The sequence below is a fragment of the Desmodus rotundus genome, chromosome 3 (genome assembly GCF_022682495.2).
Source record: "Desmodus rotundus isolate HL8 chromosome 3, HLdesRot8A.1, whole genome shotgun sequence".
Lineage (NCBI taxonomy): Eukaryota > Metazoa > Chordata > Mammalia > Chiroptera > Phyllostomidae > Desmodus > Desmodus rotundus.
Window position 1 is genome coordinate 63,352,493 of NC_071389.1, and position 72,089 is coordinate 63,424,581.

General features: G+C 42.6%; 1 pseudogene; it reads right to left on the reverse strand.

Annotated features, from left to right (window-relative positions):
- Window positions 1–17,945: 17,945 nt before the first annotated feature.
- Window positions 17,946–18,598, reverse strand: LOC112309145 (PRELI domain-containing protein 1, mitochondrial-like; annotated as a pseudogene).
- Window positions 18,599–72,089: the final 53,491 nt, after the last annotated feature.

Consider the following 72,089-nt stretch of genomic DNA (forward strand, 5'->3'; position numbering starts at 1 on the left):
GTGCCTGGGCCTGTCTTCTCCGGGAGCCAGCTTGTGATGTCTGAAGCCATCTGGGTGTGTGGTCCCAGGCTATGGACCCAAGGAGAGGTGCCAGTCTTCAGTACTGAAGAACTGTCACTCTGCTGCTCAGTTTTCAATCATGTAAGGATGACCTTGGTAGATCATTTGGCCTAAGACTCACTTGAGCAGTGAAAGTTTCAAATAGCATCCTTAAAGGGTAAGGGTAATTTTGTCCAAAGTCCTTATCTAGTGCTCTAGAGTTTTCAAAGTAGTTTCCCACACATTCTATCACTGGATCCCACAGACTCAGCGGGGAGAGCAGGGCCTCTTACAGGTAAGGAAAGGAGGTTGAGGGAGTTTAAAGGCAATGGACTAAGGACTCAGGACTAGGCCTGGTGCTCTGCCTCCTGGTAGCTTCTCTTTCAGGGATGGTACCCTGTGTTTACAGAGACTTTCCTCCCTCTGATCAGCAGGGCCCGAGTGATGGAGAGGGACAAGTGGGGAGGTGACACTTGATCGGGGCTGAAATTCCGGAGGAGACGGGTGACCAACTTCCTCCAGGTGGCACTGGAGAAGGAGAATGAAAAGGGGAAGGAAAGAATGCAGGACAGGTAAGGGCTTCGTTTTTAAATCGGGACACACCATGTTCAAAGTTCTAGAAAGAAAACCCTCAGGACAGAACCCCTGAAGCAGAGATCTTACTTAGCCACCTCCAAGGGAAGCAACCTAAATGGGAAAGGAAACTAACATCCATGTTTGCTCAGCAAAGCTTTAACAAGTGCTTGTTCTGCCCCTGGCCCTGGGGACACCGAGACAATTTAAAGTCTGAGTTCTGGTAGAACTCACGAGTGAATAAGAGCAGGGTGGGTAGAGAGACCATGAAACCGGGATAACACAGGGTGTACTAGAGGTATGCTATGAACCTGCTACCTGAGGACAGAGGAGGGCCAGCAAATACTCACGTGGGCCAACTCTGCACCACGGCTCTCCAGATGACTTCCTGTGTGATGCCTGTGTGATGTGAGAGGAGTCTCACATCGTGTGATGAGGGCAACGCCATCTAACTATCAGAAGAGAAATGAGGCCCAACGAGGTTGAGAACCTTACTCAAGATGACGTGGTTGTAGGGGGTTGAGGAAAGATTCAAACACATATTTGATGGACTCTGAAGCCTTTGCTGTGTGAAGTGGCCACATTCCCACATTCCGAGTGACCAAAGTGCTGTGTCATTTTTACCTGTCCCACCTATGAACGTTCATCCTGCTTTCTCCCTTGTCTAGGAGAGCAGAAAGGGGGGTAGGAGTGGGCTTTGGGTACGTGGTTCAGAGGTATTGCAGAATGTAAGTCACCTTGCATTCTGACAATAGCAAATAAACTTTGCTGATTCTGGAGCCTACATCTCTGAGGGGCAAGCAAAGAGTCCCAGAAAAGAAAGCTCACCACCTGGTGTGTGCTAAGTTGTGGGATTGTACAGTTAGGTTTAGGAAGAAGCACAGAATTTAAGGCATGAATTACAAAGCCCATTAGGTCTGTCCTTCTGCCCCTGTTCAATCCCTTAAATATCCCTTTAAGGGTGTCTGTCGGCCTGAGTGTACTAAGAGGAAAAATGCTCATTGGTTCAGTGACCTTCATGGACAAGTCATGACCAGCTGTGCTCAGAGGTTTTCTGGAAGGAGGCCCGTGTTAAACGGGCTGGGCATTTTTTTGACTTTCATCTGCTACTAGCATCTTGTGGCCCATGGCTGGGGTGGGGTGTGCAGAGGAACTGCTGACGGACACCTGGCCACCTGAGCAGGGGCACTCTGGGAGTTAAGTCCAAAATAGTTTCCCACCCTTGGATAATTATTTTGTCAGAAATGAAACCTCTGGTGTTCCCTGGCCTCATTTTGATACCTGCCATCCTTCCTTTCCCTCTTTGGAGTCCTATAGTAATGTAATTAAAGTCCCTGGAAAATGTCAGCCGAAACCAAGGTTTCTGCCGGTTATAACCTATGAAAAATGTATTGGATTTAATATGTTTGGTTTGGGAAATCAGTTTTCGTCCACTATAACCAATTGTCCATAATAACCATGTCTGTTGTAAGTGGTGTGCACTGTAATAACCCTCATATAAAGGGTAAAATGAAAGACAAACCATTTCAGATGGTAGCTGGAGCCGTATCAATATAGATCACTGCCTACGTGTATCAAATGATTGATGGCCATTTTTAAGGCTTTTTCAATTCAATGCCAGTGCCGTCTAATGGCAGTAAAGCACACAGTATTTGCTGATACCCTTCCTGATAAACCGTCTGGTTGCCAGTGAGAACAGCTTAAGGAATGAAAAGGCACCGGGAGCCATTTCTTTCAAATGATCCATTCCCAGTGACCTGGCGGGAGGACAGTCCTTGTTGTAGGGCATGGAACAAGCTGAAAGCAGGTGGCGGGTTTGTGGGAGGACATGCCCCCTGGCCAGGGAAAGGGGGCCGTGTCAGCAAAGCTGCACGCACAGCTGCAGGCCCACAAGTCTGGCACTGCTGGTAAGGAGAGGCATGAGATGCGACTTTGAGGGAGACTGGTTCTGGCTCTCCTTTCATAACGACAGCCAACACTGATACACACAGCTGGAAGCTCTTTATACTTGTTAATTCATTTACTCCTCAGATAAAACCCATGAGGTCTGTGTTCCTATTAGTCCCATTGTTACACTTGGGAAAATGGAGGCACACAGAGGCAAGGTGACTTGCACAAGATCGTAGTTAGTGAGTGGTCAAGTTAAGTATAGCACCAGGTACCCTGGCTCTGGAGTCTGAGCATTTAGCCACTAAGCTAATTTACCTCTGAGATTACAGAACTGCATATGATCTCACATGTGAAATCTGAAATGGGCAGAGAATGGAATGGTGGTTACCAGGGACTGGGGGAGGAGAAAACAAAGAGGTGATGGTCAAAGGGTACAAAGTTTCAGTTATGCAACACGAATTTTGGAGACCTACTATGCAACATAGTGCCCATAGCCTAACACTGTATTGTCTCCTTGAAATTTGCTAAGGGTAGATCTTACTATCTTAAGTATTCTTGTAATATAAGCATTACCACACATAATAATAATAATAATAGTAATTAAAAAAGGGAATGAGAGGAAACTTTGGGCCCTGGTGGATGTCTATGGCCTTGATAGTAATAATGGTTTCACAGATATAATTTTGTCTCTAAATGCATCAAGTTCAATGTATACATTGAGTATGTTCAGCTTTTTTACGTGCCAATCATACCTTAATAGTGCTATCTTTTTTAAGGTATTTTATTAATTATGCTATTACAGTTGTCCCATTTTTCTCCTTCATACCTCTCTGCCTGGTACCCCCCATTCCCTCCAGCATTCCCCCCCTTTAGTTCATGTCCATGGGTCGTACATAAAAGTACTTTGGCTTCTCCATTTCCTATACTATTCTTAACCTCCCCCTGTCTATTTTGCACCTACCACTTAGGCTTCTTATTCCCCATACTTTTCCCCCATTTTTCTCCCTACTCCCCCCCCCCCTGCTGATAACCCTCCATGCGATCTCCATTTCTGTGATTCTGTTCCTGCTCTAGTTGCTTGTTTAGGTTGTTTTTGGTTTTGGTTTTTTTAGGCTCAGTTGTTGATAGTTATAAGTTTGTTGTCATTTTACTGTTCATAGTTTTGATCTTTTTTTAGATAAGTCTCTTTAACATTTCATATAATAAGGGCTTGGTGATGATGAACTCCTTTAACTTGACCTTATCTGGGAAGCACTTTATCTGCCCTTCCATTCTAAATGATAGCTTTGTTGGATACAGTAATCTTGGTTGTAGGCCCTTGCTTTTCATGACTTTGAATACTTCTTTCCAGCCCCTTCTTGCCTGTAAGGTTTCTTTTGAGAAGTAAGCTGACAGTCTTGTGGGAACTCCTTTGTAGGTAACTGTCTCCTTTTCTCTTGCTGCTTTTAGGATTCTCTCCTTATGTTTAATCTTTGGCAATTTAATTATGATGTGTCTTGGTGTGTTCCTCTCTGGGTCCAGCTTGTTCCGGAATCACTGAGCTTCCTGGACTTGAATGTCTAGTTCCTTTGCCAGATTAGGGAAGTTTTCTTTCATTATTTTTTCAAATAAGTTCTCAATTTCTTGCTCTTCCTCCTCTCCTTCTGGCACCACTATGTTTTGGATGTTGGAACATTTAAATTTGTCCCAGAGGTTTCTAAGCCTCTCCTCATTTTTTGAATTCTTATTTCTTCATTCTGTTCTGGTTGAATGCTTAGTTCTTCCTTGTGCTCCAAATTGTTGATTTGAGTCCTGGTTTCCTTCCCTTCATTGTTGGTTCCCTGTATGTTTTTCTTTATTTCACTTTCTATAGCCCTCACTTCTTTATTTTACAGCTGTACTCAATATTTCTCCGAGCATCCTGGCTACCAATGTTTTGAACTCTGCATCTGATAGGTTGGCTCTCTCCTCATCACTTAGTTTTTTTTTTCTGGAGTTTTGATCTGTTCTTTCATTTGGGCCATATTTTTTTTGTCTTGGCGCACCTGTTACATTGTAAGGGGTGGAGCCTTAGGTATTCCCCAGGGTGGGACAACTCACTTTGCAATGTTTGTTCTTTAACTCCTTGGTTGGTGGACTTCCATACAGTTTGATTTTCTGGCAGTTCTGGGGTTTTTTTTTTTTTTTGCTTCTAAATTGGTTGTAATCCTTCTTTTGGTTGTGTGAAGAAGCTGAGTGTATCTACCTACACCTCCATCTTGGCTGGAAGTTGGGTTTTCTTTTTTAATGCATGGATATTTAAATGTCCAATCAATTCCATTGATTTCTTGGAATAAATGTTGAAAGTTTCATTAAGCTGTATGTTGCTGACATCCTCACCCACCAGAACCTGCTAATAGCCTTGTCTTAGGCAAGATGCCTTCACTTTTCTCCCAACCCCTGCTGCACCACCATGGTGCCAGCACCAATCTTACTCTTCCTGCAGAAACGTGCACCACATGTGACCGTTCAGACCAGGCTGGTTCTGTCCACACACACTCCCATAGGAACCTGCACCTCTCCTGCACAATGCATTCATGTTTTACTTTAAACAATTATTTGCATAGTTATTTTATATTAGTCTCAGAATTGACTGAAACTAACTCCTGAAGGCAGAGATCATTTGTCCTATTCATTGCTTTCTTCCCGTGACAGCCCAGTGATGAGCCTCGTACACAGTAGGGTCCAAGAAAATAAGTGAAATGAATAAAATGCTTCAAAACTGAAAAAGAAAGGAGGTATTTTATCTGTCCTTCCTGCCCTTTATCCAGTATGAGAAATGTGATAAATCCTCTTCAAAGGGCTTACTTTCCTTAAAATATCCATGTCTCTGTTAAAGAAATGAAATTTCACAAGAACTAGGACCCTCCAATATGAAACCAGGGCAACTTTCAAAAGTCTCAATTCCAGACACACACGCACGTGCACACACACGCACCCCCAGTGGGTGCCCCATTAAACCAACCATGCCCACACCGCTGCTCTTGTGTCTTCCGAGAGGCTTCCTTCTTCCCGGGGAGCGTGCATCAAAGGGGTTATCCCAGTGTCTCGGAGGAGTCCTCCTGATGTTCACTTGCTTTGGGAACACATGCAGACACTCACAGTTTAGCACAGGGGCCCTGTCTTTTCAGCTGTCTTTTAATCTTTGGTAAATGAACAGCGTGGAGAACGTGCAGGTGACAACCAGCTTGGCCGAGGCTGCAGGGATGAAAACTGTGTCAGTGGAGTCCCTAAAAGTCCTCCAATGTGCTTGAAGCATATAAAGAGAACCCTTGATCCCGGCTCTCAAAGGGTGCAGGCAGATCAAGAAGAATTAAAACTGATGGTGTGCCAGAAACCACCTGCAACAGAAGGTCATTACTTCCCTCGTTAAAACCGCCTCAGTTCTGGGGCCTGATCTGAAGCTTAATTGAAATGTTTCAAATAGTAGATTATAACGAAGATGAGACGTCCCCTGTCCATTTCATGACCTTTGCTCAGAAAGTCAGATTGGTAATAAGGTACCAAAAAAAAAAAAATCTGAGTGATTGCCTGAAGACAGCCAAGCCTCTTAATGATATGAACTGAGACACTTTTCCTGGCAAGGGGGGTGGGCGGCTGTCCAGGATGCTGAAGGGATAGGAAGGATCAATGGGAAAGCAAAGGGATCTGGGGCTCAGGATCCCAGCCATTCCCCTGGAGTCTGCTTCTCCGTTACCATCTCTGTGACCTCGCCTTTTCTGAATAGGAACGGAGGGACACCAGATACAACCCTACCTCTGGGATCATACTTGTCCGTTGTCCCAAACGTTATTCTTGTGGTACAAAGGGTCCGTCACCCTGTCATGCTTCTTTTGCAATCTTTCTATCTAACTTGTGTAATCACACATGACCCCCCTTGATAGTGAAGATGAGTAAAGCCCTCCAGGTCTGCAAAGGATGGTGGTGCAGCAGAAGAGGACCCTGTCAGGAGATAGCTCAACGGTGATCTTATCAATTGTTCTATATCCTGAAAAAAATCACAATGCTGCTGCCTCTTATGCATTTCACATGATAATAAATTGCAAGTCATATTTGCCCAGAGATTTGAATGCCTTCTGGCTCTCTTCCTCTTTTTGGTATGATTATCTGTCCTGGCAATAAAGTCCATGTTTGAAGTCCTGTGATTATCTCGACCTCCAGCTGGCACATTGTGAAAGCCACTTGTTTGGGGATGTTGTTGTAGTAGGCGATATGAAAGCTTTCCAAAAGTTTCTATATCTTATGGTCGTTTCTGCTTTGGACCCTCCTGTCGACCTAATGCATGTTTTAAGTTTCTTACGTGATTGCTCAGATGCTGGTCTTTGGGGACCCTCTAAGATCTCTGTATGCACAGTCTGGTCCACAGCATCAAGATCGTGGGGGCCCTTGTTAGAAATGCAGAGTCGCAGGCCCCACCCCAGGCCTAATGACCAGATCTGTATTTTAGCAAGATCCTCATTTGGTTCACAGGCACATTAAAGTTGGAGAAGGCCTTTAGGAGGGAGAATCTCTTAGCTGGGTCAGGTGGAGGAATCGTATTGACATTCTTTTGTGCAGAACACCTTTCTAAAGTTGGATTTAGTTGACCCAGTGCTTGAGTAGGCCCAGGGAGATGCTTTGCTTCTCTTGCCCAGTTCTAAAGAGAAAGGGCTAATAAGTATTCCAACAGCTGGAGTCATTTTGCAATCAAGACCCAACCTAAAAAGACAGCAGGCCAGGCAATGGGGCTGGCCTGCCAGAGCCGTTGGATTAGAGCTGCTCTGACAGCCTCGGAGAAAGCACCAGTCGTTCCTTCTGACTTGATTAAACTTTTGTGTGGTGGCAAAGTTTGTTTGAACTTCACTAAGTCCTCCAAATAAAAAACTAGCTTGGACCATCTGGCTCTCTAGGGTGAAATAATTTGATTCAGGTCAGGCAATTATCAATAACTGTTTTGGGACAGTTAAGAATGGAAACTCTTAGTCCCACCTGCTCTGTCTTCCCTCTGAAAACAATTACCCCCCCCACCCCCAATTAACCTTTTGAGTGGAAAGTTAAACTGAGAAAGTTAGTTTTATTTTTACATCTTGCTTTGGGTATCTGATTCTATCTCATTTAATCCTACGATAACTTTTCCTTCAGAATTTACTATTTGCTCCCCTAAACAAATATACACACACCTACCTTGTTTTTTTTTCCTTTGCTTTCATTATTGTCTACATTTTTCCTGTCTTTGAATTTCTCCTTTGCTCCTTTCTACTGAGTTTCAGATCCAAGATGTTTTGGGGTTCTTTTCATCATATTTAATTTTTCTACCAATGTATTTATCTATTTTCCTTTTCCATTAGTCCTCAGACATAACTGAAAAAGCATTTATTGAAATGTTGAAACAGACTCTCCTGTTGAGATATAACCTGATGTAATTTAAAATATTTCTGTACCTATTTTCAAGAACCCCAATGTTCTCCCCCAGACTCCAGAGTTTTGGGGTTCCTTGTGCAGGTGTATCCTCTATGGAAGCTTTCTGGGACTGTGAGTGAGAGCAGACAGAGGCCGCTGCACTTTTGAACTCCAAGCCCGAAGCCCCCAGATAATCTCAGGGGCAAGTCCTGCAGTTCTGCCAGGTGCCTCATTTTTCTCACCTGAAAAGTGAGGCAAGTGTGATCTCCTTGTCCTCAGGAACGTGAGAGAGCTAGGAGCGTGCAACAAGGCCTTAGAGCTCTTATTCTTCAGAGACAAGAGCCCTGAGCCTAACATTGGTCACGATGCCTCCACTCCTCATCTCCTGGTCCCTCATTCAACCAGGGGTTTCACACATGGAGCCCCGTTATAGTTCCCTACACACGCCAGGCGGTTTCATCCCTCCCATGTTTGTGTGTGCTCTTTCTTCTGTGGGATAAGCCTTTTCCCCTTGTCCACACTATCCATGTTTCAAGATTCTTTGTCAGCATTACCTTCTTTGAGCATCCTTCCCTGATTTCCCCAGGTCAAGTTCACTACCTCTTTCTTTGTAACCTCACTGTTCATAACATGCTTCTTCATCATTGAATCTACTACCTACACTGTATTTACTTACGTTGTTTATATTTTCCAAATTTGCTTCTCTGTCTTCTCAACTAAACATGAGCTTTTGGGAGTCAAATAGTGTGACTAATTCATGTCTATGTTTTCAGGGCCTGGTTTGGCAAATGATTGTGGAATAAATGAATGCATGGGCTTCTAGACCAGGCTGCATTTGATTGTTTTAAAGAGTGTTTTGGATAGAGCTCTTTAGTTGCAAGCAACAGAAACAAACTTGAACTTGATTAGGCAAAGAGGGGAGAATTTATTGTAAGAGTTCCAGGGTGTCTCATGGAACTCAGAGGTAGGAATGCAGCCAGACTCTAGGATCAAAATGGAACTGGAAACTTAAAAGAAATAGGGATCTCTTCATTTCTCAATTCTGCTCTTATTTATTCACCTGCTGTCTCTCCTCCTCCTCCTCCTTCTCCCCCTACTCTATCCCCTTCCCTCCCTTCATCCATCCCCAATGGGCTTCTCTGTTTCTTAGATCACATGAAGAAATTCTGTTACGTGTCCAGATACTTAGTTTGATAAACATTCCCTTGGTTCCAACTCCAAAAACCCACTAGAGAATCTGATTGGCTCAGCTGGGGTCAAATGTTCACCTCTGGACCACTCCTCTCCAGCCAGGGAGAACAGCAGGTCACAAGGAAGCAAAATTTCAAAGGAAACTTCTATTTTATGAAGCACTTTTGTGGACATTCTCTCATTCATTCTTTGCTACCCTTTGGGGGTAGGATGGGTTATTCTGCAGTGGCACATGGAATGGTCCACAGACTGGAAAGAGTGGTTGTAGAAAGAACAGTTGGGAGCCTGTCAAAATAATCCCATGTCTAATCCACCACTAGACCCTGTTGGCTCAGCCTATCATACACCTCTAAGATGCACCGATTCTCTCCATCTCTACTAACTACTCTAGCTTGGCTGGTCTTCTGTCACCTGAACACTGTGATAGCTTCCTAACCAGTCCATTTCTGTCTACTTGTCCCCGCCCATTCACCTTTCAGACACTGCAGCTGGAATGATCATTTTGAAATTAAAACCTGATTATGTCACCCTTCTGCTTCTCATCACTCTTAAGACAAAGGCAAACAGGCTGTTGTGACCTTATGTGGCCTGGGTTTGGTCTACATCCCTGCAAATGTCTTCTCTGAGTCTTTTGAATGTGTGATGCTTCCTCCCACCTCAGGGCCTTTGCATATGTCTTTAATTCTGTCTGGCAGACTTCTTCCCATCCTCCATCCTTTGGGACTCACTAATAGTCATTTTCTGAGGGAAGCATTCCCTTATTTCTTTAATTTAAGCCAAATCCTGTTATTAGTATCTTCAGAGTCCTACATGCATCTCATTACCATGGTTTTAACCAAATATTTTTTCTATGATTATCTAATTAATATCTGCCCCATTACTGGAATGTAAAGTCCATGAGAAAAGGAATATATCTTTTTTCTCACCATTGTATTTTCAGTATATATCTCAGTGCCTGGCACTCAATAAGTATTTGTTAAACAAGTAAATAAGTGAATGATGAAGTGATTGAGAATCGGAACAGTGATAGTGGCACCAGGAACGGGAAATGTGGGAAGGATGCACGTAAGACTTGAGTCCTGAATTTTCTCCCAGTTGGTATGAATTATTTTGGACCGTTTCCTTAGCTGTTTTTAGTCTCTATTTCCTAACTTTTAAATGGGAAATGATACCACTTATCCCCAAAGAATAGCAAAGAATGAATGAGAGAATGTACATAAAAACACTTTATTAAATTAAAAAAAAAAACACAACTGCCTACCAAGCAGAACTTATTTCTATTTTATAATTCAGGAAACTTGTCAAAGAGTCAGGGAAGCATTGAGTTGGGGTGAAATCTTAGCAGTCCTGGCTTCTGTGGGGCAGCGGATCGTGCAATTCTCTCATTGCAGGGAGGAGAGGTGAGAGTCAGACACACCAACTTTCCAAGCTGGAATGGGCCACTCTCAGGGTTAGATGAGGAACTCGAGGTGGGAGGAATGAGTGTTACTTTTGTGAGGCTCAAACTGTGATATTTTAATAGATCCAATTTTTGATGAAATTACTGAAGTTTCCTGAGCAAAAGTACAAAACCCTTGGGAGTTACTTAACTGGCATTTCTAGTTCTTGAGAGGATTTTACGTCCACTTATGGAAGAGAATAGAAGTATTTATTATTGTGAAGTTCTTATAACAAGACTTTTTAAAATGTGAAATTTATAATCTTATTGCTATATTCAGCATTAAATGCAAATAGGTCTTGATTGTGAGTTACACAAAGGATTGTATGTTATTTTAATCCCCATCTTTTATTAGTGTACTGCAATAATTGTTGTTAGCATCCCCAAGCACAGGAGGGCGTATTCCGTCCCTCTCCCTTCTTTCCCCTGCTCCCTCCCTCCCTCCCTCCCTTCCTTCCTTTCTTCTATCTCTTTTCTTCAATTTCTTTTTTTTTTTGTATTTTATCCAGTAAGATCTTATTTACCCAAAAAGGCCGGTGCTAGAAGTAGCCACGAGCATTTCATTCACATGTTATCTCATGGGGATATGGTGACAGTTTTGCTTTAGGAGGTTATTAGCCAGGGAATTTACTGGCCCAACAAATATTTATTGAGGTCACTTACTTTGAACAATGATTAAAGAGGAAGGTGAAGGGCAAGGAAAATGAGGGAGGTGAGAGTAGACAATGGCATCCACCGGGAGAGGGATGAAGACCCCCAAACCCACCACCATACAGAGTAGACCTAGAAGCATAATCTCAATAATAATAGCTAAAACTTTCCCCCATGGGCCAGGCATTGCTCTCAGTGCTTTTTAATTCTCAAAATAACTTCCATCATGGGTGCTATTATGGCTCCTATGTGTTAAATGATCATGTGAGAAAACTGAGGCACAGAAGAATTAAGCAATGTCCCTAAGGTGGCTCAGCTAATAAAAGGTGGGGCAGGGGAAAGCAGGAGGCTGGGAGGCCAAACCCTGTCTGAAGAAAACTGCTAACCTAGTTTTTGAAGTGAATGTCATTCTAAGCAGCTTTCCCAGCTCAGGCTTTGAGATAGTCTGTCACGAGTCACCTGTACTTCCGACCTGGAAATGGGCACGTTCATTATCCGCTCAGCCTTTGATTTGGGAGAGTAATGTGCAGAGAGAACTATTGGGTGGCTTCCACCTGCCAGATTCCCTGGCTATATTTATAGTCATGTTTGTGCATTAATATTTTATACTTAGCTAAATTGTGCACATTGCATTTAAGACCAGGTTTGCCTTGTTTAAAAACATCCAAATTGGGATTAAGTATTCAAGCTGTAATCCCTTTAGTGGGCGTCTGTCCATTGGATTTGTATGACATAAAGAGGGTTATTGAAATACTGTAACTTCAATATTTTTTATCCTCTATACAGAAATGACTCTTAAGTGAATTTAGAAACTAGGGAAGAGATTGGACAGATACCAACGAACAGAGCAGCTCTCATTATTTTTGAGGCCAGTTATAGCAGAGCCTGCATCTGTGTAAGCTTTTCCATCTAGATTCTTCCTTTAAGCAGTAATATGCTATGCTCCTTGCTACAGGATAGTGAATTCCCCTGGGGTCTCTAATTTCTCCCTGTTTGTAATGGTGTTGTTCTAAGTTGATACAGTTTCCCTCACTCTTTACCCTTGAGCTGTTAGAGAATTTGGTTCATTCAAATCTAGAATATTTCCAGGAATTTGGCAGGGGTGCAGTGGGCTGGGGCTAGGATGGGTGACATGCAACATTTGTATTTAATTGAAGAGTGTGCAGCTCTAGTTAGTATTCTGCAAATATAGAATATGAATAATCACATAAGACACTTACTAGTATAAAAAACAATAAATTTTATTTTTGTGGTACATTAAAATCAAATTCAGATAAAAATTTAAAATCATAGCATATCTAGAGGAACCATTTGATAGCTATGTATAAATCTGGTTTAGAGTTGTGCGAGCACAAATTACGGAACGCCAGAGCCGGTTGATTTAGGCTGCTTTCTCGCTGACATAAATAATGCAGACTGCCACAAATATTCAAGTACACTTAAGTGAACATAATTAAAATATTGGAATATATTTTAAAAATAAATAATTAAGTAGTTAGAAGTATCTGCAATACAAATTCAAAGCGATAGTCATATGGTGATTATATTATGCAGTTTACCCAGTACTGTTGCTTTTAAGGGCCCTAATAAAATTTGCATTTAATAAAAATTGTAATTCTGTAATGTTTGGGGATATGGACAGATTCTATTTCAAGCACAAAACACAACCCTTGTCTCTCGGATCCATCAACAGATGGACTGAGAACAGACATTGTCAGCTCAGCTGAGCAGCTTGCTTGCTGAGACACCGCTCACACCCTTCCCCATGTTTCAAATGCCATGTTGGGAGTTTAGTCTGCCTGTCTCCCCTTCTAGATTGTCAGCTTCCTGAGGGTAGTGACCTCTGTATCTCTGTGTGCCCAGTGCTGCGTATAATGCTGGCAAGTAGCAGGTATTTAGTAAATATTGTGAGTCAATGAATCAAATCAAAGAATGACTATTTCTACCCTTGCTCCCTGTTCTCAGCATAGTAGTAGGCCAGGCACACTACTGCTCAGGAATTTGCCTACCCCCCTGTCCCCTATCTGGGGGCTCTTCTCCCAGAAATAGAGCTCACTCTCACACCTTCTTTACGTCCTTTTGCAATGTCATCTTCTCTGTGTGGCCTCCTCCGACAACTCCATTTGAAATAAAATTGCCCCCACCTCAGTACGCAGTTTCTAGTTCCATTTGCATCGCTATGTGAGATACTACCTACTTTACCTGATTATTTTGTGTACTATCCTATTGTCCTCACTCATAAAGGCAGGCTCAGAAAGGTCAGAATTTTCTGTTTTGTTCACTGCCATATCCCCGGCTCGCAGCACAGTGTTGACCCATAGTAGATGCTCTACGATAACTTGCCTCATGAGTGAATTAATGAATGAGTTGACGATGGAGATTGCCCCGAAGTATAAGGTTAATGAGGGTGAGTGTGGGATGTATTTGGTGTTTTGGGGCACACAGAGTCGGATCAGACACGTGTGCAGTTTTCTGCCCCACCTGCCCCCGATGGCTCCTTATGTGAAGATGGAAACCCGACATTTTAACTAACGCAGAATGCTTGCTGAATGTTCCACTGATTTCTTGGGAGACCTGAATCTGCTCTGAAGCCTTGGCCCGGACAAGTAACACTGGGCCAAGCAAACAAATTTACTAATCTGTCCTGGGCAGAATAGATTCTTAGCCTTCCTGGGGACTTTGCTCAGCAGCTTTCTCCCCAAGGTGTTCCTTGTCGTTGTCCTCGTCTTGTGTCCTTCTCCACCCCTGAACTTCTTGGCAGCCTTGAGACCTCATCACAGCGTTATCCCCACCCCACACCCGCAGGTCCGCTAGCACCAGGGCTGCTCAAAATTCTGGGTCTGCTGCCCCTGTGTGATCGTGAGCAATACTGAAGATGAACAATGGTGGTAAATTCCTTGCCGTCCTCTTTTGTTGAGAGGTGATGCTGCATCTCGGCTGGTTTTGTGCCTGACTTTGACCAACAGAATTACAGTGGCCATGACGGCGTCAGTTCTGGGCCTCACCTTTAAGAGAACTGGCAACTTCTGCTTCCTCATCTTCGAAGCCCCAAGCTATCATGTAAGAAGTCTGGCTTTGCCCTGACCTGGTGTGGCTCAGTTGGTTGGGTGTCATCCTACAAAACGAAAGGTCACCGGTTTGATTCTTGGTCAGGGTACATGCCTGGGTTGCTCGTTTGGTCACGGTGTGTACGAGAGGCAACTGATCGATGTTTCTCTCCCTTTCTCCCTCCCTCCCATCCCCTCTCTCTAAAACTAAATAAAATCTTAAAAAAAAAAAAAAAGCCTGGCTTTCCTGCTGGAGAAATCATGAGGAGAGAGACAGGCACTATAATGACCCCACCCGCCCCAGCCTTGTCGCCGTTCCCAGCAAGGCACCAGTCCTGTAAGTGAGGCACCTTGGATGTTCTAGCCTTATCTGCTGTCTAAAAGACCCAAGGGAGACCACCAAAACTGTCCCGTTGAGCCCCAGTCAACCCACAAAACTGTGAGAAGTAATAAATTATTGCTTTAAGCCACTACATTTTAGACTTGTTTGTTACACAGTAATAGATAATTTAAATAGTCAAGTTACAGAACTTTTTTGAGCTCTTATTTTCTTATCTGGAAAATGGAGACGTACCTCTCTCTCTTCATGGGGCTGCTGTGAGCTGTATGTGAAGTACCTAAGACAGTACCTGGCGACCCGATCATTCAGTAAACGCCAGCCTTCTTCCCTTCCCTGGGCAGCGCCCTGAGCTCCAGGCAGGTCCCTCCAGTTTCATCACTCATCAAAACTTCCCTCTCTTTGTCCAGCCATTTCCTCGTACAATTTATTTTGAAGGAGACAACTTAATAAGCTCATCCCAGAGGATATGGACAAAAGCTTCATTTGTTAGTGCTTCAGGGCTATTTACATTAAGAAGAAGGCTCGCTGAAGCACAAATCTCTTTCCCAAGGATTAAAATTTTAGCTGCAGATTTCAGGCTCAGTGAGGACGAGGAGTGCCGGGATGTGAGAATGTGAGAGGAGAGTTCTGGGGAGAAAAACATGCCTTCTGGGAGCCCCTTTGGCTTTCTGGTTTGTAAGCCCTTAACCTTAGGAGAAAACAGCCCAACTCAAGATTCAGCCACACTTAACCCAAGGGAAGCTTCTGCTTTCTTCCACCCAGTAACCATAACAGCTTTACTATCAGGCATCTTGATTACACTTATCCCTCCCTTAGCTTTAAGCCCTCGGCAGACTGTTTGGATTTGCAGAGTGCTGCATAACTGGAAAGGACGGCAGACTCCACTTTGCAGCTCCCCTCTAGTATTCAGTTGTGACACCCCCAGTCTTCCCCTGGGTGTAAAGGAGGTAGGAATGGAGGAGGCTTGGGTCGGAAAATGACCTGCCAAGTCCCAGCTGATCAGTTTATTTTTCTAGACAGACCTTTTATTTTTTGTTCAGGGATACCAGTTCTGTTTTAGAGAATACACGTAATATCCTTTCATTCCTACCCCTATTTTTATTATAAAAGCAATGTAACAATGTTAAAGAAAACCTTTTCACACCCAAATAGGAAAAAAGTTGCCTTGATAAAGATCAAGGTCTATCTTCAAGTTAAGTTGATGCTATTCAAATCTGATACAATTGTGAATAGAATAGAATAGAATAGAATAGAACAGAATAGAAACAGAATATTTCTAACATTAACTTTTTTTGTTGTTGTTGGTGTGGAGGATGCATAACAGAGGACAATGAAATACCCAAAAAATAGCACAAAGTTAGTGAACTTTATTCAGTTACATTTTTTTAAATGAAACAAATATTAATCATGATTGAGGAAACTGGGAATAGTTTGAGAGGGCAGAAAACAAAAGAAAATTAATAACATTAAATAAAAGAACAAATTGCAAAATGTATGGATAATGCACCAACTACATAAGTGGTCAACAAATAACTATAAACTGGCTATGTCTAAAAGCATGTTTTTATATCTATGCATAATAGAGAAAAGGGCGTAAAGAGATACATTGTCTAAGGTCATTTCAACCTCATTCTTCTTACAGAAGGATGTTTTGGTTTTTGAAATCAAACTATTAAGCTAAGAAAGAACATTTTAATAATGGTTTGCAGATCTGTACGCGGTGGAGAACAGTGGCTCTCTCATCAGCCTCATTGTCATCCAGTGAGGAAATGCTGTAGACTTTTCATTCCTTGCCTTGGACAGTGTAAAAATCCTTTCCTCCCAGGTAGAGGTGATGACGGAGTGTGATGAAGTTAGGGTACCTGGGTTTAAGGCCTGGACAAGTTACTTAATTTCTTACACCCCCATTTAATCTCTACAATGTGGGGATTATAGTCTTGTCCATATTTACCCCAGTGGGTAATTCCCGCATGAGAAAGCAATGCCCTTGAAAGGGGGGAGTCTCACCCCGAGAACGATCTTGTGGGTGCTGGCTGACCCTGTCACTATGTTAATATGGAAGGTGGATGGCAGTGGTAGCTGGCCATGTGAGGTGTTCCAGGCTCTCTAAGAGCTTTCATCCTGCCACACAGCCCAGTGAAAGCTGGCTGCTCAGTCAGAGATGGGTTTTCCTTGGAGCTGAAGTGAATAATTCCAATTTGGTAGATGGACCAATTTGTCAAGATATTTCAAAAGAGATAGTTTCTTTTGTCTCTGGGGATTGTGAAGGGCATATAACCCAAGGCTTTTATACTAATTATTTTAAATAAGAAAAGTAAAAACTAGTAAAAAAGGGAATAATGTAAGGCAACAAGTTACCCATAGGTAATCACCATTAAAAGTTTCTCTCTTTAGCTCGTATCATAGTCAGCACTATAATTTTAGACAGTGTACTTCAACCTATTGGTCTATGAACTTCGGGCCACATCTACGGACTCCTAGCTATGGAACATGGGGTACCGAGCACAATTGCAGTGTTACTCACTCCCCATCCTCCACTCCATCCTTGGGTTTTGTTAGTTACATTGGTTTATTACAAAAAAACACTTTTGTAATTTTCATTAATATACTCACATACGGAAACTTCTAGTTTTTGATTTATTGAAATTAAATTTCTAGTATTTTCTGCTATGAAAAATGAGATTTATTTACTTACCTGCTCTTGTAGCTCTTCTCTTTTCTCTCATTTTGGATTATGTCATTTTCACCTTGTTAAAGTTCATATTTGCACTCTGGTGAATTATCATGTTTTCTTTACTTAGTTTGTAGTGTGATTAATAAAATTAAAAACAAACGAAAACAGTCCTATGATTATGCAAATATTTACTGTAAACCAAGGAATCTGTTGTTAGACCTAAATAGAAATAAATTAATCCCAGTCACCAGCCTATTTTCCTCAAAAAAGAATATTCTTAGTCTGTTAAGGTAAAATGGATTACTTTTTAATTTTTTGGAACTCAACAAATATTTATTGAATGCCTACTATGAGCTAGGTATTGTTCCAGGTACTTGGGACACAGCAGAGAACAAAAGAAAGGTCCCTGCCCTCCGGAAGCTGACAGTCCAGCATTTACAGCCCCTTTGCCTGCATGCCGTCTGCGTCCCTGGGCAAGTCATGGCACCTCCCTCCTCAGCTCTCCCTGTGGGAATAAGCAGGCCCCACCCAGATATACGTAAAGTGTCTGGTGCTCTGTAGATACCAAACACACACTACCCCCAACCCACCACTCAGACAGCAGGCCAGGCTGGAAGTTGACTTTTAATAATAAAGTACAAGCGGGGAGGACAGAGGGAGAGCAGCCAGTGGTTTGGTGCGCCGCTGCTCCAGGGCCTGGGCTGGCTACACGAACTGCTGCCACTGCGGCTGCTTCTTGGTGGCTGCCCTGCTGGCAAGGTCTTGGCCTTCTCTGTGGCTGCCAGTGCCATCTCCTTTGCCTTCTCCTTGGCTTCCTTGGCTGTCTCAGGAATGGTTTTGGAAGGGGCCTCACCTTGCAGCTCGGCCAAGCTGTATTTAAATCCCTCCATTGTCTTGGTCACATTGCTTTTGAACTGGGTGAGATCAAATTCCTGGACAGCTCTGGAGATGCCAAATGAGCTCGAGGAGACTCAGGCTTCCCCGTGGATTTCCACCCATCCTCACACAGTGAACACATGTCCCCCCACCACCATCAGCTGGATGTGGTCGATGTTCCAGGCGAAAGTGGCCATGGTCTGGCTCTGTGGGTCCACAGTAGACTCCTCCAGGATGTACACCGAGTGGGCAACACTGGCAGGAAAGAGTCACTTGGCCCCTCGGCCCAGCAGGGCAACCTGTAGGTCTTGGTCAGGAGGAATCTCTGGGACAGGAGATTCTGGTCAGGGGTCACCTCCTGGTGCATTATCTCCTGTCAAGACAAGTTGGCTATAGGGATTAAGGTGCTGCTTCCAGAAGGCAGCAAACACTTGGTTCTAGGAACTGTGGAGCACGCACTGGCCCAGTAAATACTTTACCATCGTCTTGGCTGGGGAGAGATCGGCACCCACTCAGCATCAGGGATGCCGAGTCAGGGCAGGGCTGGGGGAGGGACATGCAGAGATGGATTTTTCGTTTCTTCATTTCTTTTTCAATCATACTGCTCATTAATTTAATGGGTCTTTTAAATATAAAGACTAATGCATTGCCTTCAGGTCAGAGAACTTTTCTTGTATTATGTCTTTGGTTATCTCCTCCCTTCTGTTAGTCTGTCTTATACTTTGAGAATTCCCATTACTCAGTTACCCTGCAAATCTCTCCTTTTTCCTCATATTTGCTATCTTATCTTTTTGTGCATATTTTGAGAGACTTACTGGAGTTTGCTACATTTCCATTTGTTATCTATCACACATTCAATTATGCAGATTGTCCATTGAATTTCTTATTTAGACATTATGCTTTTCTAGTTCAAGGATCCTTTTTTCTCCTTTGAGAATTTAAGAAAAATAGCACCTTGTGTTTGGTTGTTGGATTCATTGTTCTCTTGAACCTTTTCTAAAAGTAATTAAAATTTTAAACAAAGTTATCTTCCCTTTTCAGAATACGTAATCTCTGTTTCTTGGCAGGCAAATTGCTCCCCCTCTTTTTTTCATAATTTCTTTAAATATTTAGTAATCCTTTGGCCGTGTCCCCATATATAGTCCCCATAGATGACTCTTATGAGTCATCTAAGAGTTTTTAAAAGTTGGTTTTCACTTTAATGATAATTTTTAAAAATATCAGTTGCAGTTTCTGAAACACCCCCCGTGGCAAACAATGTCAGAACCTTCATTTGCATTTGTGTTTTTCCTATGGCACCCGTGTGGCCTGTTACCCAAATAACACGAGAACCCTCTGCATGCGTACAACTGGCACAGGCAGACCAGTGTGGGGCAACAGGATGGGCACAGGGCGGTATCAGATCTTCACATGGTGCCTGGGCTCCCGTTTGAGAAACGTGGCTTCAGCATGTCTCACTCATGGGAAGGTGACTATATAATTTTTTACTCAAACTGGGACATTTTTGTGCATGAAAGGAAAAGTATTAATAATTTGGTGGGGATTATAATATAAGGAACTGTCTGGGCAATCCAGGATGATTGGCTATTCTATTCAAACTGAGAAGCTTTCTTCTTCCAGTTGTCTCTTTGGCAGCTGTGACCGAAGTCTGGAGTTATCTCTGGCTGGTATCTGCTCCTACTGTGCACAGTGCCCAGTCCAAGTACAGGACCACTCTCCAGGCAGATTGCTCTTGTTCTCTAGGGAATTTTCTCTAGGCCTCGCCCAGAAGGCAAAAGCCACTAATTGTTAGTTGATCTGCAGGAATGGGGGCGGGGGAGGGGGAATTGCCTCATTGGTTCAGCTGTTCCAAATGTAGTTATTTTAATTAATTACTCTCATGATTTCTCACTCCCCACCCTGCCATCTCCTCAACCCCTTCGGCTTTGCATTTGTTGACTCTGAGCTTGGAACTTGTCCAGGACTTCCTTACAGTTTCCTCGGTTCTCACTTCACCATCATTCTAGTTTCATGTGCTTTCTGTCTTCCAGAAATGCCTTCATTTCTAGTCCACTGATGCTGCATTCTACTTTTCCTGAACAGTATTGGTTTCATTACTTTAAAGCACCTCTTTTCTATCATTTCTTTAGGGTCTTGGGAGGAAGGAGAGGCAGAGGTCTGTGCTCAGGCCGCCATCATGAACCAGATCTTCCTGTTCTACGATTTTGAATTTGAAACTGAGTACAGATGTATCTGCTCGCCTGGCTACATACAACACTTCAAAGTAAACAATAAAGTAGCACTGGAAGTCCCAATTAAGAGCTACCCCTTTTTTATTCTGTCTTCTCCTTCCCTAAATAAACTTCTAACCCAATATGTTATGAAGGTTCCAATTCTCAGGAGAAAATTTTCTTAACTGCAACTCATTCACTCTCTAGTTCACTGTCTTTAAAGATCATACCTACCCTGAATTAAAGAAGGAATAGTTAAGTGGTTTAAAATAGCAAGCTGTTTCTTGCAATGTCCTTCAGACATGTAAGAAAAGAGTCAGAAATTGAAAAAAAGTAAATACATGTTGAGAAACTACCACAGTTTGGGGCTCAGTTGTGTAGGGAGTACGAACAAGTATAACATAAGATTTTTGCCCTCCACATACTCATTACCCAGCAGCGTTGAAAATATATGCAGGGGAAGTTTGGAGACAGAGTAAACTAGGTCACACCATTCAGAACCTCTATGTCAGGTCCAGAGGCCAGCCCTCCAGGGTCATGATTTCACCTGTTAAGAGCTCTCTGTAGGCCTGGAGGCTCATGGAAGGCAGCTCAAGGCTGTGAGACAGACTCTGACCTTTGAAGAGAGAGGAGGAGCTGGACTGGTGGAGGAGAAAGGCTGAACAATCTATGCGAAGAGGATGCTGTGGCCAAGAGCCTGGAGGCTTCTGTGTGCCCTGTTTGGTTTGTGGCTTGCTCAGGTGAGCACAGATTGTCCATGTTGTATCAGGGAGGGTAAAGGTTAACAAGCAAGAGGGCTGGGACCTTGTGAAAGTTCTGGAATGTGGGCTAAGGTATTTGAATTTTAGCCTAGCCAGAAGATTTTGAAGAGGAGTCCATGATTAGGGTTGTGTCTCAGAAGGCTACAATGTGTTTAAGAAATGTTTATGAATCCAGGTTGTGAAGAATGGGAGGAGAAGGATGGTGTACCGACCAGATAGAATGATAGCTACTAGTTAATTATATTAATGGTATTAATAGAAAAAAGTTACCAACCTAGGTTATAATGTTAACAGGAAGCTTTGGGAAGTAAAATAGATGACAATATCAGCAATTTCTTAGCTGCAAGATTCTCTTACTGATAAGTCAAAAACTTTATTGAATTTAAGAATTAAAATAAACTTTCAAGTTTATTGTGACTGCCGGAGCACTTTAAGACTAAGGAATATGGATTTGTCCTATCATATCCGAGAGGGACTCTAAAGGAACTTATTCCCGAAAGAAAAGTGTGTGTATGTGTGTATATTTGGTCTAATGATTTAATAATTATTTAGTTGGGTATGACCACCATATTTGTCATGTTATGGTGCCTTGTTTGTTAGCAGAATATAGGCTTTTGGCAGATGACAGAAAAATGGGTAAGGCCCACATTTTAAAATGGATTTTAAAAGTCTTGTTGTTTACCTTAATTACAGAAGCTGTAAAGAGATAGAGGAACTCAATCATTATAAATTAAGTTCTTCTGGAATCAAGACGAGAGTTCCGTTTCTGAGAGCCGAGATCTCACCAGCTGTGGATTTGTAAAATTAGGTTGGTGAAAATTCCAGATGGGTTGAGGTCCTTTGCTCCGAGGGGATTTCACGGAGATAAAGATAGGTTTCTCCTCCTTGAAGAGCTTACTATCTAGCTGGGGTATAGAAGCCAATTTTATTATACTCTCTGAATGGAGTTATTCTTATGCTGCAAGCATATCCTACCAACAGGGTGGTCAAATAAAGCAACTCACTTGCCAGCTCTCTTCTCTCCCATCTGATAAGAATGCAGAAGTCTTCTTGTTGATTTTCCTGAAGCATCTCCTCTACTGTCCTCTTCCTTGGTAACATGCTGTTCTAGTTTTATTTTTATTTTTTATGACACAATATTGGTTGGACTCAGACCAAAGGAGGTAGGTGGCTGACCTTAGGTTCATATCCTGCTGGATCTCATGTAAGGTTTGGGTCCTTCTTCGGGTAGTTTATGAATTTGTTGAGCAGCCAGGCAAAGTAGGTCCTCTATTTGCACTGGCTGGGAAAGCAAAGCAACAGCAGCTGAAGGCCACTACGTGCAGACCTACGCCTTTGAACATGACTACGCCGTGTTTCCTCATCCAGAACTCTGGGTGTTTCCTTGGCACTCAGAACATTCATTCATTCATCCATTTACCAAATATCAGTTCAGCACCTCTGTGTGCCAGGTACTAAGGACATATAGTGACCAAGGTGTAATCACATCCTAAGGTGGCTTTCAGTAAATGAGGGAGGTAGGTGAATGCTGTGTAGTGAACATACAGGGTCTGGCACAAATAATGCCCCTGTTTTATTACAAAATCATAAGCATGTAATTCTGTAACATAACAATGTCACACTCAGGCATTCCATATTTTAGGTGAAATGTTCAAATTAAAGCTTTAAATTGTTACACCCATATTATTATTACCCTACTAACCACAATCAAGCAGGCATTACTTCTGCTGGACCCTGTATGTTGGTTTTGTCTATCCAGCATTCCTTCTGCCCTCTTTTTTTGGTAACAGCCTCCTCCTTGCTATGGGAAGTTCTCCTTTCCAATTCCAAGTGGTCTGGATGGGGGGGGGGGGTGGAGAACCAATTATAGTAGTTCTCTTCCACCCCCATGACACCATAAAAAGTTGGGGGTAGATAAATCAGACTTGACCACGAGACCTGTGGCCATAGTGATTATCCCAGGAATAAACCTGTAAACTCAAGCCAGGCCAATCACATTAATTCCCCAGAGGTTAATATGTGGTTGCCTGGAGAAAGCAGCACTGTTTTCTCTGAAGTCATTGGGATGATGTAAACCCAGTACCCTCCACAGACAGGCTCTCCCCCAACCCTGCCTGCCCCCCTGCTTTCTACTGCACAGGGGGTGAGACCCACACAGAGTGCAGTAGAGCCTGTAGATAGAGAAACAGAGAAAGAGAATGAGGAGAGAATGTAAATTGACCACATACTTTGAGGCCAGCTCTACCCTGGCCGTTGCAGTTGCCTGAGATGATAAATTCCCCTTTCCCCCCTAATTTGAGTTGCTTTTCCATTACATATAGCCTGAAGAGCCCTAACTAACACATAGCAGGACACTTGCTGATTGTAGTTAACGTGGCTTCTGCAGGAACCAGGCCTGATCTGGTCCTGCAGGATGAAGGAGGTCTTTCTGGAAGCAGTGACATTCAAGCTGAGGCCAACCAGTGCTCCAGGAAATCTGGAGCTGGAGGAAGGGGGAGTGGGACAGGTATAAGAGTTTCAAGCAGGAAGGATGTCTCATTCGAACACCTGGAAATAAGCAGTAATGGTCCATTTGGGGAATTACAAGGACTCTGGTCTGCCCGGAGTGAAGAGTGCACAGATAGCCCGAGGCCAAATACAAGTCTTGCCCAACAGTGTTGGAACAATCACTGAAACAAGGACTGCTCTACATCCTCATGGAGCAAAGGGAGAAGAGAAAGATGGTTTTTGCCTTCAAGGAGCCTATAATTTTACCAGGGACATTGGACACAAATATACACAAAGTTAAGTCACAACATACAGCCACAATAAAATGATGTACCAATCTGTAACTGTAAGATGGACAGGAAATGCAAGAAAGGTCTAAGAGAAAGGTCATTGGGGATTCCAGACAGCAGGAAACTCTAGGATGGGACCTTAAAGAAAGGGCAGGGTGTGGGTGGATGAACAGACATCAGGTCCAGGGCGGGGAGCCAGTAAGGAGACCAGCTGGATGCTTTGGGGGTTGAGGTAGAGAATAGTGGGGAAAAGTTTGGAATAGTATGTTACAGCCCATTGGTGGAGGGCTTGAATGTGCAATAAGGAGTCCTGAATTCTTTTGAAGGTAAGGAGGGGTGAGAAATAAGTCATGTTAAGGAGTGATTTTGTGGGGGTATGCGGGAAGACCTGGGCTAATTGGAGGCAGAAGACTGAACATACTCAATCAAGGCCTAGACAAGGGACAATGAGAAAGGATGGAAAGCAGATGCTCTGTGAGGACGAAATAGATGGGCTTGAATTCCTAGGTGGGGGAGGGAAGGATGAGAAGCACTGCCTGCCTCTCAGGCAGATGGACTCTTGGTATCCCAAGAGAATGGGGTCTTCCACTACAACCCTTGCACCCAGAATGGTCACCTACTTTCATTCTTGGGGAGAATATGCAGCTGTTGCCTCAGCAGCAGCAGTAGCAGCATCGTTGGAGAGGGGTAGCACTGGATGGCAAAAGTGATTATGCAGTGAGGCATGACATTGGAATCGCTATAAGTTACACCTTCTGTGTCAATATGCAGAACTGGTTTGACTGAATTCAGTGAAAAGAACACCTGAATTCAGGAAGACAGCACATTTTCTGGTGTGTTAGCATGACACTAAGGACCCTGTGTAAATGCTTTTGCTTTTTTTTTTTTTCCTAAAATAACAGTTTTGTTGTTACCCAGGCAAGTCAGAATAGTGGGCTGGTAGAAAGCCAGGCTAACAAGGCCAGTTCCTTCTAGTTACCCTGATGTGGGTCAGCTGGACTCCCTAGGTATCCCCCAGGGGCATTGGCTCAACAAGTGTGTGTTGAGGGTCTGTAAGTGTCTGTCAGTGTACTGGACAGAGTTGGGGGTATTGAAATGGATACAGCATGATTCCAGCATCAGAGTGCTCAACCCAGCAGGGTTTGGGGGACAGGAAGTCCTACTTTCAAATCTCAGTTCTGCCATTTACTTGTTGTGAGACCTTCACCTTGTTAATCCCCAATTTTCTTACCTAGAAAATGGAGATAATAGTATTTTTGATGATTGTAAAAATGAAAAGAGACATTTTTGTGTATTGTACTCAGCATAGTGATTGGCACATATGTATTCAGTAAATGCTGCCCATTTATCATGCAACATGGAGGGTGGACTTCCCAAGATATGTATGTGATGCTATGGCAACACAGAAGGGGAACAGTTAGCCTAATTTCAGGGAATTCAAAACAGGCTGCCTGCAGAAGAGGACATGTGTGTTGAACATTGGTGGTGGGAACGGAGGAGTGAAGAAAAGAGAGGAGTGAAATTGTAGGCGGAGGAAAACAGCAGTGCCTCTTAACACACTGAGGCTAGCGCAGGGCCAATTCACTGCGCAGCTGGAAAGGCCACTCCAAATGCGCCATCTCGCTGAGAGTGAGTCCCACTTTCACCCTGGATTCCGAACGCACAGAGCGCCATCTCCCACCTGTGTCTTGTTTCTGTTCTTGGGAAAGGGAGCAGCTCCGTGCTAGATCCCACCCTCCTCCAAGCCACAAACTAGCTTGTGTCTTTCTTACTCGTTCTCATCAAACGTGGTACTGACTCCTGAGGGCAAAAGAGAGCTTGGAAGAATTGTGCTAAGGAATGTCCCCCAGTTGTCTTGACGTGGTTTTTACAAACCGGAAACTGGGCAGTTAGTAAAATGTCCTGGTACTCACAGAGCTAGTCTTTCTCTAGGCCCTGAAAGCATTTCACGTCTTCCATCTATTGCTGTTGATGCCCTGCAGGAGGTTTCTTTGGGATCCTATTGTTATGCCTGAGTTCCAGATGGGACAATTAAATATGGACAGTCGGACTGCTATTTTGGTTGCCTTCGGAAAGAAAATTTACAGTGCTTGCTTGTCCTTTTCAATTTTCCCCTAGTGGAGCTGTTCCCCCTTCACCTTGGAGGAGACAGAGCCTTGGTGCTGGAGGGAGCTGCTCGCTGGGCCGGCTTCAGCAGGGGCCACGCGTCCCTCTGGATGAAAAGCTCAGCGGAACTCTAAGTCATTATCGTGATCAAGGACGAAGGGAACCGTTTCAGCGTGTAAATGCAGATGGTCTCTTGGTTTCTGTGATAGATGTGTTCCCGGTGCCAATGCAGCAGTGTGTTGAATTCTTTTTAAAATCTGAAAGACCTTCAGGCTCTTCTCTCCTTTTCTTAAATCCATTTCCCTGTTGAGATGAAAAATGTAATACTTTTCAGCTTACTTCAGACTTTCTTCAAAAGTATTTCTGGAAAAGGATCCTTCATGTGGAGCATATGAAAACTGTCAGGGGATGGGAGACAGCGAGGTTTTAAAAACACATTAATGGACACAGCCATTATGCTGTAGGGAGTTCCCCCAGAGAGCAGAAATATACAGGCTTGGAAGTTGGGGGGAGACAGACTGCAGAAGCTATGGATTAAGAGAGGAACATAGTCCAGAGATACTGAAAAAACTGGATACATAATGAGATAGGAAAATAATGCTGGCCAAGATAAAGAAGACTGCCAAGGTTTGCCTTAGGAGAGTGCTTGAAAATATAAGTTTTGGAGTCTGACAGGCCGAGTTCAAATGTTGACTCTTCTATTTGCTAGCTGTGGCATTAGACAAGTTAATTTGTATGTGACTCAGTTTTCTAGCCTACAAATGGTATGCAGTAAGTATTCAATAAATACTTTCTTCTTCTTCTTCTTCTTCTTATTATTATTATTATTATTATTATTAGCAGTGGTAGTGTTATTATCACTAACGCAGGGCACAGATAGATTCATGGACTGTTTCTGAGGCGGTGGCCAGTTGTACTTCCCGTCCAGGTGTACACGTGCGGCACTTTGTCATCCATGCTGGCGCCCTTCTCTCTGGATGGCAGTGGATTAGCACATGCCCTCCCATCCCTGGGATTCCCTCACATACCTCCAGGTTCTTCTGTGAAGTGTTTGCCAGGGCACCGAGCTGCTCACGGAGGCTACTTGTGTGCAGTGGGCTGTGTTCTATTAGCAGCAGGGGCTCCAAGGAGGAGGTCCTGGGATTCCTCTTCTTTTCATTAGTTGCCCTGACCCTCCTCAAGGGCTGTGAAGCCATGGGCTGGAGGTATGTGCTATGAGCAAATCTAAATCATGGGCAGAATTTAACTCGGAAAATGAGCAGTTTAAAAAATCTCCAGAGGGAAGAAATGGTGAGCAACTTGGTTTCTTTTGAACTCTCCCCATTCAACCTCTAGAAAAGGTGTCATAAACCTCCGCAGGAGTGACTAAGAGCTGGGACAAAGGCAAGCCTGTTAGAGAAGTCCCCGTAACTCCAGGAGCAAATCTCTTTTCCCCCTCCCAAATAACACAAGAACATTACATGGCATTAACAAGTTTCCCAGGACAGGAACTTCTAGTTTATTACTTGCTCACATTGTCATCAGAAATTAATTTTGTCCCTGAAAGACAAATTGGCTGGTAGCTTATGAAGTTAAATGGAAAGAACAAGTGCGCATCTGTTTCTTCTGCATTTTGTCTCCTTGGTGTCTTACATATAAATGAATCAGAGTGTTCAAACTTAAATTAAGATCTTTGGCTAGATAAACAGTTAAAACTGGTTCCCATAGCTACCTCTCACACATAGCTGTGATTGCATTATAATCCCCTAGTAATCAGCTCTAAATGAAAGAAAGATGATAAGGGTGCTCTTTGCCGTTTTCAGTACTGATTTTTATTAGCTCTCAATCAGTCCGGGACGCGTCTGTCTTTCATCACATTGTGGTAGTGTTTGTAGAATCATTAGAGCAATAAAGTGCAAATCTTACTGAGGTGCATTTTTCTCGAGGTGTTTTATAGAAGGAAAACTCTGAAGATCACTCTGGCTGGTACAAGAAGGATTTGTTTCTGAGACGAAAGTAGGAATGTAATGTATGCTACACTCATTTATTCTTCACCGGAGTCAGAACCTAATGAATTATCCAGCCTAGGTACCACAACCACCGCAGAAACTTCTTGGACTTCGGCAGCCAAGTATTACCATAATGTAGATTTGCATGCATTTAGCCAGTTCCGAATTTGCCTTGTTATCCTCCAACACTCTTCCCGTGTAAAGCCCTCACATTACAAACGCATTACCCACAAAACCGCAAGCTTTGCTATTCCCAGTGTGATTTTTTTAGCAAACTCGTGTAATCCAATAAAACATCATGTCTCACCAACACTGAAGTATTTACTGCGGGATAAATTCCAGCATAAAAAGTGGACTCGCCCTCCTTCCTTCTCATATATCACAGAGTGACCGGTCCATTGCGGCTTCTTTTGGGTTGGAGACCGCTAAGTGGGGGGAAGTGGCAACTACAGATGATGGCCCTCGGATGCTCCCCTGAATTTGTTCTGGATTTTTCGAGGCCCGTCCAAGCAATGGTAACATGAAAAGAAGCTTACACCGACTTTCCCCAAGTGTTGTAGGATTTTTCACAGATTTTGCAGGTGTGCTATGCATTTGCAATTAACAGAATACTTAATCCTGACATGCTTTCCTTTCCCATAGGTTTTATTATAACTGGAACATGTTACCATGCGTCATACTCTACGATGCCTATAAAAATGCCTGCTTGTTTTACATGTTGATGTTTATGCATTTTATGTTTATATGAGGCCAAAAGTGTCCTTATGTTTTAGTGATGGACATTTATGCTCATCCACGGGGTGAGGAACAATATAATGTAGCAGTATGTAGTCCCTGAAAGAGTTTATAGAAATGTGGTGGTTTTATATACAATTTTAAGTTACTATTTTTTAAGAAAATGTTTTGCCTCGATAATTATTACAGCTCTCGTACCCACACAGCGATAATGTGCCTCTTTGCAAGCAGCAGAGTGTTTGTAAGATCCAGGTGGCCAGAGAGCTGGTGGCATTGTGAAGATTTTCACCATGTGTGTTTTTTGGTTTATATCATTATATGTACAAATACATGTGGGATTTAATCTGGACATAGGATTTTTAGAGAACAAGAGGTCACTTGGTTAGGGTGGCTCGAAGTGACAGGAAATCTTGCTTTCCTTTTAAAAAAACCCCGTATAGAATCCTGAGAAAGACCTCCTCTGTTATTTACTATCTATACTGAAAAATATAAAAGCCTGAATTCAAGAACTGGTTCTCTTTTCTTTTTTAAAATAAAGCAAATATAATATTTTGCTGATGGTGGTGCTTTTTGTATGTGTTTGCATGTTGGTACTTAAATGCAATATGTCTGGAAGATGTTGCTATTTCACACTACAAGCACAAGAAGGAGTAAATTGTAGGTCCTGATTATCAACAGATAACAAGACATACTGTATATAAATAAATGCTCAGCATCAAAACCCATTATTGGATTAGCTATATAATCATGTCTCAGGCTGTAAGTCTGTGCTGACAAATGAACACTTTTCATTTGGCTCAAGGTCCTCATCAGCAACGGAACTAATTTTACATTCTCACTCATTAAGTGAATAAGATGTGGAAAAAGCTGTCTGCTTTTTGAAGTGTAAATTTGCTGCTACAGGCTGTGCAGACCAAAGCGCTTTTGAAGCAGGCAAATGAGATCATCTCTGGGGACATGTGAACCTCACAAAGTTTAGGTCATTTCTGTTGAAGGGACGGGATGTGTGCATGCATGTTCACCAATGTTCATATGATTTAGGTGGACATGTGCATTGGGCTGTGTGGGTGTTCTTGGGTGTAAGTGATGGACACTTTGTATAAACCTGAGAGAGAACTAGGAGCATGGTCTTCATCTTCTCCAGAAGCCAAGGACCCATAGAATATGGGTAGAGACTGAGGTGGAATGATTAGGGTTTCGCCTGTTAAACAGCCAGGGTTCTCAACTCTCTGTCACCCTTGAGAAGGAGCAACAGAGTCTCTGAGCCTTCAGTTCAAAACCTCCTGCAGGCGTGTGCTGCTCCATGGAGATGCCAGGATGAAAGATGAGTACTCCTGGAGCTGGCTGTGGAGCGAGATGTGCTGGGACAAGGGAACTCCACACTTCAACTGTTCTGAGTGATTTTAAGTACTCTGTATGCTGAGGACTCCATATAGAGATGCTTCATATCTCCAGCACAGACTTCTCCTTTGAGCTCCAGATTCTTTTTTTTTAAATTGTTGTTCAATTACATTTGTCTGCATTTTCTCCCCACCACTCCCCCTTGCCCAGCCCAGCCAAACCCACCTCCCTCCCTTGCTTCCACCCTCCCCCTTGGTTTTGTCCATGTGCCCTTTATAGTAGTTCCTGAAAACCTTTCTTCCCACTGTCCCCTCCCCGCTTCCCTCTGGTTATTGTTAGATTGTTCTTAATTTCGTTGTCTCCAGTTATATTTTGTTTGCTTTTTTCTTTTGTTGATTATGTTCCAGTTAAAAGTGAGATCATATGGTATTTGTCCCTCACCTGGCTTATTTCACTTAGCATAGTGCTCTCCAGTTCCATCCATGCTGTCGCAAAGGGTAGGAGCTCCTTCTTTCTCTGATGCTAGAATTCGATTGTGTAATGTACCATAATTTTTTGATCCATTCATTTACTGATAGCACTTAGGTTGCTTCCAGCACTTGGCTACTGTAAATTGTGCTGCTATGAACATTGGAGTGCACAGGTTCTTTTGGATTGGTGTTTCAGGATTCTTAGGATATAATCCTAGCAGTGGAATCACCAGGTCAAAAGGCAGTTCCATTTTTAGTTTTCTGAAGAAATTCCATACTGTTTTCCATAGTGGCTGCACCAGTCTGCATTCCCACCAACAGTACACTAGGGTTCCCTTTTCTCCACAACCTCTCCAACACTTGTTGTTTGTTGCTTTGTTTATGATGGCCATTCTGACTGGTATGAGGTGGTATCTCATTGTGGTTTTAATTTGCATCTCTCTGATAGCTAGCGATACTGGAGCTCCAGATTCTTAGCAATACTGAACTGTCTACTTGGTCTATCTACTTACGTATATCTCACACTTAACATACCCCAAGTAAAACCACAGGGTTCTACCCTAAAACATGTCTCTATTCCCCATTTCTCCTTATTTCATGAGTTGCATCAACATCTTTTCTCACTCAAGCCAGAAACTTAAGGGTGAATCATCCTTGATTCACCCTTTTCCCTCACCAATAAAATAAAATCTATCAGCAGTCATGCTAGTTTTAGCAACAAAATATATCTTAAATCTTCTTGGACACCTAGCATAGGAAACATCATCTCTCATCTTGACAACAATGATACTAGCCTTTCAACTTGCCTCTCCTGCTCTACTCTATCACCCTTCTCCTCATTCATACCAAGCAGAAAGTGATCTTAAAACATGTGTGTTATGCCTTGAATTGTGTCCCCTCCCACCATTCATATGTTGCAGTCTTAACCTCCAGTACTCAGAACGTGACCTTACTTGGAAATAGAGTAATTGCAGATGTAATTAGTTAAGATGAGGTCATACTGGAGGAGGGTGGGTGCCTAGTCAATGAGAATGACACTTGGAGATGTTGACCTCAGTCTTCCAGCCTCCAGAACTGTGAGACAATAAATGTCTGTGTTGAAGCCACTCAGTCTGTGGTTCTTGGTTATGGCAGCCCTAGCAGACTACTGCAGTGTAGAATCTCATTCTTCTATCACTTAAAGCCCCAGATGGCTTCCTGTTTTATTTAGATTCAAATTCATATTCCTCATCATGAGTGACAAAACTCTTCATGATCTGGCCCCCACGTACTGCCCCAGTCTCGCCCCCCACCAGCTCTTCCCTCATCTTCAGCCATACCGGCACCTTATCTGTTCCTCAGTTATGGCAAGCTCTTTCCCTTCTCACGGCCTGTGCACATGCAGTGCCCTCTGCTTACAGTACTTGCCTCCTGCTCCACTGTCTGCATGGCTCATACCTTATCCCTCAGGTCTTAACTTACCTGTCAGCCCTCCCGCCTCTGCTGTTATTCTCTGCCTTTGCTCCATTCTTTCTTTTATGATTACTTATCATGGCATGTACTCACTTTATACTCCTGTGTACTTTTAGAAAAATCTAGACTTTAAGGTTCAGGGGATCATGCTGATATGGCTCATCAGTGTATCACCAGTACACACTAGGTAATATCTGGAACACACTAGGTACTCAGCCTAGCACACACTGGGTATTTAATAATTATTTGTTCAGTGAATGAGGAAAAGGAAGATGCTTAGAAGAGCACCTCTCTCCTAAGCTTTTCTCTCTTGGTTACTACTTGGAAAAGGATGATTTTTTCATTGGACGCATCTGTTGATTTGTCCCTATGTTGGAAATGATTACTTTTTAGATTACTTCATATTCTCAGGGTTATCTGTCTAGAATTGGAGGACCTGATCAAGAATTTTGGTAGAGCCCTGGCTGGTGTGGCTTAGTAGACTGAGTGCTGGCCTGTGAACCAAAGGGTTGCCAGTTTGATTCCCAGTCAGGGCACATGCCTGGGTTTCGGGCCAGGTCCTCAGCTGGGGAAGGGTGCATGGGAGGGAACCACACATTGATGTTTCTCTCCCCTTCTCCTTCCCTTCTCCTCTCTCTATAAATAAGTAAAATCTTAAAAAAAAAAAAAAAAAGAATTTTGGTAGAGTGCCCCAGCTAATGTGGCTCAGTTGGTTGGGCATTGTCCTACAAAACTGAAAGGTTGCCTGTTCGATTCCTGGTCAGGGCACATGCCTGGGTTTCAGGTTTGGTCCCCAGTCAGGGTGCATATGGAAGGCAGCCAACGGATGTTTCTCTCCCTCTCTGTCTCCCTCCCTTTCCCTCTTTCTAAAATCAAAGATTAAAAAAAAAAGAATTTTGGTGGAGGGATACCACAGGAAAAATGGGCAGTGGGTCGGGTCTTTGCCCATTAATTACACTAAGATGTTTATGAATTGTTTCCAAGAAGATCTTTGTCTGGGAAGGCCAAAGAGTCCACTATTGTGTAGAAATACTCTGTGATCTTAGACTTTGCGAAGTTGAAAAATAGAAAGTTGCATGGGTGAGTGTGGAGAGACTGTTAGTTGTCCACCAAAATGTCTTGCTTTCTTCCTGGGCACATAATTACATTTCCCAGCCTCCCTTACAAGTAAGTGTGGTCATTGACTGCAGGCTCTACCACGGTACATGGGCAGATGTGAAGAATGCTGTTTCCAGGCCCAACCCGCTAAAAAGTCTCCTTTGGGAACTGTCCATGATCTTTCTTCCTTGGTTCACGGGGCTGTCAATGCCCAGCAAAACCCTGGGAACCACAGCAGAAAGTGCAAAACCACCATCAGCTTGAGTCCATGATGACTGTGTGGAGAAGACCCTCTGTAGAGACCTGAACTGAGCAGGCAGTCTATTAAGCAGTTCATAATGAAGCCACCAAAATTTTGGGGTCTCCCTGGAACTGCAGGCTGGCCAATCCTTACAATACCATGGTACCTTTTTTAAGAAGCTGACATTTGTGAGGGAGGTGAAGTCAGCAATAATAATGTTGGCTATAGGAGGTGAAGCAGGAATGTCTTCTCTCTCATGAAGCAACTGGGGATTTGGGAGGAAAAAACCCCCCAAGATAATAGCTCATTCTTCTAATATCTGTGAGCTGAGAGAGATGTCAAGGAAAACATGACATCTTGGAGTTGCCTACAGAGTTCTCTTGATGATAATTGCCACACCTTGCTGGACACAGTGGTGCTCCAGATTAGTCCCCTGTCCTTTCTGCTCATGACCTGTCTTGAGAACATTGAAAGACTTTGAAATCAACAATGGGAAGACAAATTATGTGAGGTGAGCACTCAGGACTTGGAAGGGAAAGAAAAGGGCAAACAAACTCTGATGGACATTAGGATGTTTGATCACCTTCTCATGGTTATATCCGCAAGGAGGGTGGTGACTATGTCTTATTGATCTTTCCCAGCCTAGTGCTTGGTAGATCTTATGTGCTTAATGGATGAGAAATGAATAAATACATTAGCTTGTTTGAACCTCGTAAAACCTTAAGAGGAGATAAGGCTTTATTGCAGACAGTCTTGTTTGCCTGCTGGGGTCAAAGCCATTCCTGTTCCATTTTCCTCCTTCCGGTACATGGAAAAATACACTCTCCAGCTCCCATGCAATTAAGTGGGGTCATGGTCTGGTTCTGGCCAAAGGAATGTGAGTGAAAGTGACATAGCTGGAAAGGCCTCTCCTGCTTTTCTGGGCTGCTACAGCCAGTCCTGAAGCTGGATGCTGATGAGGTGGAGCCTCAGGCAGCCTGGCCCTGAATGACTTGTGCTGGGCATGTAGTGTGAGCAAGAAGTAAGGTTTTGTTGGGTTAGGCCATTAAATATGTTATACTTCAGCATGACCTCGCCTATGTGGACTAATACATTTATCCAACAGCAACTCCCCTCTCTTTATTTTATGTGCCCAGAAGCTCAGATTTTGCCAGCTCTTCCTTGGATGGCCGTCAGTCTCAGGGGCAGGTAGGCCCCTCAGAGCCTCAGGGATGGAATGGGGGTGGTCTTAGCTGACCTGGTCATTTAAATTCCCTCAGCCAGTGATTACCTTAGGGGGATGCATATAAACCAGGTATGCTTAATATGATGTCTAGGGAATTCTGCTGGGGATTTTTTTTTTTTTGGGAAATTTTCTTTGCTTATAGACCAGAAGACAGTAATGCTTCCATTTCATGCCCAGGGGCATTGTTTTGGAGGATGTGAGGCTTGGAGCTGCTATAACTATCTTGTGGACAGGAGGGGAGATCCCAGTACACTAAAGATGGCCAAGTGGAAAAAGGAGAAACCTACTTTAGGCTATTTAGTTGAGTATTCTGTTCCTTGAAGCTCAGATCATCCAAACAGATTACCTCCATTTTATTGAAGAGAAAAATGAAGCTCAAAGAGTGTAAATGATTTTCCCAAAGTTTCTTGGTTTGTAAATAGAAGTCAGGTTTTTTAAAAAATCCTCACCAGAGGATAAGCTGATTGATTTTACTGAGTTTTAGAGAAGAGGAAGGGAGAGAGAGAGAAACATCCGTGTGAGAATGAAACATTGAGCAGTTGCCTCCCATACACATCCTGACTGGGGCTTGATCCCACAACCTAGGTATATGCCTTGACTGGGAATTGAACTTGCAGCCTTTCGGTGTATGAGACAGTGCTCCAACAAACTGAGCCACCTGGCCAGGGCTAAAAATCAGGTCTTTTAATTCCAAGTCTTCAGTTTACACTATTCAGGGGATGGCAAATATATTTTCTCTTATCTGCCAAACCAATGAACTGAGAATGGCTACTTAGAGAATTGTGTTGAGAAGATGTTAAGATCACACATTCAGTAAGAAAAGGGGCTTTGGTTGATCAATAATTTCAAGGGCAAAAGACAAGGAAGCAGTGCACTTTTTTCTCCATCACTATAGCATGTCATGTTATTTCTGGATTAATTTTACTGTGGGAAGTGTCATGTGTTAGTTATCAATTGCCAAGTCCCTCAAAATGTTCCTCATGAACCATAGGATTGAGAGCTTCAGTTTTTCACTGACTGTGTCTCAAGTGCTTGTCACCTGTGCTGCATCACAGGGGAGCTCACCCCATGGTGGCTGGCTCTCCATAGAATGAGTGAGCAAGTGAGAGAGAGTATGTAAGAAAGAAGACAGACTCTTTGTGACTCAACCTTGGAAGTGGCATCCCATCATTTATGCAGTATTCCATTCACTACAAGGGGCTCAATTGGTCCAGCCCACATTCAAGGGGAGGGGATTACACAAAGGAGTGAGGATCAGCAGGTAGTCATTTTACAGGCTGCCCGTCTAGCAAAAGTGACAAAAAAACCCCACAAAATTACTTTCTATCACCATTCCTGTAATTGCTGGGGTTAACTACTTTGCCTCATAAATTGTGTTTTTTTCCCCCACAAAGCTCTAGTCTCTCTCTGTAGATTCAAGCAATAGCCTGAACACACATAATAATAATAAACATGTAATCACAATAATACTATTAACATTAATTGTTAATTACAATTAATAATAATAATCAGTAATATTCAAAAAGAGTCCCACAGGGTGGCAAATGCCATTGGCATTGGTTTTTCTCTTCTTACTCTTTTTTCTCAAATTCTGGTCATGTCACATGTGCCTGTTTCAAAATTGAACAAGACCAGTGCACCCCCTCGGACCCTCTTGTCTCCTCTCTAGACACTATCTAACCCAGGGTGACCTTTAAATCAGGTCTGCCTCTTAGAATGTGTCTGGTGGTGGAGGGCCCAAGAAAGGAGAGGAGAAGGGAAGCCATTCTCTGGGGAAAGACCTGTTCTGTAGAGTTTGGAGGCACCTTAGACACAAGACACGCCTTCTTCTGAGAAAAAGATTATCTCAGGGATTTGAGAAAAAGAAAAGAATGGAAGTAGAATGAGTTAATGTTAATCAGAGTTGCTCAACAGCCGTGAGCTTTTACTAGTCTAGTAGGATGGATAAGACGAGAGGACGAAAACTGGACTTTAAATAAAGAGAGGCAGATTAAATTAATCATGGCAAGAAAACGAGCAAGAAATGCTTTAACATTGTTATTTAATAAGAAAAATGTGTAATTAACTGATAAAAATAGTTTTTGCAAGAAGCAGGCAGTTAAATAGTTTATAAAGCCAGCCAGGCCAAATCCTCAGCATCCCTGACTGTTAGCAATCAGAATGCTTTTTATATGGTGTCTTTCTTTGGAAACGCACGAGCCATCTCACCACAGACATTACCTCATTTGCTTCCCAGCCTAATGAATGCTTTATGGCTGAGAAATGGTGAAGGAAGCAAGTGATATGGAAGAGATGAAGAAACTGAGGCACGGGGGAGGGAGGACGTTTTTGAGGCATTCTCAGGAAGTTACTGTGAGCAGGTCTTAGGTTTTCTCATTCCTAACCTCCTGCCCCTTGATGGTGTTTTGGGCATTAGCTAATGAATTTAAATGAAACAATTGCTGTCTCTTCTAAGGGCTGCATAGAGGAACCTGGGCTGTGTATTGTGGGTGATATGATCCTAGTCTTCCGAATGGGAGGTGGGGGTGGGAAGAGATCCTGGCATTTGCCATCTGGTAAGCCTGTCTTTAATCCTCAGTAAAGTAATGGAATGGAGATGAAGAAAAAAATGCGTAAGAATCAACAGCATAATGCCACCATGAGCAAGCAGCTGTCTGGATTTTTAAAGAGCAAATTCCATGAGACAAATTTAATTGCATTTTTTAATAGAATTAAAAAAAAAAAAAACCTCTACAACATTAGTGGGTGAAGGAAATGAAATGGATCCATCCAGAAATCTCGTTTGAAAGATGAATTTAGCAGGGCTGGTTCTAAGCTCTGTCTGTCTCATGGATTGAAACCTGGCTGAAAGGCCACCAGCGCGGCTGGGGGTCGGCGGCGGACTGAACTGACTGGGAGATGGTGGGCAGTGGCAGGCTTCTGGCAGGATCTGAGATGGGCCGGTATCTACAGAGCATCATTATTAATGACTTGCAGGAGGTGATGAGCAGAACATTAATTAAATGTGCACATGTGGCCAAGTGGGGAATTGGCGGCGAAACACCAGAGAGGCAGGCGCATAATACCCAGGTACTCGCTTTTCAGCCTCAGTGATTTGGCCTGAGTGAGGGAAGTGGCTTGACTTTGCTTTCCCTCCCGTCTCCCTGCTGTCTTGGGCTCGAACCAGATTTTTGCATGGTGCCACAGGGGAAGTGTCAGGGGAGGTGCCTTAGGAGCAGGCTTACAGATTCCCTTGCCAAACACCAGGGTGTGTAATAATTGCACCTCTAGCCTGATGTTCTGAAAAAGGAAGCCTACAGAAATTAATATTGATATTAGCAGAGTAATGAAGCAGCTGCAAAGCTGGTTCATAAATGTCTCGCCCCATTTCGTGGCATGTTTACATCTGCAAAGGGGGAGAACGAGCAGAAGATGCAGGGGTGGGGAGACATCTTGGGGGGAGCCCTTTGTTCCATCTCCTCCTTCCTAAGGAGGATGGAAGCTTGGGAGGTTTGTCTTCTGGATACATTCAGGCATTTGAAATTAGATGGCTTGCCCCAAATCTTAAAGAAAACCATGCTTTAAAGTAATGTTCAAGCACAACATAGTTTTCACATTCAATCAATATTTAGTTCCCTCCTTAAGACATCATCCCTAATAACTCCACCAGCTTGGCTGGTAGCTTTGTCACCAAGTCTGGGCATTGCCCCTACTGGAATGTGTATTTATTTGAAAATGCCTCTGTTGCCAAGGTAGAAAGAATGGCTCTGGGACAATGCAAGCTCCCTACTCTGCAATATCAAGTACTGTGTATTCTGAGATGGTAGATTTTCTCTGATGTTTTATTTAATTTGAGAACTATTAGCCAAACTCTTTGTAGCCAGGGAGAGATTTGCAATGGTGAAGGGGGCACTGATTAAGCCTATGCCATTCCGAAACTGTCCTGTGGCTCGTGAGGCAGCCATGCAATTGCTCAGCGATAGGGATGAAAACACCACCCACCTCTGTGCCAACAACAATGTGATCTCTAGTATCAGTGACAGCTAATGTGCATTGTCTAATCTAATCCATACAACAACGCTATGGTGAGAGATATTATTGTAGTGTCTGTTTTACAAATAAAAAAAAAAACAGATCAATATTGGATGGCAGCTTTCAGTGCGCAGAGTAAACTCAAAGAGCAAAGTCTTGAGAAGGCAGACATGCCCTGAGTCTCAAGCTCATTGTTCCAGCATCAGGACCATCACCCAACCTTGATCCAAGGATACTTTGGTATGATACTTTGGGATTTGATGCCTAGAATATTGGGTATAGAGTCCAAGGCTAAGACAGTGACATATTAGCCTTTAATTATCTGTTTAATATTTCCTTAGAGGAGAGGCTGAAGGATGAACAGAGCTGAAGGCCCCCGAGTGGCAGCACCTGCTTCTTTTCTATTCTCACAAGCTATTCAGCTCTGGCCCCAGACATGCATAACATACCCAGAAAGCAAACGTTCTGCGTTGTCTTGGCTACTCCTCCTGAGAAGGCATTTCGGTGACCCTCTGCTGTTACGAAGTATGCCCCTTTTTGAGTATAGTTTCCCACCTCTGGGACCTTATTGAGTCATTTGTTCCAATGATACACAGCATGTTTCCTTAGAGGACTGCTGATAAATTTTCTCCATATCATTACATTTATGGAGATTTTTTTTAGGTCCAAATGTTATTTTTGAACCCTCTAGAGATTGATGCCTCAAACTGTTGCCCTGCTGGCCCTGCCAGAGTCATCCACTAACCCCTGACTGGAATGGCAGGAGGTAGGCCTTCTGGGATTGAATAGAGTAAACCGACTACTTCACATCAGGGCAAAGACTCTCTTAATTGTGACAAAGGCACTTTTGGCCTTAAAGCTGTACTTGGATGTTTTAGATACCCTACCATGGGGAGACAACCAGCAACTTTTGTCCCAAGTCCCCAGTTATAGACCAAATTTGGCAATGATATCCTCATTGCACATGTCTTCTAAAATTTGACTTTGTGTTCTGACTTCAAAGAGGAATGCTTTTCCCATCCTTTGAATCTGGGTTGACCTTATGACTTGCTTAGAGCCAATAGGATGCCTTCAATATTAGGTCAGAAAAGGCCTGAAGAATCCCAGGGCCTTCTTCTGAAATCCTGGGGGTTAACATCACCTAAGGGAAACTCCTAGAGTACTACTTGCTCTTCACCATCATTTCTACCTTTCTTATTCTTTGGGCCACATATCTAAGCCATTCTTTATCTGCTCCTCCACCACTCCATTTTTGTATCCATCCCCCTGAATTTCCTTTCTCCTGTCCACTCCCCATCCACCTGGGAAGTAGGGATAAAGGGAAACGGGAGCCCAGGTGGGCAGGGCGATCATCCTGAGGAGTGCCGTGCTGGATGCTTTACATATGTGGTTATGTTTTATCTCCTGACGAGCCTTTGGCTAAGTGGGATTATTCCCCCTTTTTTCAGATGAGGAAACTGAGGCTCTGAGGACTGGAATGACTTGCTGAAATTCAACCAGCAGGTGTGTGCTAGAACTGGCTGTGTTCCCAGAAATGTCTAATTCAAGAAACCATCTTCTTTCCATTGGTGGCATGACGTAGGGGGGAAAAGTTAACAGTTCATGGTTTATAATCACATTTCAGTTAACTGCCTTGCAAACCATAGGGTGTTCTTCTTCCATAGCAAGGGCTTGATCATTTCAGCCAATCTTCTGTTGCTTTTGTAAAGTCCAGAATTACACAAAATACAGAGAACAAAATTCCCAGGTTTTGATATCAACGTAAATCTGAACCTCATGGTGCCTTGTGGTCAAGTTCCTGGTGAGCACAGTGGGTAACCATACAAGTGATTTCTTTATTTCCAGTGGAGAAGGCTGCACGTTGCACTAACAGTGTAAGGAAGAGTATTGATTGTGAGCTTAAAAATATATTGTATCAAAATGGCCATACCCAGCATGTAGTAGGTATCCAATAAATATTTTTGAGTAAATAAAAGATTATGAATATTCTAAACTTTGTCTTTTTGGCATAGCCCGTGTTTTAGTTTGTGTTGAATTTTGTTATGCATAGCCTGCCCAGTGTGTGATATGCGTGTGTGTGTGGGGGCACGAGGGCATGGGGGGCTGGCGGGGCTGTGGCAGTCCAGGGTTATGTGAAAGTCCATACCGCCCCAAGTGGACGAATCATGGTTTCATTCTGGACCTCATCTTGCACCTTTGCAAAGTAGAAGGTGGAGTGAGATGACCTCTAGCACCCCCTCTAGTCATATAGATATGACCATTTTCATTTCTACATTGAGACCTAGGTATGTTTTCATTAAATGTTGAATCTGGGAAACTGGTCGCAAGAATGCTAAGTATAATCATACAGTAGGGATTTTTAATCCAAACATTATTTATCCAGCCCTAATCAAAAATACAATGAAAGGATTTAAAAAATAAAAAGCAAACCGAGAAACTGCGAGACTACAAAACAAGTGCTTTTTCTCTCTAGTTCTCACACACTCATTCTAATATCTGGAGGATTTACAGGTGTTAAAAATGTCCCTGAAAAGAGTCTTTTTATTTCCTGGGGTGATGAAAATATATTGATAATTACAGGGGGGAATTAGTTTTTTAAAATAAAACAATTAAAAGGGCTTAGTGTTTAAATGAAGGAGAATGTGATTTTCCTTTATTTTATTTCCCATTAAATTGATGTTACAAGCTATTAGAAGACTTCAGTTTAGTCAAGGCTGACTTTCAAATATAATTCATATTAATGCGGACAGGCAGAGGAGAGGGTGGGAAAACTCAGCACCACCGCACACACACGCACACACGCACACAGCCCTTGGGGGCTTGTTTCTTTAAGAATCAGGAAACACACATGGTGGCAATAAGTGGCAGAGTGTGGAATTGGGGGAATGTGGGGATTTAAAGGAGCAATCCCTGCTTCCTGTCAAGAAGCTTTTTTAGATTTAGTGGGATTCTCTTCGGTTGCGGTTGTGGTGGTTGTACGCGTGTGGCTGTAATTCGTGAGCATCAGTATGTGACATCTGAGCACATCTTCACAGATTTGAGCACGAGAGTCAGAAATGTGCTGGAGCCCCTCACATGGCTCTTGACCGCCCCATCTCTTCTCAACTCCATGTGCAGTGACGTCATATTGGGAGTTCGAAAGTGGCCATGGTGGGAGTATTGACCCCGTGGAAGTCAGCGCATGCTACAAATCAGGCCACCCGCTTCGTCTGCCCCAATCCAGTTGTAATTTAACTGTAATCAGTGGTATGTATTTATCAACACACGAATGATGATAGTTCAATAAAACCTACAACAAAATTAATGAGACATATCACATATATTATTGTTTGCAATGGTAATTAAACATAGATGACTCATATACAGTTATAGACATAATCAGCTGCCCTTCACTGAACACCCACCGTGTGTCAGACCCTGTGCCTTTTATAGATTGTCCCTAGTCCTCATAAGAACCCTGTAAGGCAGGTGTTACTGTCTCTATCTGATTGGCAAAGAAACTGAAACTCAAACAATTGCCTATGGTCACCCAGCTAGTTAATTGCTCAAGCAGGATTCAAACGCAACACTCTCTTCACCTACAATGAGTGAGTACAAGTGTTGCTGAGATCAGCTCACGAGTCTTCAGGTAAGCAAAAGTACTCTGAAGACTATTGTAAGATTCCAGTGTCCCAAAATTCAGAGGCTGAGCTGTGAAATGCCTCCTTCCTTTAACAGGGCCTGCCCATGGCTCAGGAGTGATGGATAAGATATTCGAGAAGCCCAGATTCCTACTGGGAGTGAGCCCTCTTGAGTCTCCATAGAGCTGGAGGGTAGTTCCAGGGCAGCCTAGCTCCAGGGAGAGATTCCCTCCCTGTCCTTTCCTTGAGTCTTTGTCACCAAGGTTTTCCTGCAGACCTCAATCACTGATTTTTCTTCTCCATGAACAGTCCTCAATCTCCACCCCGCTTCCACTCCCCATTCTTTAACTGGCATCTGTACAGCCCAAGTCTTAATCTATTGTTCCTGTTTAGTTCCTGGTTGCCTTTCCTCCCTATTACCTAACTTCATCTTTGCTCCCAACAGCATCTTAGCAGAATATAACTCTTCCCATTTTCTGAACAATTCCAGGCCTCACCAGGGTTACAGGGCAGATGAAATTTTATTATTCTAATAATTGGCAACAGAGTTTTTTTAAAGGGAGAAGAGTCTTTTATTAAAAAGATGTCTTGATGTGTGCTTGGGAAGAGGTGTCTGGACTGGCCCACAGGCTCCAGGGGCAAGGAAAGCTTCTGTGTGTGATAAATGTAGAACAGGTGGGAGCTAGATGAGTGGAACCGAGGGCTGAGATGAAGAAAAGAGGTGAGAGTAGAGAGAGAGCATACACCTGCCTGAGACATTTCAGTAAAGTTTATAAACCTATGCATGAGTTAGGTGGAGATTTTTGCGTTTTGATTATAAAAATGAAGAAGGCCTTGGATTCCATGCCAGCATTGATGTGTGTGGGACAGCTGGTTAAGAAGCTGGAGCCAAAGACCTTGAGGAGAGGCCCTTGGAATGAGCAGAAATCTGGACAAGAGCTTTGGGTTTCCACAGGTCACAGTGGATGAGGTGGGTTCTGGACAATTTTCTTCACATCCACAAAGATCTGGTGGACCTTTGGCTGGCACAGGGTTTCTCCAAACTAACCCAGACTGCTTTGGTCTTGACTGGCATCACACACGCTCCCCCTTCCTCCCCAGTTGGTAGCATGAGGGTACTGAGTTCTTGGGCAGCAGGAAGATTAAGAAAGATGGAGCATTATCAGGAGGACAAGAGTCCAGATCCAAGGAAAGAGGGTTGTTATTGATGAAAATATTCCAATTTTATAAACTTCCTTCTGCCAAATGAAATGAAGTGAAACAAATACATATCTTAAGCCCAAACTGACACAAAGATAGAAACTTCAAGCCTCATCCTTCCCCCCAAAACCACTACCACAATAAGGAAACTGCACTTTCCAGCTTGTGGTAAGGTGAGGTAGGAGTAGGCAGGAACTTCAAGGCCTTGGGGGCCTGATTGCACTGGGTACAAATAGTCATCGAGATGGAGCATTGGGCCAAGACAACAGAAGGTGGCCATGGGGATATTTTAAGCCGGCCCCAGCCTGGCATCTCTGTTTGCCAGGTGTATACAGCAAGACCTAACTCAATGACAACACATCCCATGTCTTTACCATGTGAGCCAGAAAGAAGAATATTTATGCTGACAAAGATAATTCCAGAGAAATTCAAATAGATGTATTGGGCTGCCATTAATTAGCAGTGACATTGAGACTGGGATAGTCTCTACCTTACAGGGTTATTGGGAGAATCAGAATATAATCAGGCTCCTAAAACTTTAGCCCAGAGCCCGGCACACACTATGCGCTCAAAAATGGTAGAACTTTTGTTAATAAGTGATGGGAAGTTTCCATGGTGCGGGAAATTTAAAAATGAAGAGAACACACTTTTTCCTTTAAGAATCACACAGAGGAGGGAGTAGAGACAGATCAGTGGGAACCTATGATATATAGCACATAGTAAATACAGTGTATTATAAATAATAGGCGTATATATTGGGTACTACTTCAGGAGAAGCTTCAGTGCTCCAAAATGGGGAATCATTGAGGATGAGAAGACCATCTACTTGCATTAAGCCTGTGAATGTGAAAGCCCAGGGCCTAGTGAGGCCAGTATTGTCATCCTGCTGTCCCAGTGATGGATGGGGGTTCCTGAGCAATTGAACTGAACCTCTGCCATTACAATCGGTTGTTGGGATAGACTTCTTGATCAGAGCCGGTGAGCCGCAGTCTGGTTGGTGGTCACACTGACATAAGGTTTATGACCTTTCATAGGCTTTCCATCTGCCTGGGACCTAGGATCAACCTGGCAGTAAAGGACTTGGGAAATGAGGATTGAATTAAGTGACCGCAGATCTAAGCCCGCTGTGGCTAGAGACTCTGCCTTCTTTTGAGGGGGTATTTTCTTTTAGTAAGGCACAGAGGTGCAAATGAGATGCATGGAGGTTTAAGTAGTAGCTCTGATTGCCTTGCTCTTTGACCCCGAGTAAGTTACTTACCCACTCGGAGCCTCAGTTCCTTTGCCCACAAAACACGAAGAATGAGACTGATCTCATTAGATTTGGGGGGTTTTGTTTTTAATAACAACTTTATTGAGATATAATTTACATATCATAAAATTCACCTTTTAAAAGTGATTTCAGTGGTTTTTAGTGCATTTACCGTGTGCAACCTTCAGCACTACCTACTTCTAGACCATTTTCATCACCTCCAAAGAAACTCATACCATTAGCCGCCCCTCCCATTCCCCAGGAAACCACTAATCTGTTCTCTGTCTGTATAGATTTGTCTATTCTAGACATTTCATATAAATGAAATCATATAATGAGTGGTCTTTTGTGACTGTCTTCTTTCACTTAACACAATGTTCCCAAGATTCCGTCATTTTGTGGCATGTGTCATTACTTCATTTCTTTTTATTGCTGAACAATCTTCCACTCCATGAATACAGCATATTTTGTTTATCTAGTCATCTGATATGTGATAGAAGTTTGAGTCGTTTCTTTTTTTTTGGCTGCTATGAATAATGCTATGAACATTCCCATACAAGGTCGTGTATGGACATACGCCTCCATTTCTCTTGGGCGTAGGAATGGAATTGCTGGATCATATAGAATCTCTATGCTTAAATTTTTGAGAGTTTGTCTAATTGTTTTCCAAAGCAGTCATACCAATTTATAGTCCTACCAACAATAAATTAGGATTCCAATTTCTTCATGTACTTAACAACACCTGTCATTGCCTGTCCTTTTGATTTGAGCAATTTTAGTGGGTGTGAAGTGATATTGCATTGTAATTTTGATTTGCGTCGCCCTAATAACTAATGATGTTGAACATCTTTTCATGTGCTTATTCGCCATCTGTATCTTTTCCTTGCAGAAATATCTATTAAAATATTTTGTTGATTTTTTATTGGGTTATGTCTTTTTATTGTTGAGTATTAAGAGGTCTTTATATATTCCAGATATAAGTTCCTTAATAGATATATAACTTGCAAATATTTTTTCCATTCTGTGGGTTGTTTTCGCTTTCTTGATGGTATCCCCTGAAGCACAAAAGCTTTTTATTTTGCTGAAGTCCAATTGACCTATTTTCTCTTTTGTAGCTTGTACTTTTGGTGTCATACCTAAGAAACCATTGCTTAACCCTAGGTCATGGATATTTACTCCTAAGTTTCCTCCAGGAGTTTATAGTTTATCTCCTGCATTTAGGCATTTAATCCATTTTGAATTTTTGTATATGTTGTAAGATAGGAGTCCACCTTTTTCTTTTGTACATAAAGATATGGATATCCAGTTGCTCTAGCATCATGTGTTAACAAGACTATTTTTTCTATTTGACTATCTTGAGACCCTTCACTAGTTTTTGAGGAATAAATGACATCATCTATGTGAAGTTCCTGGTATAGAGCAAGTTTCAATACATGGTAGCCATTTTTATTGTTATTGTTAAGCTAATGTGCAAATTCCCAAGAAAAATATAGTAGGTTATAGTTCCTCATTACTAAAGACTGCAGCAAATAGGAGAAAAGAGCAAGTGGCTACAATTAGCTTGAAATCTCCTATGTAAGGCTTGCAAATAATAATAGTAATACCAATTGCAGCCGCTAACTTTTATTACTATTACCTATGTACCTGACACCTTAGTTAACTCAATAAGTTCTCACACACAACAACACTGTAAAATAGGAACTATGTAATCCCTTTTATTCAGATGAAGAAATGTGGATTTACAGTGTTCAAGGTTCTCAAAATAATAACTTGTTCAAGGCCACCTAAGTAGCAACCTACAAAGTGGATATTTGGATTTAGACAATTCATGATTATGAGGGGGCTCAATCTCAGGAAATTGGAGTGCGGGGCTTGTCAGAACAAGAGAAACACAGGGTGGCACCTGCATTGACTACCACGGTGAGAAGGTGGTTAAGAGGGCTGGACTCTGTGGGTTGAGTCTCAGCTCTGCCGTTTACAAGCTGCATGACCTTGGGCACCTCAGATCCTTCAACATAAAATGGGGTTAATTGGGCTTCTTATCTTATGGACTTATTGTGAGAAATAAATGTGGTTACATTATGTAAAGTACTTAGAGAACAACTCCTAGAACATAGGAAGTGCTCAAAAATTGTTCGCTGTGATGCTGCTGGGGAGCTTCATTTCAAATCCAAAGCTTCTTTCCCAGAATTATCCCTACTATCAGGGCCAGCTTCATGGCTGTGCCACCTGTGTAGCCGCACAGGAGCCTGTGCTCGGAAGGACCCTGGACTTGGCTTAATGCTCTGTCGTCACCATCTTGAAATTCTTAATTGTTTTTTGAACATGGTACATTTCTATTTTGCCCTGGGCCCCCCAAATTAGGTTTCCAGTCCTGGGCAGGCTGGACATATTCCCTCCCTCTCAGTGATGCCTGACACAGCCCATGCACACATACAGACACATACAGGGACACTCACGGAGACACACAGAGACACACACAGACACACAACCTCCTTGGCTGCTGCTATGAGCTCCAGTGGATCTCAGTGTGGAAGATAGTGCTGTTCCCTTTAATTACTATGTCAGCAAGGCCCATGCACACCCACTTGACATTCCTGATTTATTACCTAAAAGTGAATGCAGTGCATACTGGGCCCCAATCCTGCCTCTATTATTGGACTGAAAACCTCCATTGACTTCAGCTGGCAGCCTGCACCACTAATTGAGGACAGAGTTTGGCCCCACGGGTTTTATATAGAACATTTTTCTTTATTTCTTGTTTTCATGGGTGTGTGTTGTGGGCTGGGGATTATTTTTATGTTTTTCCACTTCCTGATTAGTTTTAGGACTTGTTTATTTGGAGACTGCTTTAATAAATTTGCACAGCAGGGTGAGTTAGTAACAGGGTTGGTGTATTTAACCAGGAATCACCTTCTTTTCAGTTTGTTTTTTAGTGTTTAACTCCAGGGCACAGTCATTCCGTTTCAGTCCCGAATCTCTGATAAGATCACCTATCCTTGCTCTGGAGATACCACGGTGGTTTAGCTCCAGGACAGGGCTCTGCTCCCATGCAGAATAATACATAACACATCACCACTGCACTGTTAAAGTGTTCTTGAACTCAAAGGATAGTTTCTTGTCTGCTTCCTCTTCTAGACTGTGAAGACCAGAGGGCAGGGACCTGGTCATTGGTATAATTTCAGTGCCTAGTGCAAAAGCCTTTATTTGAGAATATTTACTGAGCATCTGTTATGTGCCAGATGCAGTCGATGTGACAACAAGAGCACTGAGGTCCCTGTTCAAGAGGGGTTTACATCCTATAGGTGAAACACAGGCACAGGTAAGCCAAGGGTAGGAGCAATAATTGCAGAGTAAGATGGTATTAAAACTAAAATCAGAGGATGTGATAAAATGAGTGTGTGTGTGCAGAGGTCAGGGAAGGGCTTCTGGGAGAAGTGAGTTCTGATTGAGGCCTGAAAGCAAGAAGTAACAAGCCATATACGAGTCATCACTGCAGGCTGAGGGAATCACTCCTACAAAGGCCCCGAAGCTTTGAGGGGCAGCTGAGGCAGGAGCACACTGAGCATGAGGACAGCAGTAATGATGAGCCTTGCCAGGTGGGCATGTGGCAGTCCGTGTGGCCCTGGTTAGACTAGACTTATTCTAAGGGCAACAGGAACCTAAGGGAGAGACACACTGTCATTACATTTTTCAAGAGCATTCTGGCTACTTTGTGAAAAAGGAGCTGTGGGGAGAAGTGGACAAGTTTGAAAGGAGGAAGACCAGTTAGGAGGTTTTGTGTTAATTTGTTAAACTGACTAGGTTATTTCCAGAAAGAAATTGATATCGTCCTTGCCGAGGCTGGTAGTGGACAGTGGGGGAACAGATCAGGGTTCAACAACCACTCACTCTGAGAACCAATATCAAGGTCACATTCTTTTTGCCTGAGTCCTTGAATCTACATGTACAATGAATCTCAGAGACCACCCCCCCCAAGTGTCCCCTTGATGCTGGTGAGGCTAAATTTTTTGGGATTGAAGAGCCTGGCTGGAACAGAGCGGAAGGAGTCACACACACACACACACACACACACACACACACACACACACACACACGATGATTTCGCTCAGGAGGGAAACCGGAGAGAACAGTGCGGCAAACAGCTCGGGGACCCTGACGAGAAGCGGCAGCGTGCTTAATAAAGGGTGCATTGCGGCAGTATCAGCAATGCGGAGTTGGGACTGCAAGTGCCCACACTGCAGCTTATTTAAAGAGGCTATTGTAAACGTCTCCGAGCCAGTTAATTACCAGTTTTTGTTATGTCAGGAACTCCTCAAGTAAAAGCAGAAAGAAACCATTCATAAGTATGTTCCAGTTCTGTAGTTTAATGGGACAAGTAAAAAAAAAATTAAAAAACCGATGAAATGATTTAGTTCCTGGCAGGATTGAAACTCTTCACAAGAAAAGCTGAAATTACAGGTTGCGCCGCACCTCCTCTTACAGAAGCCATTGAAATGTCGCAGACTTAATTGGACTAATGATCCATTGCTCTTATGCATAAACCTAGGGTGCCCACAGAGAATGGACAAGGCTGAGGAAACGGCCTATAAACATGAACCCAGAAGAGCATGGTGACCCAAAAGGCCTTTGTGAAGCACATGCGCAAGGTGGAGAGGAAAAAGAGTGTCAGCAACATGTCCGCACAGCTGGGACGACTCCTGTGAGCAGGCTCCATCTGTCCTGCAGCCCAAGAGCAGAGCTTGTGGAAAACAAGGAAAAAAATTCCACGTGTTTAGCTAAAGACAATTGTGAAATGGTTGGGAAGTGCGGATAACAGGACATGAAGAGGGGGAGGAGAATTTTTTTAAACAGTGTACCATCTAAACTGATCAGGTAACAAGTGTAATTGTATACACTGAACACACTTGAGAGAAGAGGCTGACTATGAATGTCTAAGACCTGCTGGACCAGAAGACATTCATGTCTCGAGTTGTAGCTCTTGCTTACCTCTCTTGGTCAATTCCAGTTTCCATCAGGGGACATGCCTCAGCCCAGGTGTGTGTGTATGGAGCGGTGGTCCGAGAAGATATGGTGCACGTGGAGGTCACCTCTGGGTTTTACTCAGATCAGCATGACAGACCTATGTCCTGACCCTGGGTCTGGCACTTACAGGTGTGTGATATTGGGCTGTTTACATTACCTTTGGACCTATTAGGTACAGGTAACACAGAACCAATCTGGGTACCAAGGTAGCTTTCATATATTGAGTTTCTTGGGGTTCCTTGCCTGCCTCAGACATAGGCCTCATGTTAGTGCCAGCATTTCGTATAGCACTTAGGGGATAATTCTGCCGAACATCTTGAAGTCACTTGTTTATTGTAGGCCTTTGTCAGTAACTTGGGTAGAGTAGGTTTTTCTTATTTCTAGTTTAAACCAAATCCGCGCACAAGGTTTCAAAACAGCTAGAATAACTAAAATATCATATAATAAGGCCTTGTTTTTCTTTAGCATACTTTGTAGTTACTAACAATGTACTCTCCAACAATCCTATGAAGTAGATGGTTCACACTGCCATTCTCATTTTCTCAGATAAGTAAGTAGAAGGCCCTTAAATTTTATATATAGTATATTTTTCCATATTTCTTTATTTCTATATATAATATCTTCCATATATGTGTGTGTGTACACACACACACACACACACAAATTAAAGGCTGAATTCTTTAGGCCATCTGTGGCCCAGTTAGGACTTTGGGCTATCCGGCCTGTAGGGTCATTGCCATCCCTGTATCTGTCTGTAGACTACCTTAGATCCTCTTCACTATCACCTCTTCAAATGAGCAATGATCCAATCAAAAAATGACAATGCTTTCACTGTGTCTTAAATGGGTAGGTCCTCAGCTCATTAACGTTATTGAATAGTAACAGAAAAGAAGGAGGTGCCCACAGGCACAGAACAAGGTGAAAGATGAGTAAAGTGATGGATGGGTTTGTGAGGCTTTGTCGGTTGTCTTGACAACAGTGTTTTACAGATGTGTACATACTGATCTGCATGATTTAAAGCAACAAAGTCATTTTCATATTTTCTCTTTTCATTTTGCATTTCCAGGGAGGGATCTATCAGTAGGCTCAGCTTATAGTCATAGAAGACTAACTATCAGATATAGTCTAACAACTGGCTTGATTTGCTCCTGAGCTTCTTCAAAAAGAATGGAGTCCACTGTTACTGTCTCATTTTTTTACCTCCTCCCTCCACCAGCTGCTCCTAAATTCACCAGTGATATGTTACTGCCAATTCTGATGAACAATGTTTGGTCCTCACCTCATTTGACCTAAGGAATCCGACTCTGCCGGCAAAGCTCTCCTCTTCAGACTGTTTCTCTGTTGGCTTCTAGGATGCCCTCCCGTGCTCAGCCTCCCCGCTGTAGGTGTTGTACTCCCCAGACTCTGGGCTCAGCCCTGTTCTCTCCTTATTCTACACTCTCTCTGGGATTCTCAGTCACAGCATGTCTTCAAACACCCATGACCTATGAGTCTTTGCTTCTAGCATGGCTCACCCGGAATGTGGTTTCTCCAGCTATCTGACCTCAGGCCCTTAGTTCTGTGCCTTGTTATTGCCAACAACAGCTCTTCTGTACTCTCAAATTAAGGCACTTGTTCTTGGCCCTTACCTCCTATTTTTCTGGCTCTTTCTCTGTGGTACACCAGCCTAAACAATCTCCTGGCCACCAGGACTATACTCCATTGATTCTTCCATATTTTCATTGTTTCTCACTCCTTTGAAGTTCTCATTCTTCTCCTTCCTGAGCTTAAATTCCATGCTCAATCATAATTACTTCTACTATCTACCGTTGACCCTATTGCCCTTCTCTCATTTCGTCAAAGTTGTTTGGTGAAACCACAATCTTTTAAAATCCAACTCTCTTCTTCCTCCACCCATGCAGCTGAATATGACTGGAAAAAACACACAGCCATGCAAACTGCTCTCACTTTAAATCCATGACCATGAACTTATAGTCGGTCCGTAATGCTGCCAGGCAATCACTCCATTTGTCCTTGGTCCTTTTGTTCTCTTAGTTAACTAGCCTCCCTTACCCCCATACTCACGCTCAGCTAATTATATTGCCTCTACTTCACTGAAAAATTGAAGTCATCAGAAGAGTAAAGCCACAGACTCCCACCCCATATCCACCCATCTACTGCCATCTGCACCCACAGACTTGGCCTTGCAGCCTGTTCCTACAGATGAACTACCCATGCTCCCATCTAAGCCAGTCCCTCTGACTGTGTATTTTCCTCTTCTGCTCAAAGAGATTGCTGCAGCACTTCTCCTGTCCCTCAGGCATCTTCAATGTTTTCCTCTCCACTGGAGCATTCCCATTCACATGGCTCCTAGTTCACGCAGAATAGAAGCCAAGGTCCCTATAGTGGCCACAGGGCCCTGCACAACCCTGCTCCCTATCAGCTCTCTGACCTCATCTCCCATGTGTCTTCCCTTTCTCACTTCACTCCAAACTCCTTGGCCCCCGTGCTTGTCCTCCAACCTTAGGACCTTTTTCCTTCTCAGGACACTCTCCTTCCAGGTCTGCTTGACTGGCTCCCTTCCTTCCCTCAAGTCTTCACTCAAATCTCACTTCTCAGTGGGGTCACCCTAGTTAGAAGCACAAAATCTCTCTCCCCAACTTCAGGACTTCTGATCCCTTCTACCTTGGTCTACTCCCTGTTTTTCTTTTGTTTTTTTGCTTATCATCTACCTTATTATACAGTAGTTTGCTTGCTTATGTTTATTGTTAATTGCCCATCTTTGCATTAGATTGTGAGCTCCTTTAGGGCAGACGGCTTTAGTTTATTCACAGATGTATTCTAAGCACCTGGAACAGTACCTGGCACAGAGGAGAGGCTCTAGCACCTTTGTTGACTGGCCGAATGAATACCTGCTGCTGCTGTCCATGTGTGTATTGTCTTGGTTCTTGCCTCTTCTTAACTTCCTGGCCTTAATTTCCTACAATATTAGCTCATATATGAAAAATTTGCCATTTCTCATGTGTACTACAATCCCTCACCATGCTATGGATTTATGTTCCAGTCACATAGAAGTCCTGGCCTTTTCTGTGTATGCCATGCTCTTTGTACCTCCAGGCTTCCCATGCTGTTGGCCTCTCTCCCCACTCCTTTGTCCAAAAGTGAATATATGCTCAAGAGTCAACTCAAATAACCTCTCTTTTGTGAAGCCTTCCTGGGAAGTTCAGGCCCTTCCCTGGGCTGCCAGAGCAACTTGTGTGTAATTTATTAAAGAAGAAGAGATTGTCTTCATCTTCTTTGCGGCCCCAGTGCCTTTTTGGTGCTTGGCACTATATGAATCAGTATATTTTTAGTTTTCCCCCACAAGTTTATTGATATACAATTAACCTGTAACATTTTATAAGTTTAAGGTATACAACATAATCTTTTAATAGGTATTATGAAATTATTGACACAATAACTTTATTTTTTAAATATACTTTGTTGATTATGTTATTTCAGTTGTCCCATTTTTTCCCCTCCCCCTGACCCTTGTTCCCTCTAGCAACAACCCCCTGCTTAGTTCATGTCCATGAGTCATGCCTATAAGTTCTTTGTCTTCTCCATTGCCTATACTGTTCTTGACATCCCCCTGTCTATTTTGTGCCTACCAATTATGCTTCTTAATCCCTGTACCTATTCTCCCATTCTCCCTCTTCCCCCTCCCACTGATAACCCTCTAAATGATCTCCATATCTATGATTCTGTTTCTGTTCTGCTTGTCTCCTTAGTTTGTTTTTTATATAATTGTTGATAGTTGTGAGATTGCTGCCATTTTAATGTTCATAGTTTTGATCTTCCTTTTTTTAAATAAGTCCCTTTAACATTTCGTATAATAATGGCTTGGTGAAGATGAACTGCTTTATCTTTACCTTGTCTGGGAAGCACTTTATCTGCCCTTCAATTCTAAATGATAGCTTTCTTGGATAGAGTAATCTAGGTTGTAGGTCCTTGCTTTTCATGACTTTGAATACTTCTTGTCAGTCCCTTCTTGCCCACAAAGTTTTTTTTGAGCAATCAGCTGACAGTCTTATGGGAACTCCTTTGTAGGTAACTCTCTACTTTCTCTTGCTGCTTTTTTAAAAAAAGATTTTATTTATTTATTTTTAGAGAGGGGAAAGGAGGGAGAAAGAGAGGGAGAGAAACATCAATTTGTGGTTGCCTCTTATGCACCCCCTACTGGGAACGTGGCCCATGACCCAGGCATGTGCCATAGAATGGGAATCGAACCAGCGACACTTTGGTTCACAGGTCGGCACTCAATCCACTGAGCCACACAGCCAGGGCTCTTGCTACTATTAAGGTTCTCGTTTTATCTTTAACCTTTGACATTTTAATTATAATGTGTCTTGGTGTGATCTTCATTGCATCTATCTTGTTTGGAACTCTCTGGGCTTCCTGGACGTGTATGTTTATTTCCTTTGCCAAATTAAGGAAGTTTTCTTTCAACATTTTTTCAAATAACTTATCAATTTCTTGCTGTTTCTCTTCTCCTTCTGGCATCCCTATGATTCAAATGTTGGTATGTTTGAAGTTGTCCCAGAGTCTCCTTAGACTATCCTTGATTTTTAAATTCTTTTTTCTTTTTGCTGTTCTAATGGAATGGTTTTTTCTTCCTTATGTTCCAAATCATAACCCCAATCATGAAGTTGAGAATCAAATCAATTCTCTCTCAAATCAATCATCCACTCCTCTGTTGATTCCCTGTAAATTTTTCTTTATTTTGTTTAATGTAAGCATCATTTCTGCCTGGGTCTTTTTTGTTTGTTTTATGCTGTTAAAGTACCCAATGATGTCCTTGAGCATCCTAATAACCAGTGTTTTGAATTCTGCATCTGATAGATTGCTTATCTCCATTTTGTTTAGTTCTTTTTCTGGAGTTTTGTTCTGTTCTTTCATTTGGGCCATATTTCTTTGTCTCTTCATTTTGTCAGCCTCCCTGTGTTTGTTTCTATGCATTAGGTAGAGTTGCTTTGATTCCTTGTCTTAGTAGTGTGACCTATTGTAGAAAGCCTATAAATTGAATGGGATGGAGTCTTAGGTATTTGCCAGGGCAGGGCAACTCATGTGAACCAGGTTGCTGGAGTCTCATATATGGTGTCTCTGCTCTGTGGCTCTGTGTGGGGGAGGCTCAGAAAAGGGACAATGGCCTCTGCCTGGCCTCTGGAGTTTTGTCCAAGAGGAAGCTGTCCCCTAGCATTCTCCCTGATGCCAGATACTTCACTTTCTCCCTGTATGCCACTAGTGCCCTTCCAGCTGCTGCCCTGGTGCTGGAGCCCAGAAAGAGTGAGTCTGTGTAAGTCCTAAGTCTGTTTCAGGCCCTTTAAGAGGAGACACCTGAGAATCCTGCATTTTCTTCTGCTGCTCCAACCTCCACTGGGTTTTACAGCCAGAAGTTCGGGACTTATCTTCCTGGTACTGGGACCCTGGGCTGGGTGGTCTAGTGTGGGTCTGGGATCCCTTGCACCAGAGGTATCCCTCCTGATTTGTATCCACCACACGTTGGTGTGGAACTGTCTGCTCCTCATCTCTGCATCTCCATGTCTCTGTATCTCTGCCCCTCTTCTGTGCCTGGATGAATGTGACTTTTTTAATTCCTTGATTGTCCATACAGCTCGACTTTCTGGTGATTCTCGGTGATAGTTGTTTCGTAGTTTACTTGTGACTTTTGTGGTGGTTGTGCAGGCAGACAAGTTGTGTTTACCTATGCCTCCATCTTGACTGTAAGACAGGAATGAGGATTTTTAAGGTCTACTTCCTTAGCAACTATACAGTATAGTATTGTTAACTATATTAACCATGTGGTATATTACACCCCTAGAATTATTCATCTCGTAAGTGGAAGTTTGTACTATCTCCACCCATTTCCCCAGCCTTTCCCTTGGCAACCACCAGTCTGTTCTCTGTTTTTATAAACTTTTTTTTTTAAATATTCCACACAGAAGTGAGATCACACAATATTTGTCTTTCTTTTTCTGACTTATTTCACTAAGCATAAAGCCCTTAAGTTTCATCCATGTTGTCACAAATGACTGGATTTCCCTTTTTAATGGTTGAATAGTATTCCATTGTGTGTGTATATCACATTTTATTTATCCATTCATCTATCGGTGAACACTTAGGTTGTTTCCATATGTATATGCTTTGTTCTCTAGTTGAACTGAATTAATGATAGAGATGGTGGCTGCCATCTAGCAAAGATCATACACATAGTTCATATCCATGTTTGTCCTACCCTGTCTGGCTCACAACTTCCACAACCTTTTTCTCTCTCTAGCTGAGATCTCTCCATCTCTACCTACAGACTTGCCCCTGCACTCCCACCACCAGAGCCTAGCACAGTGCAGACTGTTGCAGAATAAATTCCTTTCCATCATTTTGAGCCAAAACAATGCTACATCTATCTCTTGTGTCCAATTTCTAAAACTTGGTCCTTTACTTCTTTTCAAAGACCATTTTTTATTTTAAATCTTTGAGTGTGTCTTTACACTCAAAAACACACTCCAACTCACTTTGAGTGAATTATTTTAGGATTTTTATACATATTTAATTTAATTTCAGAAAAGCTATACTGCCTTATACTCCCACCAAGTATGCATAAGCATATACATTTCCCTGTACCTTCTTCAATACTGAGTAGCAACAGTTAAAAATTGCTCATTTGATAAGTGAGATAAAAACATCTTGTTTTTGTTTTAATTTATATCTCTTGATTACTAATGTTTTTGCCCTCCTTTTTTTTGCATTTATTGTCCATTTGTACTTCTGTGGAATGTCTTCTCATGGTCTTTGCCCATGTTTTTGTCCTTTCCATTTTGAACAATCCTTTGGTGATAGACCACTTGGCAGAATACAACACACTGGCCCAAAAAACAGAACTACTGCAATTTCCTTATCTAGAAAATGAGGAAATATTACGTGGATCCATGATCCATTCTACTAGGTCAAAATAGTGAAATAGTGGCCATTTTGAGAGTCCAACATGTAGAACTTGCCTTGTCTCTTTCACAGGGAGTTTAGGAGACTCAAATGAATATGCAAATGAAGTCTGAGCAACAAGCATGAATCAAAGTAAAGAATTAACTAGTACATCCATAGTGATCTTCTAAGTACAAGGCATTTTACCTCTGGTATCTTGCTTATTTCTCACCACAACCCTGTTAAGTATATATTCTTCCTGCATTTAGCGGATGAGGAAACTTAGGTTCTGCTAGTTTAAGTCTCATAACTCACAACAAACAGAGCTGGATATTTGCTTGAGAGGGTTGAACCCTGGGCCCATGATCTTGCTACTGTGGGAAACTCCTTCCCTCCAACACTTTTATAAAGGCTGCTAAACTAACTTTCCATCAAGTGTAATCTACTTCTGTGGCACACTAAGCAATGGACAATAGCCAAAGCTGTGCAGACATAACCTGGGTCAGCTGGTGATTGACCAGTTCTCATTAAAAACATAAAGAGCATTATTGAGTGTGATTATTTTCTTTGGAAGTGATGGTGTTTCAGAGATATGCAATATTGGGCACCTAAGAATGTTTGGTTCACAGGGCTAAAGGCTGTAATAATTTGGAATCATGGCCATCCTGGGCAATTCCTTAGGTCCTTCTCATTTACAGTTGCCTAGGTTATGACAAAACAGATTCACAGCCCTTATAATGCAACTGGGAGAACGATGCTTTCAGAATTCTCACATTTCCAAAGAGGTATCTTGTGCTTCATAGTCCCACACCTCTCCATCTGGGCATGTGAGGAAAAACAAAATTCCTGGAAGAATAATATTTCTAGAAATATGAAGAAAACTTAATTTCTTTCATTTTATATCCAGATGTTTTCCAGCAGGAAGGAAAAATCTCCACAGAATGCAAGGTTCCCAAACAAATAAAACTTCCAAAAGATTTTCCTTTAGCAGATCTCGTTGTATTACTTGCAAACTAGCTGGTGAATAAAAGATGCTTTGAAGTTTGCAGAGTCAACCAAAAGTGTTTCTTAGGGACAAGTAGACACATCCATAATATATCAACAGGTATTTTTTTGAGGGGGTCATTCTTAGGTCTAGTTCATCTTTATAGATAGAGCTTTAGTAACAAAAGAAGCAGGTAGAGTTTATAAACAAGGCAGTGTAGGACCGGCAGTGTGAAGATGCCAAAATGAATGAGTCTTGGTCATTGATCTAGGCCTTGAAAATCTGGAAGGGGATTAAATCTAAGGCAGAAACTTGTACATTCCATAATGAGGCAACAAACAAAATTCTGTGGCAGTTGAAGCGGGAAGAGATCATTGCTGGCTGGGGATACCTGGGTGGACTCCAAGGAGGAGTTGGCATATGGGATGGGGATGTTTTGGGCAGGCTGAGGATGGCAATGAAGATTCCAGGCAACGGAAGGCAGAAACAAAGTCCAGGGTCACAGTGGCATGGAGGCAGAGGAGTGATGAGCGGTGGGGTTTGGGTAGGCTGCTAGGTGGGGCGGAGAGGTGGGGCAGAAGTAGGATCTCAGGCCTGCAGATGGAACATGAGCCCCCTGGGGGAGGGGGAACACTGTCATCCACCTCGCTGCCCCTCACATCCCAGTCCCTGGTACTGTGGCTTTTATAGGAGGTGTTCCAGGATATTGACAATCTCAGAAAATGAATAATTAAATGAAGACTCCGTGGGCAATAAAGGAGGAGAAAGCCGTCAGGGTTAGGCAGAACATTCTTTTGTTTAATTCACTCTGGGCACTTTGTATGTTGGTACATTATTTCCTAGTAGACCAGAATCCTCCTTTTTTTAGACAGGTAGTTGCCTACCTGAAGAAAATCAATTGAAGAGAATCATAGAAAAGTATGCATTTATACCTGAAATTTCAAAATGTTATCCTAACATAAATAAATGTACTTTACTCACTAATTTTTTTTTCATATAGGGCCAAGGCTTTTCCTCTGAGTAAGGGTCCACTAGTTAGGCTCCCCCAGTCATCTTGTATAAACCACCCATAACTCACTAGCTATGATTTCCAGCTTAGGTTCACTTCACGCAAGAGGCAAACTGAAGGACCCCTGGGAAGCAATCTGAGTGCAGAGCTATGTTGAGTTTTGACTTTGTTACTCCAGTCTTTTACACTTGTCTTGCCCGTACCTCATCAGGCAGAGATTGTTTTTAGCCTCACCAATTCTTTCCAAAGTATTCTACTTAGTTTTTAGACAAAACAGCCCTTTTATTTTTCATAAATCATATTTCATCAGGTCACATAACATTGACCAAAGTTATGTAATTATAATAACAAGGAAATTTGGAATAAGGAGTCTAAATAACAGCACAACTGATTGTAGGAGTTGGAATAAAAAGTTTAAGCAACAGTGTATAATTCAGATTGTAGGAGTAGAAACCATGGGCTAACTAGGGTGGCCTCCTCTGAACCAGTGCTCACGTGCCAAGAGCCTCAGTCCATGAGTCCCCCAGAGGGATGAGAGGGCACCTGTGAATGGGGAGCTGGTAACTCTCCAGCTGAGAGAGCTTCTAGGCTTCCCCTAGTATCTCTTACCACAACACACTGAAACCTCAGCCAGATCTGATAAGGGTCATGCAAACCTGAGTTAGAGTTCACCTGAGGTGCCTAACCTCGGAAATGCCAACGAGATGCTGCTCTAACACTTTCACTTACCATTGGGTCCCACGGGGTGGTCTTCACAGCCAGCTTAGGAATGAAGCTCCAGGGTATGGAATTGTTTTAGCATAAATCAGTCCGAAGTGGGAAGGAAGGCTCTTGGGGATCAGGGAACAGTGCTCAGCATGTTGCTAATATGTATTAAATAGCTCCAAATAAAAATGGACATGGCTTTCTGCTACACTAGGCAGATTGCTTGACTCTCTGGGAGTTGAGTACTTGGAGGAGAAAAATGAAGGCTTCCAAGACTCTGGCTGGTGTCCTAGCACATTCATTTTCCCTTGTCAAGGTGACCGGTTCCCTGCAGGAAGGAAGGGAAGGCAGGTCCACCTAAGCATGTCAGGCCAATGCCCCAAAGCCCGATGATTCTTGTCCTGCACACAGAAGACACAGTGACCTCCTGGGGAAAAGACCTGGGGAGGGGTCAGGAGCCAGCCATCCTATCCTTTCTTGTGCTGAACTGGTCACATAACCTACAGAGAGAATATCCTTTGATCCTTGAACGTTATTTTTTTTTCTGTTAAATGAGGGCAAACTAAAAGCATTGGTAAAAGTCATGCACTGTTCTGATAACACGGCCATAGGATATCACACAATTTATTCAGGGGCAAGAACCACGCACCCATCTGTCTCCTCATCCTGAGTGTGATCTGCCTGACGCCTGGCTCCTCCCCATCAGTCTGCCCACCAGGGTTAATTAGTGCCTCCGCCCTCGCAAATGACCCTACCCCTCAACATTACCTTAGGGGCGTGAAGGTCATTGCCTAGAAGAATACGGTGAGTTAGAGAGTTGAAATACTAGGTTTTTTTCTCTATCTTGTGACTGCTTTGAAGATGCTTAAGGTCCTTTCCACCCACATCCTCACTCTCTCTGAACACCAAGCATCTCAGTTTTTCCAAACCTCCCACCACAGAGCAGATGTTTAGAGTTTTCCAGAGCAGACAGGGCCTTTTCTGAATCACGCTCACCTGAAGAGTTGTGAAGTTCAGCTGGTGACTCCAGGAGCCCTCGGCTTTGTGAATCAACCCCTGAAAACTTCCTGCATTGCCTTGTTTTAAGGAGAAGAGTCAAACAAACTAATGAGTGAGTCAGCTGGTAAAATGTTTGTTCTGGTACAGTGCATGAAATGCCTCCGCCATTAAAGCAAGCAAAGCAAAAGCTAAACGTTGGCAAACAAGGAAATGATTTCTTTCAAGCAAAGGGATGGTGATTAAATCTGATAAGGAACAAGTGAACCTCTAGTTCTTCCTGGTTAACAGCGGCTCGGGCTCAGAAAAGGTTTTAGAATGTGTTTCTGGAGGTCATATAAAAGAAGCCTTTCTTTAGAGCCACCTTTGGGGCTGGGGTAAGGAGGGGTGGAAACTGGAGACCCAGGCTGAAGGATGGAGCCCTGAAGACTAGCAGGGCTGGGAAGGGCCCAAGGCAGCAAAGACCAGACGGCACTGCCATCTGGCTTTGGTTTCGTGGGCTTTGGAAAGTGAGTTGGTGTTCTGAAGGCAAGGCAAGAGGGTTCCTCTGCCAGGGAAAATGGTAAATAAGAATTTGTCTCTAGGCCACGGATTCTGGAATTTCCCATACTTAACATTCCAGCTGAATATTCAAAAGGCCCAGGCCTTTAGTAGACCTGTAAATTAAAGGAGGATAAAGAATTTAGAGCCTAGTTGTGAGGGTAATTGTCCGGGAAACCATTGCATTTGTTTTCTGTGGATTGTGACTCAGTCTTTACATCTGTAAAGTGGCAGCAGATTCACAAAATTAAAAAGAAAATATGGATGCTGACTGGGATCTTAGAGTTAATCTGGTCTAATTCTTTTATTTTAGAGAAAAGGATCCTGAAAAGGTGAAGCTTGTTACTCTAATAATATTAATTTTAATAATAGTGTTGACTGCTGAATGCCCTAAGAAGTTCATTTACTCCTCACAAATTCTTGCTGCAAAGGTATTACTATTAGACCTACTTTACAGATGAGTAAGCTGAGATGTAAGGTGGTTGAGCTTCTTGCTCAAGGACGTATAACTAGTATCAGGTGTAACTGGACTTAAGATCAAGTCTAGTGGACTTGAGAGTCTTAGGTCTTAGAAAAGTAGCTCATATTAGCTCATGTAGAAAACTGTTTTTATATGTCCAGGGTTTGGAAAGAACCATAAAGGTGAGATGTAAGGGATCTAATGGTGCTTTTATGACAGCCCATGCTGCATTGTTTAACAATAATAAGAGAAAGAATGTTATGTGCTAGTTACTGTATTAAATTATATAACTAATTGTAGTTTTATTAATTGTAGTTTACATCAATCATTTAATCCTCACTTTAACATTATACGTGATGTTATTATACCCATTTTTATAGGTTAGTAACCTGAAGTGCAGAGATGTGTCAAGGTCTTAAGGTCTCAATGGTGGAGTCAGTATTTGAACCCACAGTCCTAACTTCTATGCTGAACATATACCTGACATGCCTGTTATAGACATGTGCTTCCACACAGCTACCATGGAATGACAATTTACATTTATTATGGTAACCTTGACCCTTAAAGATGGATTGAAATATAATCACCAAGTCTTTACTGAGAGTTGCTTTCTATTGTGCTTGAGTGTTTTGGAGATGGGTAGTCCCTCTAGTCTCCAGATAAAACTTTCTGCAATAATATAGAAGTTCCTGACTATTCATCCATAAAGGCCCATTTGCTTAGGTTGGAGGGATTGACCTGGCTATAGCTCACCCTCATCCTGCTCTTTCCTCTTCAGAATTAGAAGGGGACCCTGCCCTGCCATCAGTCTCAGCTTTCTCCCTTTGGTTGGTTGTGTTGGAAGTCACATTGTAGATGGGATAAAAATTCAGTTTTGTGAAATAGTGGAGTTGAAAGGTATAGAATGAAATTACTTAATGTAGATGCTCCTTTCCAAATGATTTCATGTCTAAGATCTAAATTATTCATTTGAGAAATTAATCAGTTTGGATTTTAGAAGTTACTGTAGGGTATTTTTTCCTTTTCTTTTGCCTCTAATGGATAATTGGAGGGAATTAGCTTTTATATTAAGAAGATAAAACATGAGTTTGCAAAGTTGCCACCTGATCTTATTGCCTGGTGAGCTGCTGGGGAAAAGGATTCTCTGACAAGTCTTGGATCTTGAGGTGCTCGAGGGTAGGAGCTACATATATGCGATTCTCTTTGTCTATTATTTAATGCATAACTGGACACCATGCATTGGTCTGTTAAAGAACATGTGGGAGCTGGCTTGAAAAGGAAAAATCCCAATTAGAGAGTTTCCTTATTTAGGAGCTAACCATCTCTGTTTTCTTGGTCCTCTTTGCTTGGCTGCCTACTTGAATCTGGCCCTGAGATGGATGGTCATCCACACAGTACACAGGTATCAGTGCTGTGGTTTAGTAAACCTTACATAGGGATTGCGCATTAGCTGAGTTCCATGTTTTATGTGCATCTTATGTGCAGCTAGTCTGAAGACGGTGCCCTGCTTTGGGAATGAGGCCCACCGAGTCAAGTCAGACCTTTCAGCTTTTCCTCTTACCTGGTAATGCCTATTTATGAACATGAAATTCACCCAAGTGTGTTCACCCACGGTCCCTAAGCACATGAACAACCCCCCACCCTTTTGCCCATCTACTCATCTTCAACTTGGTGAGAAAGAATCACTCTTTTACTTTGTATTAGGAATCTATGCTCCCTTACTTTTTCTTCACTTTATTTTTACACTTTCTAAGGGGTAATTTTGTGTAAAAATTGTCAGAGCAATGATTTATTAAATATCTTTTGGGTGCCTTGAGCTTAGAACTTTATTAATAATTATTTCTAATAATTGTCATTACCGTACACTTATACACCAGACACTGTGCTAAGTGCTTTACAGATATTGATTCATTTAATCCTTAAAACCACCTTATGAAGCAAATACAATTATTAAACCCTTTATACAGATGAGGAGACTGAGGATCAGTGAGATTAATTAACTTGCCCAAGGTTACCCAGATAGTAAGAGAAACAGCATAAAATCAGGCAGTCCAAGTACTTATATTGTACTCTTTACCACTGTAATACATATATGGCTTGCTCTTTAAATCTGCAATCTTCTTCCTCCACAACTGTGTATACCTAGTAAGGGTCATATTCAGATCTCAGGTCTGTCTGCTTTCGGAGCCCTGCTCTTTCTATTCCTCAAATTGCCTTTAAGGAAGATAGACTCTGAGTTGCCTATCAAATGTTTCTTTCCAGGCACAGAGAGATAGGTAGAATTATTTACATTACATATGACGCCTAAGCAAATCCAGTAGTTTATCCCACTGGTGTACCAACTTCTTTGACATTAGTATCTTTTCTTCAAATTTTATATGGTAACCCAATGTGTACAAGAGATCAAGACAGAGGTACTGTGCTTGAATTAAGGGTAGGGGGCTAGTGTTCTTCTTGTGCCTACCTCCATGAGCCATGGTTTCTTCAGCTCCTCCATCAAATTCTGAAGAATAGCAGAAAGCACAGCAGGAATATCACAAGTCTCATCCCAAGTCAGAGATATATGGCAGCCATCCCCAAATGGAGAGTTATTTATCTTATTTCTGCATTTATCAAACACAACATTATTTCAAGACATCAATGGTTTTAAAAAGAAAAGTACTGTCTTTAACCAAGGATACATTTTCTAAGCCCATCTTCCTAGAGTTACCTTTAAAAGACATTTATTGGAAGATCAAATCAATAAGCACTCATTAAGTGCCTACCAGTCCTGGGAATATAAAATTCAATATGACATGGTAGCTTCTATCCTAAGTTGTGATCTAACTGTTATTATTCTGTTTTATAAATGATTTACCAGGCAGTTAGGGCCAGTTCATGCTACCTTGTATTTCTCCTCCCACAAGAACTCCAACATCCAAGTCCTACACACATCACAAATACAGGTCACTCTACGACTTCACTAAGCAACTGGAATCAAGCATGGCTCACTTTCTTCCTACAGGCAACCCAGGGGACATGGGCAGTCATGGATTTCAAGTGCTGGTTTCCTTTTTATGAAACCAAAGTAGGTCATAGACAACTCGTGGCAAAATGCAGAGTATCATAAAGTCAAACACGTTTTCTTGTTGCATCTATCATCTTTACCATTTTATCAGATTAATTTTTTTTGAATTTTGACCTTCAGATCTAATGATAGAAAAATCTGACTCTTCTGAAGTGACAGAGGTGGGAAAGGTGCCATGTTTAGATTAGAAGTATATGGGGCTGTGGCAAAGGACATTACATGTCCACCAGATTCCCTTTGTCTTCTATGCACACACATAGATTACATTTTCAAGCCTGCTTTGCAGTTAAGTGACATCTTATCACTTTCTTCTGGCCTGTACATATGGGCAGAAGTGATAGGCACCATTTCTAGGCTAGCTCATAAAATCAGTCTACACAACCCTCTATAGTTTCTCCTCCTTTATTTTCTGCCTGAGTGGAGAGGGCTCTGAGGATTTAGAGGAGGGTTGAGACCCTCTGAGGGTTGAGGGTTGAGGGTTTAGAGGTTTAGAGAGGATGGAAAGAGTGTGGGTCTCCAAGTAACTATTATGTAGAGCCAACTCCTCGCCACCAACCTACACTGGATTATGACATGAATGAGAATCAAAATGTCATTGTGTAAGACCACTGAGATTTGGGGAATGTTTGTTACGGGAGCTAGCCTATTCTGACTAATAGAGATACAGTGAATAGAGCATAGGATTTAGAGTCAGATAGTTCTGGGTCCTATACAAAGTTTTCCACTTTCCAGCTGTGTGACCTTGCAGAAATTACTTAACCTCTCAGAGTTTCAACTTCATTTGTACAATGGGACTATAATAACACTTATCTCATAGGATTGTGGGAGAACTCTGTGAAAACATATGTGTATAGTATCTGTTCCATAGCAGGTGTAGCAAGATTACGAATTTACTCACACAATCCAATTGTACAAAGAAAATGTAATTTCTTTATTTCTCTATAACTGACTGAATTTTCTTCAACATCCTCCAGCCCGGGGGTAGCAGGGAAACAAACGTGAACTTTAAATGAGCCAATTAACAATATGTCAGTCTCCTTTCGGTTCGAAATGATCTCTTTCAGGTAAATGTTTGGCTTTCAGAATCTTCCCCCTCAAGATGGTAGATGGGGGAGTTTACTTTGTTGCCATGGTGATGGGGAGTGGTCCCAGAGGTCTTTTTGTAGGATCTTGGCAGTTTTCTGAGTCCTTACTAGCCCTGTTGGATTTTGTGCTTTCCTTGTATTGTTGCGCTTGCCCAGCTGGCATCTGCTGCTGGAAACTGGAGATCTCTCTCAGCTTGGTAATGGCCCAGTGGGCCTCTCTTTTGACCCAGCTGGTGTTGTGTAGCCTTCTGAGGTCTGACTCTGACCCTCACTTGCTTACTGGCCTGGGCTGCCATCAGCCACAGGGTCACTTTGCTCCAGTATAATGACCTGTCTGGAAAGCAGACTGTCCAGCAAGTCAGTTACTTTCCAGTTTCTTCACTAGAGCATCCAGGAACTTCTGAATACTTTCCACACAAGAAAGGAGACTCCAGAAGACCAATTCGGACCCCCTCTCAGCCTAAACATTATTTTGCCCTGTTATGGCCACCACGTGCTGGGCATGGGGGAGGTGGCAGTACTCTGCAAGACAGTCTCTTCATACAGAGACAAGGACAAGGGCTTCTTTGCTTTTGGGATTTTAGGCTGACAGAATTTCGGGTGACCCCTATTATCCCCACTTCCTGTTTTTCATGCCCTTGTATAATCTCCTCCCCTTGTGTATATGAAACCTGTGATTTCTTCCACCCAACATAATATGGCAAAGGGATGTGCGTCAATTCTGTGATTGCATTGCATTCGGTAAGACTCCACCTTTCTAATAAACTCACTCTACGGACTTACCTTGCTGACTTGGTGAAGTGGCCATGTTGTTAATATTCATGTGGCAAGAAACATGAATTACCTCTAGGAACGGCAGGTGACCTCTAAGATCTGAGGGGCCAACAACCATCAGCCAATAAGGAACAATGGCCCGAAGTTCTGTCACAAGGAAATAAAATAAATGCCAACAACCTGAGTGATTTTGGAAGGGGATTCTTCCCCAGCCAAGTCTCGAGATAAGAACACAGTGGGGCTGACATCTTGATTGCAGCCTCAAGAAAAGCTAAGCAGAGGACCTGTGAGGTCATAAATTGAGTGCTATTTTAAGCTCCTACGTTTGCGATAACTAGTTATTCAGCAATGATTAAGTCTCAAGAACTTTGGCTGAGAGAAATTGTTCATGGCATGCATGTCCCATCATTTCTGTCCTCCCTCTGTTCCTTTATGCTTCCCACAATACACTGAGGGTTAGGAGGACAGATTTTAATTTTTCTCTTCAGTCTGGTGGGAGAACCTCTATCCCCACACATCATTACTTTCTCCCTCCTGAAGTGGCACTCTCTCTACTTCCTTGGTGTTCAAGAGGTAGAGTGGCTGCTATAAAACCTAATTTAGAAGAAGAGGTAAAAAGTATACAAGGGTTAATATTTTGAAAATATTATCCTCATGACACAGATCATAACATATAGTTTTCTTCCCTTTAGATTCAGTTGATATGAACCTTATTGTTTTCCCAAGTCAGGACGTTTTATAAACTATCTTTAACTCTAAATTTCCCTTAAGTTTTGCCTTATCTCATACTTCTCCTGGCACGAGGAAGACCACTGAGGCTGGGTGGCCACCCACTCAGACACAGACATGGCTTGCTGTGAATGCTCATAGGGACTGGTTTCCCATGGGAACACATCTGTTGGGAAGATGGTCAGGATAAGGGGCTCTCCGGGGTGGGTTCATGGAATATAATCACAACTTGTTTGGGCTGGAAGGAGAATTACAAAGTCCAAATATTCTCATTTTACAGAAAAGGAAACTGAGTCCCAGGGAGGTGAAATGACTTGCAAACGCTCACCCTGTGGGTTATTCCAAAGCTGGTGCCGGAATCTGAGCGTCTGGCAAGCCGTCCATGCAGTGGTTTTCTGAGGACGTCATATATAAACTCCAAATGTGTAGCAGGAAGTGCTTTTTGAAGCAAGTTTTGCCAGAGTAGACAATTTTCTTAGATTCACTTTCTCGAGACCTCTTCTCCTTGTAAGAATTAAGTTTTTTATCCTTTTCTGCTGGTAAAAGAAAATTGTGCCGGGAAAAGTCAAAGAATAGCAGCTTCCCTCTGACCTGCTAAATGGTAATCACAGCTGTAGGACTATGTCCCATCACACCCCAGGGAGTGAGATATGGGGCATTTACAAACTTTGGGTTCCATATGGGGTCGTCTGGACCTGGGCAGTCTGCTGACCTTGGCTGGATAGAAAATTTTTAAACTGTGCTTTTATGTGTAGTCTCCTCTTTCTCTGTCTCTCTTTTTTCTTCTCAGGAAAGAGAGCTAGTCTTTATTTTATTTTTCTTTTCAGTCTTGAGTTCCTGACAAAGCCCTGGAAATATGAATACAGCCTTTTGAAAATGAATGAAAATCTCTTTTTAAAAAACAATTCTTTTGTCACATTTATTCATTTTGCAGAGATTCTTTCACTCCTAGAATTAGAAAATGGTTGGGTCAGAGAGAATGACCTTCCTAAAACATGTTGTTATCTTATTCCTAATTCTCACAAGAGGGCTCTCTGCAGATGAGTAGTAACTCAAGACACTGCTAATGTTGCTTCTTTTTACTTTTCCCCCCAAATAAAATAATGATAAAATAAAAAAAAACTTGGAAAAAAATAAATGATGTCAAGCAGGGTACCATCGCTCAATTTTGTGTGAGACAGAGCAGTGAGGGGGATAAGAAATCTGGTCACGGAGTCTGATGGGACTGAGTTCGGACTCTGTCATTTCGGGCTAGTTATTTCACTACTTTGTCTTAGTTTCCTCCTATGTACGATGAGGAGAATAGCAGTGCTTAGCTCCTAGGGGTGTTGGGAACATTAAAGGAGATAAGAAATACAGCACGTCTAGCACAGAGCCTGGTACACAGTGAGTGACATCATGACATGCAGGACACCATTAGGATTGCTGTGCATACTCAATCGGCCACATTCTAGCTGGACTGAAAATTCCATCAAAGCAAGAACTGTGTTTGTTTTATTCATTATTATAATCCCAACATACAGCTTAGTGTCTCCGACATGGTAAGTACGCAGAATATATTTATGTGAATAAATGAATGATCAAAGACTGACAACTGTTACTAGTGTATCCCGAAATTGGGCAGCATACCAGTGGATCGCACAGGCCAGCCGAGTCCTTTGAGTGACGCCTTGTCCTACATGCACATCCAGACTTGCCCTTGCAGAAATGTGGGCACCCACGGCTTTCATGCTTCCTACCTTGGACATATTTAATTCTAGCGGAGGAATTTGAAAAGGCATTCCTTCATAACCTGACATTGATTGGAGCTTATAGAAAATTGTAACAGCATGCAGTTTAAAAACAGTATCTGAAGGGGAGTTAGAAAGGGCAAGTGTTGAAATAGTCTGGTTGGGAAAATAAAGTTTCCTATATCTTAGTTCTCAAAATTCAAAACCCAATGTGAACCCCTCATGAGTTCAATAATTTCCAAGGAAACTGAGGCTTTTAATGTTCCTGTTCCATTATAGATAATTTCCTTCTCATAGGAGGCCTCTAACAGCAGTTGAGATGGAAATAAAAATAGTCTGAGGAGAGAGAGTGGGAAAAATAAAAAAGGAGCATAATATGAAGGCGAGACAGATCCTAGGGAGATGGAACATTTGGTAAACAAGCTTTCTCTAGACGGTGAATTGGATTCATCTTTGTGTCTCCAGGGCCTAGCATGGAGTGTGGACATGTGAGCTGATCAGCATATTCACACTAGGTGAAGAGGATCTGTGAAGTGAAGTGGTGGAGGAGGGGAAGGGGCCAGAGTTCAGAAAGCCAGAGCAGGGGAGACCAACATGGACAAATGTCCAGTGACTGGGCCAAAAGAACAGAAAGAGGAAGACAAATGCATGGAGGGAAAAAGAGAAACAAGGAAAGAAGCTGGAGCAAGAGGCTCTTCTTCTGCTTTCACTTTTATTCTTCTGGTTTCTTTAAGAAAAGCAACAAAGGAGAAATATCAAAAGTAGAGAGTTCTGGAAGGAATTCAAGGCAGAGCTAAAACTACTAGACCTCCAGTCTAATGCTCCACTGCCTCTTCCTATTTGTGTATGTTCTTATTTGTCTCTCCCACTAGAGGATAGGCAACTGGAGGGCAGACAATCTGTTTCACTCCTGTTTGTGTTCACCACTGGACCCAGCTGGGCACCTGGTTCATTTGACACTTAATGGATTGAATAAGAAAGAGCAGTTGGTGATATCTGTGTGGGAGTGGCTGACCATATAAAGAAACTCCTCTCCACCACAATAGGACAATCGACTCTTTCTCTTCCCTCTGTCCCATTTGGAATACACACAGTACAGAACAGATAACTGTAAAGGGAAAGTTTTCTACACTTCCACACGTGAAATTATTTGAAATCACTAGAATAGAATAATTTAATCAAAATAATATACTGCAACATAAGTCAACTCTATTCTTATTGTTGTTAAGGGAAAGCATATCTCTGAGACAAAAGGCATGCAGAGACAAGGACCACTGTTTCTCATAATTTACTAGTTCTGATCTCGGATGGGTCTGAGGTAATTTTCCACCTATAATGTCCTGCCTGTTACAGGCCACTCAATGTGAGAAATAGGTAAAGTCATGCTCAGAGGTCCAGCTGCCAAGTTTTTAAAACTAGGTAGAATATTCAGGAAGTGAGCTGAAATGGAAGGATATGGGGAAGGAAAGAAAATAAGGGCAAGAAGAAACAAAAAGGGGGGCAAAAATAATCATGCAGTGGAGTAATAGAGCTGGATGGCTCTTACCTTTCACGTACACGATTAATCAAGCCTACACTTCGGCATAGTAATGTGGGACCATGTGGTTTCAGGCATGTTGCAAGTTGATCTTTGAGTGATGGAAAAGTGTGTCACATAATTTTAGGTGACACCAAGAGTTTAGCCTTTTCTGGGTGATAGGATCCTGTTTAATAATTTGATGAGAGCTAAGGGTCTTTTCCCCAGAACAATACCACAAACATCCAAATTTTTGCATGCCATTTTGGGCATTCACGGAGTCCTATAGCCCATGCATTAACTGTGTCAAAACCACTTCTGCCGGATATATTCTCAATGTTCCTTACATCTTATCTCAGCCTCAAGCTTTTAGTTGCCATTTACCCTACAGCAGATGAGACACAGTGCTCCCCATCTGTGTATTGGGGTTATCTGGTGTCTCTGCTCTGTATTTTTGGTGCAAACAGTTGGCCTTCCAGAAATGGGAACTGCTATTAATAGTAAATGTTTGGCTGAGGCTGTCTGAAACAGTTTTCTCCAAATGCTCTACGGACAACATGAGTGAAGGAAGCAAACCAAACACTAATGGTTTACATGAGTCTGTTGAGGGATATGTGGGGATTAGTGGTAAAGGGAGGGGAAGAAGAGGCCACACATCAGTGTGAGACGCCACAGAGCCGGGCATGTGGCACTGTTACAATGTGTTGTCGCACATCTGTTTTCAAGCTGTGATGTGCTTCAGACTAGAACAAATAGGTCTACCAAAAGGTCAGCAATGGCAAACAGAATCCATCTTCCTTGCCAAGTCCAGTAGATTGTGTGGTAGTTGGTTACATTTGTGCCCCCAGTGAACTACTCCTCTTGGTAGTCACCCCATTGTGTGACCACCTCCCTCAAATCTAGGCTGCTCCTCTGTTTTGCTTTAATCAAGCAGCAGTAGGGTTGTGCCAGTTTGTGCCTGAGACTTAAGAAGGCCTGGCAATGTTTGCTTTTTGCTCTTGGTGACTCTGAGCTACCATGTAAGAAATATGTCTGCGCTGCTAGGAGACCACATGGAGAGGCCATGTGGAGAGGGAGGGACTCTGAGACTCTGGGAAGGAGGACCAGGAATCCAGCCAATGATAGGGGCTTCAGACATATGACCCCAGGCCACTCATTCCAGCCATCCTACACCCCTGTGAGCCAAGCTAGCTGCAGCATCAGAATGACAAGAGGCTGTTTGGGATGTTCGAGCCCCAGCACAAGACATGACAGACAGAGATGGGCCATCTCAGCTGTGCTCTGTCCAAATTCCTGACCCACAGGACTGTGAGAAACAATAAAAATGGTTGTTTTAGGCTACTTAATTTTGCAGTAGATTTTAAAATAATTAACAGATTATTAAATTGATAGTATTTACCTAGAAGTTAGACATGGCTATAATAAAAACATAAACCTGTGGAACTAGGCAGTGACTGTGGTCCAGAAGGGGAAAGAATGTTAGTGGAAGCTAGAATAACAGTAGGAAAATTATGTTGGAGGCTAGAGAAAAGGTGACCTGAGTTACGCAGGGGCAGTAAGTGGCACGCAGTAACATGGAAGATATAAAATATGTATCTAGTGAACTCCTGGATTTTCCTGAGGAGATTATCAGGTAGAATGTTGAAAGGGCAAGTGATTGCTTTTTGTGGTGCCTGATAAAGTACAGATAGAAAGAGATAAATTAAAGAAGGACTCTAGTTTTCAAGCAGAAGCAAGAGGAAACATTCCCAACCCAAGATCCGCTGAGTTGGAAAATAAAATAGTTTCTCATTCCCAACCTCTCCAGAGTATAAAAGATCCTTAAATTAAATTAAAATCTGGAAGCAGAGATTAATTCCATGACACTGCCAATACAATACGGCCTTGGAGGTCAAGATTGGGTCAAAGATGTGGTTGTAAGGCCCTTTGTGA